Source organism: Lotus japonicus, chromosome 1 (genome assembly GCF_012489685.1).
Source record: "Lotus japonicus ecotype B-129 chromosome 1, LjGifu_v1.2".
Classification (NCBI taxonomy): domain Eukaryota; kingdom Viridiplantae; phylum Streptophyta; class Magnoliopsida; order Fabales; family Fabaceae; genus Lotus; species Lotus japonicus.
This window is the reverse complement of record NC_080041.1, coordinates 120,336,650-120,408,738: the sequence shown is the minus strand read 5'-3', so window position 1 is coordinate 120,408,738 and position 72,089 is coordinate 120,336,650. Positions and strand designations below refer to the sequence as shown.

At 34.5% G+C, this 72,089-nt stretch overlaps 5 protein-coding genes, 1 long non-coding RNA gene and 1 pseudogene across 6 annotated transcripts; 6 read left to right on the top strand and 1 right to left on the bottom strand.

Annotated features, from left to right (window-relative positions):
- The first annotated feature begins 7,933 nt into the window (after positions 1 to 7,933).
- On the top strand, positions 7,934 to 9,606 carry LOC130722400 (uncharacterized). Its single transcript, XM_057573114.1, has 5 exons — positions 7,934 to 8,171; positions 8,301 to 8,392; positions 8,522 to 8,734; positions 8,972 to 9,418; positions 9,535 to 9,606. The coding sequence occupies exons 1-5, from the start codon at positions 7,934 to 7,936 to the stop codon at positions 9,604 to 9,606; spliced, it is 1,062 nt and encodes a 353-aa protein (XP_057429097.1).
- Positions 9,607 to 25,875: 16,269 nt separating this feature from the next.
- On the top strand, positions 25,876 to 27,672 carry LOC130729914 (uncharacterized). Its single transcript, XR_009016165.1, has 4 exons — positions 25,876 to 26,036; positions 26,156 to 26,206; positions 26,367 to 26,806; positions 27,349 to 27,672. It is a non-coding gene; the product is annotated as an uncharacterized LOC130729914 (long non-coding RNA).
- Positions 27,673 to 32,287: 4,615 nt separating this feature from the next.
- LOC130722393 (uncharacterized) lies at positions 32,288 to 32,947 on the top strand. Its single transcript, XM_057573105.1, has 2 exons — positions 32,288 to 32,490; positions 32,623 to 32,947. Exons 1-2 carry the CDS (start codon positions 32,288 to 32,290, stop codon positions 32,945 to 32,947), a joined length of 528 nt encoding a protein of 175 aa, XP_057429088.1.
- A 9,656-nt stretch (positions 32,948 to 42,603) lies between these two features.
- LOC130729913 (protein SRC1-like) lies at positions 42,604 to 43,905 on the top strand. Its single transcript, XM_057581765.1, has 2 exons — positions 42,604 to 43,142; positions 43,688 to 43,905. Exon 1 carries the CDS (start codon positions 42,681 to 42,683, stop codon positions 43,110 to 43,112), a length of 432 nt encoding a protein of 143 aa, XP_057437748.1. The 5' UTR covers positions 42,604 to 42,680; the 3' UTR covers positions 43,113 to 43,142; positions 43,688 to 43,905.
- A 635-nt stretch (positions 43,906 to 44,540) lies between these two features.
- LOC130729912 (protein ALP1-like) lies at positions 44,541 to 45,838 on the bottom strand (annotated as a pseudogene).
- Positions 45,839 to 50,181: 4,343 nt separating this feature from the next.
- Positions 50,182 to 50,703, top strand: LOC130732553 (uncharacterized). Its single transcript, XM_057584577.1, has one exon. It carries the CDS (start codon positions 50,289 to 50,291, stop codon positions 50,529 to 50,531), a length of 243 nt encoding a protein of 80 aa, XP_057440560.1. The 5' UTR covers positions 50,182 to 50,288; the 3' UTR covers positions 50,532 to 50,703.
- Positions 50,704 to 56,569: 5,866 nt separating this feature from the next.
- LOC130729911 (protein VAPYRIN-like) lies at positions 56,570 to 58,558 on the top strand. The gene has a single exon (XM_057581763.1). It carries the CDS (start codon positions 56,801 to 56,803, stop codon positions 58,397 to 58,399), a length of 1,599 nt encoding a protein of 532 aa, XP_057437746.1. The 5' UTR covers positions 56,570 to 56,800; the 3' UTR covers positions 58,400 to 58,558.
- The last annotated feature ends 13,531 nt before the right edge of the window (positions 58,559 to 72,089 follow it).

Below are 72,089 nucleotides of genomic sequence, written 5' to 3'. Positions count from 1 at the left end.
TTAATTATATTGGTTAGTTCGTTAGAGATTTGGATTTGTTTTTCTGTGTCAGCTAGATAGTTGGTTGTCTTCTCAAAACATTTTTAACACTATTCTGCTTGAATCAATTTCAGCCTTAATTTCAACTTATTGATTTTATATATTTTATAGCACAATATCAGAGCTCATATTATTCACCATGCATGTATTCTTATTCACTTCAATGCATTCTTCTCCTCGTGCTCATATTATTCACCAGGCCATGAATCTTGTTCCACTTTTATAAATTAGTAACTAATTAATATTATTATTGATGCGGAAAATCAATGTTTAATATTTTATTTAATTTTTTATATTAGAAATTCATATAATTAATAATTTAAATGAAAATTAATAGCTAATTTAACTTATATATTTATATATAATGATAATTAGTAACTAATTGTTATGAATAAAGAGTAAACAACTAAATAAGAGAGGAGAATAGAGGAACAAAAGATAGAGAAATAGTGTGATGGAGATGCTCTGCTAGGTGCAGACTCCCTTGTATTTATATTATTAGGTTTAGAGTGTTGAACAAGTATACATGTGGGCCTGGCCCATGGACTCCTAACTCTGATGGGCATCCAAATATTCATAACACTCCCCCTTGGATGACCATCCCTTAAGAATGTGCCTCATTAAAACCTTACTAGGAAAAACTCGGTGTGGGATAAAAACCTAGTGAAAGAAAAAGAGTACATCATTCTATAGTTCGTCTTTGTACATTGCCTCATTAAAAACCCTACCATGAAAAACCCAATGGGAAAAAACATGGTCAAGAAAAAAAGAGTACAATGCATTTTAATTGAAATCTTTAAGCCGACGAACTCCCACATTCTGCACAAGCTTTTCAAATGTTGTAGTTGGAAGAGTCTTCGTAAACAAGTCTGCCAAATTATCACTTGAACGAATTTGTTGGATGTCTATGTCACCATTATTTTGTAGATCATGAGTGAAGAAAAGCTCCGGTGATATTTGCTTTGTCCATCTCCCATGATGTATCCTTCTTTTGATTGAGTAGTGCATGTAGTATTATCTTCATATATAGTTGTTGGCGGCATCTTTCAAGAGGACAAATCACCAATATCAAGTACGCATTGAATCACGAATCTCAGTCAAACGTATTCTCGTCTTGCCTCATGTAATGCTAATATTCCTGCAAGGTTAGCTGAGGTGGCTATCTTAGTTTCTTTCACAGATCTCCATGAAATGGTTGTTTCTCCACATGTAAACAAGTAACCTGTTTGAGATATTTAGACAAATATCCAGCATCTGCATAACCAATTAGATTAAGCTTGGACATAAAGGGAAAAAATAAACTCATATCTAATGTGCCTTTAAGATAGCAAAACACTTGTTTTCCATTCCAATGTCTTTGTGTAGGTGAAGAACTATATCTTGCTAATAAGTTAATAGCAAATGATATATCAAGTCGAGTATGACTAGCAAGATACAATAATGCTTTGATAGCACTAAGATATGGTACTTCAGGATCAAGTAATTCTTCATTCTTTTCTCAAGGTCTTAAAGGATCTTTATTTACATTTAATGACCTTAAAATCAATAGAGTACACAGTGGACATGATTTGTCCATATAGAATCCTTTTAGTACATTTGCAATATAAGTCCTTTGGTACATAAATACATCATCCTTTAGATACTCAATTGATGAGGCTAGATAAAAGTTTCATTCTCAACTCTTTTATCTCAAATTCTTTCTTTAGCAAATCTACAGCTTTTGTGAGCTCTTCTAGAGTCTCAATAAATCATTGTCATTGACATTAATTATGACATAAGCAATCTCACATCTCATCATAAATATGCATGAATTGGTTGGGTCATTTTGTGACCGTCCTTAAGCAAATAATCATCTAGATTGCTTCAATCTAGTAATTTGTTCATTGTTGAGAACATGAATTGTGTGCTTTAGGCTTCTTACAATCTTCAAGGAGTTTTATAGAGATATCAATCTCAAGTGAGCCATACAAATAAGTTGTAACTCCAAGTATCCACCATGATTGTCACATGTGTCTTAAATATGATAACATTATTTCATTTTACTACAAAGACTCTTTAAGCCTTATCATCTTTATACCTTTAGGGTATTGACATGAGGTCCAACAACCCTTAAATTCAGCAAATGAATTGCTTCTTTCTATTTATGGCCAATCATACCCATTCATTTTCGGGTTCAAGATTCTCGCACATATTTCTAATATTGAGCGCTACTTCATCATGTCGACAATTCTTCATGTTTTGGTTCCTTGTTTTAACTTGTAGAGACATAATCATATGAGATCTCTTAAATAAATAATTACAGGTACCTGAACCTCTTCAGGAGGAATAAACATTTTTGTAGTCTCTACACTTTTCAAGATAGTTTGCCTCCTCAACAAGACCATCATCCTTCTCTAGGATCTATCTTTTTGAACCAAGTTTTAGGCATGCCTTAGTCTAATAATAAATTTTTCAACTGGGATATTAAGTTAGAGAAGGGTATTTGCAGCATATATGGAATTTAATAATTCCTTTTCGGTCAGAGAATGCATCTTTTGAACTTCTGGTTCATAGTGCGAGAATACATATGCATTCTTTACAAATTTTCAGAGCTGCTTAATTTCATCTCCCCCTAATGCTGAGAAACAACAAGTAAGATATGAAATATCTATCGGTAATGGCTCAAATTGATTACATAATCTCAGTTTTCCTTGTGGTATCACCTTAGTGCGTTGTGGTGGAGCAATTGAAAATATATAACGCACATTGAGAATTCTTAGTTGAGAGATATTAGGTTCCTGACCATGAACCAATTACAATGAGGAGAATTCTAATGAATTGTTGGCTTGATGCGTGTCAATGCTGCTAATTGCAAAATCACATGTCCATAAATAAGGCTATTTGTTCTCATATGTAATTATCTAGCCATAAATATGAGGCGTTTAATTAAACAAATTAGCTAGATCATTTGAATACGAACATGTGCAACTAGATATTCAAAATCATGTCATTTACCAACTTGATCAAGGTTGGAATTTTCACTCTATCAATATTGAGAGTTGATGACATATATTTGGTCATTTAGTCGATGCATCGATAAATTTATGAAATACTTAAATGACTCATAAAAAGAGTGAATACGTGCACATGTATCGCATCTAATATACTCAAGAGTATGCGGGATTCAAACCCATATATTTTACCAATTATTAATTGGTCATGAGAACAAGATATAAGAATTCATTATATTGAAGAATCTTCAGGTTCTTCGATGAGTGCTCATATGAATTCATATACTTTCGCATCATAAGACTCGGGATGGTCTAACCGGTCATGCCAATCACATTCACTTTGTTCCATATATAGAACTTTCTCATTCAAAATAATACTTCAATGTTTGAAGTAAAATTTTCTAACGTTTTAAATCCTTTAAGGATTTTGATATTTTCAACCCATAGTTTATCGTTACATCAATTAGATGTAAATAAAGTCCTTCAAGACTTTCAAATTAATAAGGAATTTGTGTACATGACAGTTGTGTCACAAGATGAGTATTGCATCTCATAATTTCCTTTAACTCATATCCATCGCATGAAAAAACTCAATAGGTTTGACATCTCTGGATTACTACCGATCCAAGCAATATCTAGCAACAATGTTTATATATGCTCTTTATATTTGTATACTTTGATATCAATTTAGGGGGTGATAAGGGGAGTAGAAGGCATGAGATCATGCGCCAATGTGAGACTGTAACTCACACTTTAATTCTCAACATTCTCCCCCTAAGTGTGAGTCACAAACACATTATTATGCTCCCCCTCAGCAAGCTATTAGCAATTTCACTGCAATTTGCTTCATCACCGTGCCAATAGGACACGTCGACTGACCACCACATTGTGTCAGGAAGACTTCCGATATAAGGAGTCATTATCATGGTCACATCAACCATTGATTCAAATATCACTTCTATGATTCCAACCGCATTTGGGTTGTTTCTTGCAAAAATATAATATTATTGATCTATGGATCTATTCAAGAGTGTCAATGATCCATTTTAAAATATTGCTTTGAAATTTCATAGGCTTCTTCTAGAGAGCAACCACAAAAGTTCCATTTCATGAAACAATACCATATATGCCATTGGGTGTCCTTCAGGGACATTTAACCATGTGTTGATATAAATGATCACAACTTTTGTCATGTTTGTTGAAATATTCACTTCAGGGAATATCTCAATCCTTCCTTAATATAGCTACTTCTGTAGCTTACATGATAGATACATATCTTTCAATCAACTTGATCAATGATAACGATATAGTTCTTCAGGAACTATAATGTATTGACAAAAGACTATAAGGTCTTCTTTTGTTTATTTCAAACAACTAAGTTTGTTTAAATATCCTTTTATCATACAAAAAGGAAGTTAAAATACATGTAAATAAATTTGTTTGTCATAAATAACGAAAATAATTTTATAACAAACTCATAGAATTATTCCTAAATATACTCTCTTCATGATCTCATAAATATTTACACATTAAAAAAAATCCTTTAAGATTTAATAAAGATTTATGTACTAAATAAAATAGTACATCCACATACAAATGTTTCTACAATTACCCTTCGATTCTAGTTTTATTAAGAGCTTCAAAATCAATTGATATCATATAAAAATTTTCCGTAGTATCTAGTTTTAAAATCAAGCACTCATTATAAACGTAAATTGAGAATATATTCCTTTATGAATCAATGAGTATAATAAAAAGATATCCACATATTAAAAAAAAATCTGGAAAAGAAACGACTTTAATAATTGATAGTTTTGAGAAGAAGAAGAAAAAAAATGTGACAAAATTGATAGTACAATATATATATATATATATATATATATATATATATTTAAAATCTTTTCATCATAGAACTGTTTTAAAAGTAACAAAATTAAAGAGATTAATTCAATTTAAAAGATTTAAATATAGTATATTTTATGATTCTTTTCTTGATCTCTTCTTGATGTATCTCATGACCTTTCTTTATCTCTTCCACTTTAGTGACAAGATTCAATAATACTCCATACACATCAAGGAAGGAATGAAGATGATATGTAAAGAGATACAGAGCAATTTCTCTCTTACATTCAAGTATCCATATTAGTTTCTAGTTCTTCATGAACTTTTTTTTTTTGTGTATTCAAGCTATGGTACTCCTGAACTCATAGCTCAAAGATAATATATCTCAATACAATTCTTATGGACTCGTAGGATATGAATCTTCAGGATTCAAATTTTAAAAAATTGCACTACGGTACTTCTCGACTCGTAGGTTATGAATCTTCATGATTCATAAAAAAAATTATAATGGTACTTTTGTACTCATAGCTATGAATCTTCCGGATTCATATTTTAAAAATCAACTACGGTACTTCCGGACTCGTAGGTTATGAATCTTCAGGATTCATATTTTGAAAATTGCACTATGTGCTTCTAGACACGTAGGCCATGAATCTTCATGATTCTTTATTACAGTGCTTCTGGACCGTAATGCTATGAATCTTTATGATTCTTTCAAAATAATTTAATTACAGTGCTTCTGAACTGTAAGACTATGAATCTTCAGGATTCATATTTATTACTACGGTACTTCTAGACACGTAGTGAAGATTCATTCAAAATATTTCAACTACAATGCTTCTGGATTGTAGGCTATGAATCTTCATGATTCCTTATTATTACAGTGCTTCTGGACTGTAAGGCTATGAATCTTCATGATTCATGCAAAATAATTCAATTACAGTGCTTCTGGACTGTAAGGCTATGAATCTTCCTAATTCATGCAGAATAATTCAATTACAGTACTTCTGGACTGTAAGGCTATGAATCTTCAGGATTCATGCTTATTACTATAGTACTTTTGACTCATAGATAAATGATTCGAAGAAGAAGAAGAAGAAAGAAGAAGAAAAAAATTATAAAATTATAATCTTCCACATGGATGTGGTACTTACTCTGGAAGTGGTACTTACTCTTTCACTTGAGAATTGAGAATTTTATGGAGAGACTATCGTGCTGATAACGTGTTATGAATAAAGAGTAAACAACTAAATAAGAGAGGAGAATAGAGGAACAAAAGATAGAGAAATAGTGTGATGGAGATGCTCTGCTAGGTGCAGACTCCCTTGTATTTATATTATTAGGTTTAGAGTGTTGAACAAGTATACATGTGGGCCTGGCCCATGGACTCCTAACTCTGATGGGCATCCAAATATTCATAACACTAATTAATATTTTTACTATGACATAATTCAATTTAGTATTTATTAAAAATATATATAGAAATTCCAACTCACTTATCTCCAATGTGATTGGATGATGAGTTATTTAACCCAAACTTTATCATGAGTCATTTAGACAACCCCAATATATATTCATATTTAATATTTAAGAATTTATTTAAATTTTTTTATGTTTCACTATTAAATTATTAATAAATAATACCATAAGTAGAAATTAATAACTAATCAATATTTTTATCAATGCATTGTTTGAGTCAACTTTACTTTTATATATATATATATATATATATATGTGTGTATATAATATTATCATTTATTCTTATAAAACTATAATATCCATTTTATCTTTATTGTTTAAATCTTTTAAAAATATTAAAAACTGTTTGAGATTATTTTTTAAAATATTTTCGAATAACCGAACGCTGGTGTTTGCTTCCTCTCCATGAACGTTGTTGCTTCTACCTCGCTGCAACGTTATTACCTTCCACTCCGCAAACGCTGCTTTCAACTCCATCATCAACATCACTGAGGTTCGTTTTTTCCTGTTAATTTCGGTACTTACTAGCATGCATTTAGGGATTTTTTGAGCTGCATTCACACTGGTTTTTTGAGTTATGGCTTTTGTGAAGGCAATCCATCCTGTAATGTTAGGTGGTAAAATTCTAATCATGGCATGAACTAAGCTAAGTGTTGTTAAGTTGAAGTTGTTGCAGTGGATTAGTGGATGTACAAGAAAAAAGATAACATCATAAATGAGTGTCTTGGGGATGATGTTGGAGTAGCACCTATTGATGAATTGTTTTAGTTGGTAAGTCATTACTCAGATTAGTAAATCAGTTAGGTCGTTATTTAGTTCTATTATTTGTTAAACTTGTGGGTTTAGCCCCGCTAGCTAGGAGCCTAAGACAGCTAGAAGTTTAGTTTATTGTGATTTCAATTCATATTCTTCATGCATTTTTTAGTATATTTGGTGTTGCAGTTGAAGTGAGTATTGTGATACTCCCTGGAGAAATCACTTGGTGAGATGTTATGAATTCAAGTTGAATGTTACCAATGAATCTGACTGCTTAAATTATTCCTTTTTGTCTGTTTCTTACTTCAACCTCTTCATATTTGGGTGAAGGATTTCTCATATGAAGTTTAGAGGATTGGTTATTAGTTATTACATGCTTGATTTGGACAAACACCACATTGAAGTGGTGCTAAATGCTAATAAATAATAATTACTTCCAGTTGGCATGTATACTCTGTGAGAATTGACATGCTTCCATTAGGAAAATTGAACACTAAATTGAAATGGAGCTAGCAATTGCTTAGTGTTGTCATTCTACTTGATACGTTTTGTTAAAATTGCTTTCTCAATCACCTGTATCATACTAGTTTTTGTTTTTCCTTTAACTCTCCTTTTTTTCCTGTTCACAATCCTCAAATTTGGATTTATTAAAAAGATAGTTTCATTGTTTTTGGCTACATAGATAGATTGAAGTTTTCCATCTCAAGCGAAGACCACAATCAATGGAAAATTGAGCACCTACTATGAGAAATCCTTCTTCCAATCATGAAAACGTGTATAAGAGAAGTGCATGAGATTGTTTGAAAAGGCTTGGACTACCTCCAAAGATGCGCACACAAAACATTAATGAAGGACGGAAGAAAAGAAAAGTTCAAGAAGAATGTGAGGATAATAATCATCTTGATGAAGACCTAATGAGAGTAATTGATGATGAAGTGTCCAATGTTAATGTATCAAGGCCAGAACCTTATACTCAAAAGGAGAAACATATTGGTCGCTTAGGTGACTACTTCATGCCTAGAACAACTCCATGCGCTCAACCGACCTTAAAAAATGTGTTGCAAGGTAAAGAAGTGATTGAAAAGTGTGGCATTGCCATTGAAAAATGGATGATTGATGCTTTTGGGCCATTTAATGCAGTTAACTCGACATATTATCAACCTATGATTGACGTTATTTTTAATATGGGTCCAGGGTATAAAGCTCTAAATATGCAAAGAGTTCGTGGCTTTTTGTCAAGTAAGTTGGTTGATGATCTGAAGAAACTTGTTGAGAGTTATCGCAATGTTTAGAAGAAAACTGGATGTACACTTATGGCAGATGGGTAGACTGATCGATGTGGGAGAACTTTCATCAATTTTCTAGTCTATTGTCCTAAAGGAACAATTTTTCTGAAATTTGTTGATGCTTCTCAGCATTCAAAAATGCCAGAATTGTTGTATAGGCTTTTCAAGGAGGTGGTCTTATTTGTTGGGGTCGACAATGTTGTTCACATAGTGACATATAATGTTTCCAAATATGTTGCTGCCGCAAGGTTATTAGAAGCTGAGTTTCCTACATTATATTGGTCTCCTTGTGCAGCACACTATGTTTATTTGATGTTGCAGGATATTGGGAAGCTCGAGGAAGTAAGTGAGACTGCGCAACAAGCTTCAAAAATTTATAACTGTGCATTGTATTTGATGAAAAAACATACATGTGGAAGAGAAATTATTCGTCCTGCTCCAACTAGCTCTGCAACTAATTGCATTGCATTGCAAAGTATTTTGGCTAAAAAAGATGCACTAAGAGTCATGGTTACATCTATGGAGTGGAATAGCTCAACTTATGCCAAAGATGCCTAGGCAAAAATATTTGCGGAGCAGGTCTTGGATTCTGGGTTTTGGAAAAAATGTGCTGATATTGTCAAAATTACTGAGCCACTTGTCCGTTTGTTACGTCTTGTTAGTGAAGATAAACCTTCCATGGGTTTTACTTACCAAGCTTTTTATAAAGCTAGAGAGGAGATAGTGAAGAGGTTCCAAACAAATAAGAAGAAAGTGGAGCCTTACTTGAACATCATAGATGGTCGTTGGGATTCTCGACTTCGTAAGAATCTTCATGCTGCAGGTTACTGGTTGAATCCAGCTTGTCGGTTTAATGTTGAAGATTATGAAAAGCATAAGAACACAATAACTTGCCTTTATGATGTGATTGAAAAGTATTCTTGTGGAGATCCTGATTTGGAATGTAAGTTGTTAAGTGAAACGAGAATATACAAAGATGCTCAGTTAGATTTTGGAAGGCCAATTGCAGTGCGCGAAAGAAATACAGTAATGCCAGGTAAAATTAGTTTTTGATAAATTTCATCGTCTTTGGTCCTTGATTTAGATTCTAGACTTCTAGTCTATATGTATATTCATTGGTTTTATTGCATTTGATATTTTAGATCAATGGTGGGAATCTTATGGATGCAACTTTTGCAAAAGTTAGCTATTCGTGTTTTAAGTCAAACTTGTAGTGTTTCGGGTTGTGATCGGAATTGGAGTGTATTTGAGCACATCCATTCAATAAAAAGAAATAGGTTGGAGCATCATAAACTTATTGATCTTGTCTTTGTTCGTTCAACTTGAGGCTACAACAAATGTATGATTAGGTTAACTCTTAATTGATTGTTTGCTTTGATTTATAGATAAATGAATATGTTCTTGAATTTTTTTGATATTGATATATGAGTAAATTAATAAAATAGGAGCCGGTTGAAGCATCAAAGTTATGATCCCATTAATTTCGAAACAATTGTTGACCATTCTGATTGTGTATTGGAGGAGTTACCACCATTCTTAACCAGTGAGGAGGTGGATGCATTACATAATGATCTTACCAATTTGACCACACAACCAATTTCAGTTGATATTGGTATGTATCTTTGTTATAATATCACTACTAAAAAAAAACTATTTAGCGACGGGAAAAATCCGTCGCTAAATAAGCAAAAATCCGTCGCTAAATAAGCAAAAATCCGTCGCTAATCATTTAGCGACGGATCTGAATCCGCCGTGCAAAAGGGCGTAGCTAAACAATTAACGACGGCAATATATCGTCGCAAACGTATTACTTTTCCGTCGCTAATGCGCTTACATGATTAACGTATGTTTCCGTCGCTATTAGCGACGGCTTTTTCCGTTGCTATTTACGACGGAATACATATGACGTCGCTATTTGCGACGGATTGTTCCGTCGCTATTTAAGACGGATTGTAGCTTTCCGTCGCTAACTTCCTGTAAAGTTCCCTCTCTAATTTATAAATGTTAGAGAGGGACAAAATCCGTCGCTAATTTCCCACTGTGTAATTGACAATTTTTTTTTAGCAGTTTTTTTTCCCTGTGCAATAACAATTCAATTTGAATATTTTCCCCAAATAGAACTAATTCAAAATATACTATTGATTTGAAGTTTCATATTTAAGATCATGTTCAACCTACATAACCATAGTAGTGAATCCATACATAGTCATGGTAAAATGTCAAGTATAATTAAAAACATAGTATCAAATACATATATTCATCTAAATCAAATGCCATCCAAATCATCCTCTAATTCTTCATCATCTATGTCTACTGCATAAAACTCACATGGCACACTAACATTGTTTACTATTATCAGTTTTAATGTTAGTGTGAGTGTGAATCAACCATTTTCTTTCAATATTTTGTATATGATGATTGCATGTGCTTAATGGATAGGTAAAATTAGTTAAAATGACTTCGCTTCAAATTAGTTTTAGCACATACGAAACATATTGTAAATAACATGTACTAATTATTACTAGTAAGAACATGGTTAATGGATGAACCCATTTTTAACATGGTCCACCATATATAGAATTATCATAAGCTTTTAGGTTAGGTCATACTTCAAATATTATCAAACTCTAGACATCAAAAAAAAGTCTAAATCAAGTAGATGAGAGAAATATTGTATAGATTTACCTTATGTGTTAAATAACAACATTAAAGTCCTTTTAACTGGTAATCTTTGACATTATCTAAATAGATTTTTACCTGTGAATTAGCTACAGAAACAGATTTTGTGTTTGATGAAGCAGCAAGCACAAGCCTTTTTGTCCCTATCAATGGTTCCTCTAACACTGCAATCAAAGTATGCATTAGTAAAAGTGGAATAGCTATAACAAACACTGTAACATAAGTGAAGCTAACTTTTACACACGGAAACACGTGATACATTTTCTGATAGAAATTTTATGTTTCATTTTCTATCAGATTCTGTAAAAGCCCCCCTGAGATGATTTTTTAAAATTCCAAAAGGAGAAAAAATTTATCCTGCACTTGCTAATCAAGAATCAACTCTAATGAGGAACATCTAAGCCATGTATGTATGAAAGCCAGGACAATGAAATGGGAGAAAATCAAGAATGCAGCAAGGCAGCCAGCCAGAGCTGTCTAGTTCATTGACATGTGAGGACTAAAGACTACCTTTAAACAGCTATGTGCAGAGCACCATAGACAAGCCATAAATATCATTACAAATTTATAATCCCATAACAGATGTTGTTAACAATTGTAGCACTGTGCTTAATCATCCCAATTCCCACAAAATCAAGTGATTGCCCAGGACAAGGAGTTAAAGTAATACTCATCCGGTATGTACAAGAATAAAATCAGGTGCGTGATATGGTTCAAAGTGTATTTGCTTTGAGAAATGGCAAAATCTGAACTCTTAGAACAGAGAAAACAGATTTCACCCAATTCCCCAAACCAAAAACACACAATTACAATACAAAAGCATGCCAAACCCAGAATTTGATAAAAACAAAATCAAAACCCAAAAAAAATTGAAAAAATTATCAGAGTCTAATCATGTTACTAATTCAAACAAACACAGAAACTAACAAGCACCAGTGGAATCTCTACCTCTCGGAAAATTCAGGAACGCTATGATAGGCCCCTAAATAGAGAATGGGCTGAGACAATTAATCCTGAGACAATTAATCCAAGGCCCAAGGTATGGCACGTGTATGTGAGGAGGGGGAAGGAAGGAAGCATCCAGAAGAAGAGTGAGCTGGCAGTGTGAGAAAGGGTGCTAGGAAGAGTTAGTTACGAGAATTAGGGGAATTGGTGTATAAAGGGGATTCTGTTAGTAGGGGAGAGGTATCTAAGAATATTGTGATTGTAAGAGTGAATAGAGAAATGCCTTCTCTATAGGAGCTTAGCTCTGGAGTAGTAGTGATACTACTGTAATTGTCCTTTTCCATTAATTCAATCAAACGATTCCCAGTTTTCTTTTCATTTCCTCTTTACTGTTTCTTTGGTTCCCATCAAATTGGTCCGACCTGCCGGATACTCACGAGACAGAAACCAGTGTTATTCATCGTTGTGCCTGACCTCGAATGCCACCGGCGAAGAAGATGGAAGCGAAAGTAACAGCTCTGGAAAACGAAGTTGCCAGCCTTCGAACCACCCTGATCACGATGAAGGAGCAAGCAGAGAACAATCAAGCACAATTGCTTGCGCTCTTCACCCAGAACCTGTCCAAGCAAACTCCTGAGAAGGAGGACTCAGGGAGCATTCGTAACAACGACACCCCAATCAGATCTGGGAAAGACGTCGGCGGATCATCTGGTGTGTCTGGATGGACCAAGCTCGATGGAGGTCTTCTGGACGAATTCCGGAAATCTGCAAAGAAGGTGGAGCTACCATTGTTCAACGGCGACGACCCCGCTGGGTGGATTGCGCGCGCAGAGGTGTATTTCCACATCATGGGTACAAGCCCAGAAGTCAAGGTGAATTTGGCGCATTTGTGCATGGAGGGATCGACAATCCATTATTTCAACTCTCTGTTGCATTTGGACCCTGGTTTAACCTGGGAAAAGCTCACCAATGAGCTGCTGGAGCGCTATGGCTCTGCAAGCAAAGGGGATGTGTTTGAGCAACTCTCAGATCTCCAACAGAAGGGAACAATCGATGAATACGTTATGGAATTTGAGCGTTTGTTGTCTCAAACTCCAAATCTACCTGATGAGCAATTCTTCGGATACTTCATTCATGGTCTCCGAGAGGATATTCGAGCACGCGTCCGGAGTATGCGTACGTTGGTGCCTCTGCCACGTTCTCGATTGATACCTTTGGCAAGAGCAGTGGAGACGGAGCTCCACGACCCAGGTCACTCGCGCACCGGGTCGAAGGAAGGAGCCTCACTTTCTGGATTCGGGTCGGGTTCTTTTACCAGAGCGGCCCAACATGCGTCACTTGGGTCTGGCCCACCGGGTCAGAAACCCAATCAGGGATGGGTAATGGTCAAGAGCAAAGACGATAAGGTCGATCGACGTGAGGACAACATCAACCCTCGCACACCTCCGCGCGATCGAGGGATACGTCACCTGCCTTACCAAGAGCTTCTGGATCGAAGGCAGAAGGGGTTGTGTTTCAAATGCGGAGGAAAGTATCATCCTCTTCATCAGTGCCCTGATAAGCAACTTCGTATAATGTTAGTCGATGAATCGGAAGAGGTGAACGACAAGCCTGAGCAAGAAGCAGACACGACGGGAGCGGTGGTGGATGGTGAGTGCAGCATCATGAGCCTGGAAGCGGAGCCAACCCAGACTCGAACCATGAAGCTACAGGGGGCAATCGGTGGTGTACAAATGCTCATTTTGGTGGACAGTGGCGCGACGCATAACTTCATATCCCGCCGCGTGGTGGAAGCCATGGGATGGGTTGTTCAGACAACACCGATGATGCGAATCCGATTGGGAGATGGGTATAAAGCCATTGCTCGAGGAAAGTGTGAACAAATGGAGGTAGGAATCAGAGATTACAAGACAACAGTGGATGCCCTGCTGTTAGACTTAGATGACACCGACTTGGTCTTGGGAGTGGCATGGCTCGCTACGCTTGGGGAAATGAAGGTTCATTGGGGGAAAAGGACTATGAAATTCCAACACGAGGGAAAGTGGGTCTATCTACAAGGTCAGGACTATGCTCGGGAAGAAGGAAAGGCTCTACAGAGTTTCTTTGGCAGTAACAAGTGGGAATTTGGGGGGTGTTACCAGGCTTCTTCTTTGCTTACCCTGGAGCCTGCAGATGACAAGCAGGGAGAATCTCACCTAACCAAAGTCCAGGCACAACAATTAGCCACCTTACTGTCAAGTTTTGATTATATCTTTGCCACAGTATATGGACGTGACCCTCCTATTATCCTTCGATTCACATCTGGTGAAACAAACGTGAAAAGTGGGATAAACCCATTCCCCAATCGCAATTTGCTTGTCCCCCCTCTTCTTGTCAGCTTGGGATTTCATTCTTCCTTGGGCGCGGGCTAAGTGGTGCTCCCTCCTATTATCCTTCGATTCACATCTGGTGAAACAAACGTAAAAGCAGTGGCACTAGAACTGGTAACTCACGGTGAAGCTCTACGCCAACTCAAGCACCACTTAGCCCGCGCCCAAGGAAGAATGAAATCCCAAGCTGACAAGAAGAGGGGGGACAAGCAAATTGCGATTGGGGAATGGGTTTATCCCACTTTTCACGTTTCACTACTCAAAAAAGCGGTTGGGGACTATTCTATGGAGCAAGGATTACCACAGGGAATGAATGGCAAGTTCGTGGAGTCAGTGGAACCTGCATTGGTACTAGCCACCCAAGATATATTGCAGCTCGACGAAACAGTGAAGCAATTTCTGATCCAGTGGCCGGGGAAACCTGCGGACGAAGCAACTAGGGAAGATGAGCAAACATTTTTGAACCAATTTCCCGCTTTCAACCTTGAGGACAAGGTTGTGTTTCAAGGGGGTGGTATTGATAGGCCCCTAAATAGAGAATGGGCTGAGACAATTAATCCTGAGACAATTAATCCAAGGCCCAAGGTATGGCACGTGTATGTGAGGAGGGGGAAGGAAGGAAGCATCCAGAAGAAGAGTGAGCTGGCAGTGTGAGAAAGGGTGCTAGGAAGAGTTAGTTACGGGAATTAGGGGAATTGGTGTATAAAGGGGATTCTGTTAGTAGGGGAGAGGTATCTAAGAATATTGTGATTGTAAGAGTGAATAGAGAAATGCCTTCTCTATAGGAGCTTAGCTCTGGAGTAGTAGTGATACTACTGTAATTGTCCTTTTCCATTAATTCAATCAAACGATTCCCAGTTTTCTTTTCATTTCCTCTTTACTGTTTCTTTGGTTCCCATCACGCTAACCCACCAAGAAAATTGATAATGCAATTTCAACCCTGCGCAAATTCACAGTCAACTCAAATTCAAGCAATTCAATTAACAATTACTCAAAATTGAGAAAGAATTGAATCAATTAAGAGTAAAACCTTCTGTACACGATTTTCGCTAGCAGAATCAAAGCGTCGCCGGCGAACGGTGGAGAGCGGTGGCAAGACTCAAAGACATTTTCCCTTGAGAGGTGCACTACAATTTTTTAAGCTTGGTGTGAGACTTTGGTCTTTTTCAGATTGGTTATAGATCAATAATAAATTAACTTGAGGATATATTTTGAGAACTAAATTTGTAATTTCCATTTTATTTTGAGTATACTTTAACATTGAACAACATGGAGAAGATAATGAAATGTCATGAAAGGTATAACTATGCATAGAGAAAGCTCGTAGCAGTTGGAAATTTTCTGAGGCACATGTTAGTTGTGAAATAGACAAGTAAATACAAGCATTTAATTTCTCATCAATGGTTCAAGCTTGTCTACTAAGCTGGTGTATTTATGTGGATATCTGCATATGCTCTTAAATTTATGAATTCATACTGATATAAACTGGTTTTCAGGCAAGCACTTAAAAAAACTGAGTATGGTGTAACCCCTTGACTCTAGAAGTTTGTTACAAGATTACAATAAGGCCAACATTCCTATGTGGATAATGGGGTATCATCCATTTCAACCAAACAGACTTCACTGCCCTGTTATCATTGGGGGGGCTTCCTTGATTCATCATTTCCATGAGATCACTAACAACCTAGTCTTGCACACTTCTTATACTATTACTACCCGGCAATAAAATTTTCATCATGAGAACTGGAATAAGAAGGGTAATAATAAAGAAGCATAATCAAATAATTAGGATCCAAGAATCACTTATGAAAACTCTGAGACTTTGAGTTTCACATGTTAAGTTTTGGTTCATTTGGTTAAATCTTACCCTAAATTCAAAAGTCACTCATTTTATTACTATAACTAAGTAATTGATCCTTAACAGGCAAAAAAACAAGAGCATAGGCCACAAAGAACATCCTAACTCTTTCACAGACATAACCAGGATATACAAGCGTGACTCAAGTCTTAAAATGATCCTCATAGACCTTCTCCAAACCACGGATAGCCTCTATGTCGCTTCTCTCGAACTCTAACCCCAATACTTTGCCAAGCAACCACGTCTTTTTCGAGCGCGTGAAGTAAGGTCCACCACTACCAGGAGAAGCGCCAGCTTCCTCTAAATCCCCCCGCTGCTCCTCGCATCCCAAAATCGGATTACTCTGGTAGGGAGGAGGAACCTTTTTGGGACGCCCACGTCTACGAGGTAACTGAACTTGCTGCTGTACGACACATCCCTCCTCAAGCGCAGAACCAACGACACCCGACCCCCCATCAAAAGAACCCAAAGCTGGGCAAGGAGAGGACACTGACATAACCACTGAGCCCGCCTGCATCGGAGAAACATCAGCAGCAACTGCACAAGAACCAGAGGAGACCAAATCCAAGGACTTAGAGCTCTCCAACAACCCAGAACCACGACTCAAACCTGCAAGACACAAATTCAAAGGAGTAAAAGTCCTCAAAGCATTTCTAACACCCACAGACACCGACAGAAGAGATGGAGCAACAGACAAGATAAGGTCTCGGTGCCAACACCCAACCGAGGACCCTTTGAGAAGAAAAGACAAGCCGTTCACCCAAAACCCCCTCAATCCAAACCGAGAATCAAACGCGTCCTCACCTCCCTGCACAACCTCTGCTACCGCCGCCACAACATCGACTAAGCCGCCTCTGCTACGCCACTCCATCCTAGCCGAACCTAGAGCTAAACAGCCGCTGACTTCACCACCTCCCTCTTCTGCTCCTCTCACGATGCTATCCCCACCAAAAACCGCCCTTGCAACCTCTGGAAATAGGAACTGAACCGGAACTCTCGTCCCCTCTTCAAACGAATATCCAACTCCATCAAGCATCCTAACCTCATCCTCAGAAAAAGAAGGCGCAACTCTGCCCCTCCTAAGCCCCACTACAACATCACGCCATGAATAGGGAAAAGGGGGAAAAGAACCAGCCACCCGTTGTTGAACTAGAGCAGAACAACGCTTCCCCTGAGCCGAAGCGTTCTGGACCTCCACGCCAGAAGAACAAGGAGAAGACCCACTACCCCGTGGGGATCTGGCCATGGCAGCCGACAGAGAAGCATTCCCCATCAAAACGCCATTGATACCCAGAATCGCCTTCTCCGCCTGGTCACGAAGCTCATACCGAACAAAACCGAAACGGAAAAGTCGCCCAATCTTTCTTTGTCTCTGAACAAAGAGATTGAGAACCTTACCAAATTTTGAACACAAGTTGCGAAGAAGGAGATAATCAGCCTTCTCATCGATTCCGTCAATGAAAACAGAGAAACACTTCCTCCCACCACCGTTTCTTCCACCGGACCCACCGTCTGCATCACCGTCCTTCTCGCCGCCTTCCACCTCGCCGTCAACATTGCCATCACCGCGAACCGCCGACGAGCCCTCCTGAATCGCCACCGCCGTCCCAGGGGAACATTGCCCAGAAACCCTAGCAGAGGGGTTCATGTAATATGCGTTGTGTTTGTTCCTTGGGTGGTTTTGTTTTACGCTTAAAGCTTTGCGTTAGCCTATGGATGTTTGTAAAAAAGTGTGTGATTACCCATATCAATCATAACAAGAGGAGAAACCCAACTAAATGAAAAGGGGAAACATAATTAAAAAATCCACAAACAAATTAAAACATTCACCCTCAGCCTCCTCCGAAGGATTGGTTCCTTATGAGAAAAAAATCATAACAAATTAAAGCATATGCTCGTTGGTTTTGTACTTGCTTTATCATTGGCAGTACTTCTCTACCCCAAACAGACTTCACTGAAAAGAGAAATTAGGGAGTAAGTACAAAATTCATTTCTTAAAAGCATCACAGCTATGAATTTGGTTGACACTGCCCTGTTAATATGCCAAAGACCCTAAAAAATCGATCATACCTTTTGTTGCTCCTTAAGCTCTGGCGATGGAGGATGAAGGTTCAGCCTTTTCCCTTAAGCTTGTTAGCTGGCGATGGAGGATGACGGTTTGCGAGCGACGAGCGGCGGACACGCGAAGGGAAACCCATTCACCACCGCATACTGTGGATTCGACCACTGACTCCGGCGGAGGATCTAGCGGTCGTGAGGAACGGTGGTTATGGTGAAAGGGAACGCCAACGGTGGAGCTAGCGAGCGTGAGGAACGGAGGTTTCAGTCGAGAGGTTTCAGTCGAGAGGTTTCCACCGTTGTCTGTGCTAAAGAGAATGAGATTGGTAAAGTGTATTTTAACCTATTAGTCTTTATCAAGTCATATATATTTATTTCAAAGCATAACAAACAAAACATCAAGTAGTTCAAATGGCTAAATAATTCCCTCAGGTTCGAATCCTGGAGAAAACAATTTATTTTTAAAAACAATATAGTTAGCGACGGAAATTATGTTATTATTCCGTCGCTAACTTCTTACAAACATTACCGAGGGAAATAGCGACGGGAGGTAAACAGCGACGGTACAAAACCGTCGCTAATTTACAATATAAAATAATAAAATGAAATTAGCGAGGGAATTTGCGACGGAAAAAAACCGTCGCTAAAACCGTCGCTAAATTTTAAAATTGAATATTTATTTTCAAAGCGTCTATCCGTCGCTATCCGTTGCTAATGGCGACGGATGTTTTTCCGTCGCTAAAATCCGTCGCTAATTCGCGTTTTTTTAGTAGTGTATGAATATATTATTCATTGCTTTATATTTTGTTTCACTTGATGTTAATTGTTACATGACAACTAAACTAATTTTTTTCACACATCAATTAAATTTGAATGATGATGATGATCCATAAGATAACATTGGAAAATGCAAATTTGAATGCTAGAGAAGCTTTTTCGGTTTACTTGACGAAGGAGTGTCTGCATTAATGGAAGCAAAATTTCCTCCTTAAACATGAAACTTTGCATTTTTTGCAGTTGTGTTTGACCTTTATTGGCCTATGGCTATTTAATCATGTTTGATACTTATTTGTGCACTTTTGTTGTGATTGAAGCATAAGACTTATATTTTTTAATGATGTTTTCAACTTACTTGTATCATTTTAATTTGTTGTTGTAAAACCTTTCTTCTTAGTTGTTTAAATAGGCACTTGTGTGAGGATAATGTTATGAAGTATGATATTATTTATTAATTTTAGTCAGTACTATTATTTTTAGAATTTTTCTATATACACTGAGTTAACCGGTCCAACCAATGGTCCATTCACTTAGTACCCTAACCCTTTACTACATATAACCGATGTGAGTAGGGATGTCAATGAGTACGGGTGAGCATGTATATTATATATCCACAACCCGCTCCACAGGTAAAAATTCATACTCGTCCTCGGTCCAAACTCACATGGATATCCGTTAAGTGAATTTTAAACGATTTTTTGAATATCCATGGGTACTCATGGACATATAAGGATTCACAAATATTTCTCAAACGAAAATAATATTAAAATTAAAATTTAAAATAAATTCAAGATTAAACTCACAACTCATGCAAGAAGGTTGAATACTTATTTTCTTTCCTCTTTTTGGTCTCAATTTCCTTTTACCATTACTATCGTACAAGTTTACTTGAAGTTGAACATACCCCAGGACCCAAGCACATAGTCATATGATATATATATATATATATGAGAGTTTTAATATTTTAATTATTTATTAGGTGAGTATATCCGTACCTGCTGCAAAATAAATAGATAGCAAAAATATCTATTAAATAAATCTGTGGATACCCATGAGTGCGGGTAATTTTACAGATAACAAATTTTTTATCCGCAACTATTTATGGGTGTGAGCTATAAATACTTTAAAGTGCAGTACTAGGTAACATGCTTTAACACACTTTAAGATGCGAAAAAATACATAAGTGGTGGGAAACGAAAAGTTTACCAGAAGACGACGACAGAGATGATTATGGGGCGTTGAGGGACGGCGGTTGACGGCGAACACTGCATCAGAAGGCTGTAGTGGTGGATGCGCTTTGTAGTTGCGGTGGGGACTTCGGTGGCGGCTGCACTGGTGGAAGGAAAAGGGTGGAAGGGAAAGATAAAGAAGAAGGAGATGTGGGGAAACCTATAGAAGAGGAAGGAAATCTAAAGAGGAAATGAAATGGTGGTTGGTTTAGAGGGAGGAAAAATTTGAAATAAATGGGTTGCTTGGTGGTTTGGAGAAGTTATCTATATACTTATTAAAAGAAAATCATTATCCACAAGAAATTAACACATGACATTCTAAGATTGAGTTTTCTCTCACCTCTCTCTCTTGCTGACAAGTGTCACAGCCAGAGAGACTTTCACAAATTAATTATACAAACTAATTTTCCTATAATTTTGATTCTTTGTCCCCTATTAAATGCAAAAATTATAAATGAGCCATGAGCCTCTCCAAAATAGAATTCATGCACAACCCATTATAAAAGAGCTGCCGAACCAACCAAAAGCCCACAACGATGAAACAATTAAAAGGCTCATAATTGGAAAATAAAATAAAAATTGTGGCTGAGTGGGAATTGGTCAATGCATTTACAACGTATGCCTTCAATTTCGCAAACGGACATATTAGGAAAACTAATCACATTTTTCTTAAAAGTATTGGAAGATAAGTAATTAAATACCGAGACTTATTTTGGAGTGTTTCTTTCTATGTTTTAATAAATTCAGTTGACATAATTTTTCATTTTTTTTATTATTTTATAAAAAATTGAATTAAAGCATTTTTTTCCAAAATCTGATCCTGCTTGATTTTTTTCAAATTAAAAAAAAAACAGAAAAATTCTTAAAAAAATAGCTTCAAACAGGAAACTCAAAGTGTTAAAGTTAAAAAACAATAAATTGGTACAAATATCATGTTAAACACATTTAGTGTTTATTTATATGTTTTAATAAATTGATTTTGCATAGATTTTCGTTTTTTTAATATTTAATGTAAAAATTGAATTAAAGCATTTTTTTGTCAAAATCTGATCTCTGCTTGATTTGTTTCAAATTAAAAAAAAAACGGGAGGGTGTTTTAAAAATAGATATTTACTCAGGAAATTATAAATGCTCTTAATTGTATATTTTAATAAAAACTAAAAATGAAATAATCAAGGCAATATTTAAGGAAAAATTAATAACTATAGGAAATAATATTGTTGTTTCAAATCTTTCATTAATAATTTTAATTTGGAAACATTTTTAAAGGTCAATAAGTTCAGATTTTAAACCCTTAAAAGTTACATATAGTGTGACATAATTTACTCCATAATTAACGTTTTATTAGTTTTTTTTTGGAAACAAATAAAAGCTAATACGTTTGGAATCAATTACGTAAGGACCTAGAAATTCCATCCCAAAAAATATATATAATGCACGGTGGCAAGCATTAGTCTGCATTCACCTACTCCATGGAACCAAGCAAGAAGGGAGGTTCTGGAGAGGCCAGGGCAAAGAAATGCAATATTATCAAATAGAAGAAATTGTGGTATCTCATCAAGTTCATCCAACCCCAATTGTTCTACCTTAGATATCAATACTCAAGCTCTACACGCACCTGCTACAATTTCAAGAAAATCATTCTCAACTCCTGCAAAGAGCTCTTCGAAAAATCAGTCCCAACAAGTTATCAATAGCAGTGCAAAAAAACACATGGCTAAAGCACGTCAGCCCCTTTCAAACGATGAAAATTCTCCAATCATTGGTAATGAATATGGTTTTTTGTTTTGTTTTTTAGAGTGGTTGTAATCGATATCTTTGGTATACATTCCAGTGTGAATCATTTAATTTTATAATTTTTTGTTGTAGGATCCAGCATTATTGACAAAACTCCATTAGGGTATTCATCTATAGCAGTGCCCCCCTATCAGTGGAAAATTCCAACTACAGTACCTCATTTACTTCAAAAGAAGCCAGAGCAAAGAGAAAATATGTTCTCTCGCAGCATAAAGGGGGTAATAAATCTGCAAGCCCGATTCAGACCGATGGCAATATTAATGAGGATCTGTCTAATCATGAAGGTTTGAGTATTTGAGTCAAGTGATTGAAACAAGTCAAGTAACTGAAATGAGCAATAATGTCGTCCCCGTAAATTCAATAACTGGTGACGGAACACTAAGCAGCGATGATGATATGTCAGGTTATTTTAAATATATTTTCCTTTAGCATTCCATATTTTTCCCAATATCTACCATGGTTATTATTTTTTTTATATACCATTATAACTCTTATATTTAACCTTTGGTTGCATGACATAAAATGCAGATGCAGAAAACGTTGAATATGAAGACAATGACACAATAGAAGAGCTCATCCCAGAGATCCCTCCAAACATTATTATTTTTCTTAAAAAGACTGAAGATACAGGTTCACTATTTCATTTATTTAAATTTATTTATTTGAAAAAGGTTTTAATATATCATTGTATTTATAATTTACTAAAAACACATTTTAAACAATTTGCAGAAATACTTGACTTGGGTGATCCTACGTCTATTTGTTTCTATTGTAATACTCTAATGTGGCATGATGAGAAAACTGGGAAAATAAAATCCTCCGGACAAGCTGCATTTTCATTGTGTTGTTTAAAAGGAAAAGTTACCCTTCCTTATCTACGCAACCCGCCATCTTTATTACTGGGTTTATGGACAGACAAAGATCCTAGAGCTAATAATTTTAAGGAAAATATCAGAGCATATAACAGCATGTTCGCATTTACCTCTATGGGTGGTAAGGTTCAAACTTCTATTAATGACGGAGGCGGGCCTCCACAATTTGTCCTATGCGGTTAAAACTATCATTGAATAGGAAGCTTAATTCCGCAAGTAGGTCAACCCTCGAAATTTGCTCAATTGTATATATACGATACATAGAACGAAACAAAAAAATCGGATGAAAATTCTTAGGTAACACAAAAGTTTAATATTATATGTATTGTCATTAGATATTACGCCATGTATATCTTTATTTGTAATTATTTAATCTTTTTTTTAAACATTGTGCAGCTCTAACGGTGCTGGAAAAGAGCTTGATAATTCATTGTTTGAGGATTTAAAAAACTTGATTGACCAGACCAATGTGCTTGCTAGAGTTTTTGGCAGGTCCGTGATCATCTATCTTCTGATGATACTTCTCAACTCTCTGTGCGTCTTTTTCGAGCAAGGGGAAAGGATCCCAGAACTATAATATGCCTACGGCTGATGGGGTTGCAGCTTTGATCGTTGGTGAATTTGATGATATGCAATTTGGTAGGGATGTTGTTGTTAAATTGAGAGATGGTTTTTTGACAAAAATCCACGAGACGCATACTGCATTCATCCCACTGCAGTACCCTTTACTTTTTCCTTATGGAGAAGATGGATTTTGTGAGGACATTCCTATTAGTGAACTATTCAGGAACATGGGTACTTATAAAAGACACACTGTTTCTTTGAGGCACCTATGTTGAACAAACATTGCTTTGAAACTTTGGACAGATCTCTAAATGACATTATGAAGACTAGATCTACTTATGGTTATGAAATTCCATTCGGAGGGAAAGTTGTGGTACTAGGAGGCGACTTTAGACAAATACTCTCAATTATTTCCAAAGGAAGCCGTTCGGAGATTGTGGGTTCTGCTATCAATTCTTCATATCTATGGAAGCATGGCAAGGTAATGAAATTGACTGTTAATATGAGATTGCAAAATGCTAACTCATCTTCTTCATCAGCAGAAATAAAAGAGTTTGCTGATTGGTTGCTTCAAGTGGGAGACGGAACAATTACAACCATTGATGAAGCCGAGTCACTCATTGAGATTCCTCCAGATCTTCTTATTGAACCGTGTAAGGATCCCTTACTTGAAATAGTAAATTTTTCATATCCGAAACTTTTGTTTAATTTGGAAAAAAATTCATTCTTCCAAGAAAGAGCAATCATTGCACCAACACTTGAAAGTGTAGAGGAAATCAACAACTTTATGTTAGCTATGATTCTTGGTGAGGAAACAGAGTATTTGAGTTGTGAAACTCCATGCAAATCTGATGAAAATTCGGGTGTCAATGCGGAATAGTTTACATCTGAATTCTTAAATGATTACAAATGCTCCGGAATTCCAAACCATCAAATTAAACTAAAAGTCGGTGTCCCTATCATGCTCATTCGAAACATTGACCAAGCTGCAGGGTTGTGTAACGACACTCGAATGATAGTCAATGCTTTGACTAAATATATAACTGTTGCTTCTGTTCTAAACGGAAACACGATGGGAGAAATAGCCTTTATTCCAAGGATGAGCTTAACTCCATCTAATGCTGACATTCCATTCAAATTCCAGCGCAGACAATTCTCCGTTACTTTATGTTTTGCAATGACTATAAATAAAAGTCAGGGACAATCTTCAACTCATGTTGGACTGTATTTGCCAAGACCTGTCTTTACTCATAGGCAATTATATGTTGCACTATCAAGAGTTAAATCTAGAAAATGTTTGAAGATACTAATCCTAGATGACCAAGGAGTAGTTTCTAACACTACCCGCAACGTTGTCTATCAAGAAGTCTTTGAAAATATTTGATATGTAAGTGTTGTTATTTACTACAATTTTGTTGGGTTTATATTTTTTTAAATATCAAATCTGATATGTCTTTGTTTTAATTGTTGACAGTATAAATAAATGTCAAACATGTTATTGGTCATCTAACTTGAAGGATATTTCCGTTGCTTTAAGGTTTGTTTTTAATTTTCAAATGATATATCAAATTCATCTTTGTATTGCTTACTAATTATTACTCTGATATCTACTTTTTCAATTGTAGGTTATGTTGCTCAAATATTGAATTAGTAGCAAAATTCAACTTCAAGCATGAAGTCATTATCAATGAACATGGACAACAAGTTCTATTAAGCGATCATGTTGTTGACATTTTTGTGATTTTTTATTTTGTTTGTTTTTGCAACGCATTCCCTTAAAAACTTGGATTTATAATATTGTTAATGTGTTAACATCGGTAGGCCATACAACGAATTCTATTTAACATTTTTAAGTTGGTCTATTCACATACATATTTAAAACTATTTTCGGTTATTTGATATTCTACATATATATCTACACAATAAACTTAATCGCCGTGCAACGCACGGGTGAAAATGACTAGTTCTAAAAATGACATTTTAAACTTTTCACCGTTTAAAGGGTGGTTTGAATAGACGTGAGAGTGATTTGAATAAAAATCCCCAATTTTAAATAGGTCATTGATATTATAAAATAGTTTACATATTTAAAATCTCTTTAAAATCACTTACTCCATCTAAAATATTTCACATCAATTATGACATAAGAAATTGTAATCCATAGTATATACATTCAGGAAAAGATCTCAGCCCAGTCATCACCTGCATGGCACCTCCTGATTGGTTAATATATGAAAAATTCCTACATGGCATGCATTCCTTCATTCCTATTATCCTACACTTTTTTTTCTTAACCTACACTCACCTCTCTTTAATACCAATAATTAATACCAATTTTTCATTCATCAGCCGTTTCATTCTTAACCTATTCCTTTTTCATTCACCAGCATCTCTTCCTGTTTTTCTTCACCAAGGCCCTCCTCCTCTGAAATTTTCTCCTCCAGGAACGACATTTTCGCCCTCCTCCCCTGGAAGAATTAAGGCTACGGATCTCAGGTGAGATGCGCACATTATCTCTTTGTGAGTTTCTTTTTTCTCTGTAAACACTGATTGAACTCCTACCATTTTCTCTGTGTACTATTTGTTTTCAAATCTGCCCTACCCAATTATATCAGATCCGCGATGCATATGGAATTCAAGATTTGATTCGGAGCTTCCATTCTCAGGTACGAATTTCAGGCTCTTCGGTTTCATGATGTTTACAGTTAATGAGTTTTAGGGTTTTCATTGTTGTGCCGCCTCCTAATTCGTACCTAATTATTTTAATTTTTTGAATCCTGCTGTGCCGCCTCCTAATGGTATTGTTTACTGTCAATGCCGGCAAAGATTTCTGCATCAGAAATCTAGGACATTTCCACAAAAATACATCTTCTTGGTTCACTGTCCAGGTAAAGTTTTACTTCTATGTGTATACTGATATAAAAATACCATTTTTTTGCTTCAAGTTGTTGGCAGTTTGGTTTAAATTGAAAACCCCTAGCTGAATCGAGGAGTGATAAAAATGAAAATGATGGAGCACTTACAAGAATTCTCTATGTGCTCAAGAGAGTTCAATGTGCATTGTTTGATGTAAGTCACTTTCTCAAGTAAGTCTCTTCTCTTTTCTCTATTCACTTTTATTTCAATTTTTTGTATTTCACTAGCAGAATAAAAAAATAGATTGTGCTGTTTGACAATGAAAATATGTGAATCTACAAAAGAGAGATGACACCCCCAAAGCAGTAATCATTACTTGACAGCAGCAAGGAACTTTTGGGTCCTCCTAGGTGAGAATGTATTTTGATAACTTCATTTGTCAATTTCTTCATGCTATTGAACTTGATATTTTATTTCAATTACTATTCTGTAGTGTTGGACAAATGAGTAAGTTTGGATCATGGGTGAAAAAGTCAATTAGAATATGAAATCTTAATTATAATTGCTTTGGGCCAATCAATTTTATTTTCTCTGAAGAAGGCGACACATGATTGATAAACATGAAAGTTCTTCTTTATTACCCATTGAAACATTGAATTGTGTAGTAATGAGCATGATGTAGGAATCTTTTTCATCTCCTTTGATGGTTTTGTTGTAATTTTAGTAAATTTGAAACAAAATGTATTCATGTTAGGTGCCAATTAGCTAGACGAGAATTGTCAGTATACTGCCCTACAAATTTTGATTCAGTTCCACTTAGTTAGTTTAAGTTATCTCATTTTAGCCTATTAGTCAGTATACAGTCCAGCTGTATTTATTTTGAACCGTTTTGTATCCTTTTGTTATGAGGTTTGGACCTTAAATTTAACATGTTTCTCTCTTTGGATTATAGGGGCTCATTGGCTCATCTTCCTATCAAGTTAGAGTGCATTGAGTTGGGCCTTTGGATGTTAGAAAAAGATATTCGTGATAATGAAAGCTAAGTTGCTGCAACTTGGAGGCAAGGAACTATTTTCTGTGTTGAAAATTCAAGATAATGAAAGCTAAATTTTTGTAGGATGTAATGTACAAGAACTAATAGCTATTAGGAAGATTACATACTTTGTAATTGGTATTTACTGAGTGAGTGAAGAGACAAGGCAGTTGCAATATGTAGTTATAAATTTTTACTTTAAATGTTATGATTAATTAAAGCATTGTTGTTGTACCTCTTTGTTATACTTAATGTGTTTTGGTTTCAAATCTGGAGAGGCCAAACGTGGATCAAACATGAATTCCGGATGAGTTTTTCAAACATGCACTTAGTCCTTTTTATTATAAAAACTCCAGTTCACTCATTGTGGATCTAAATTTCACAAGCCTCAATACATTTTGGTGCATTTAGATATGTAGATGTTGATTCATATTTTATGTATCATGTTCCTTCAAAAAGTAGATATTAAAATATATTCATTTTTGTGTTATATATTGTTATTAAAAGTTATTATTTCTCATCCAGTAGCATAGAAGAGTTTAATTTCTATGCACTGATGGTGTAAAGAATTGAAACATTTTTTTATCCTATTTCCAAGTAACTAAAATAGCAAGAAAAATTTTAAAATAGCATAATTTTTGTAAACAAAAAAAATATACAACAAAAAAAATTAAACGTTCAAAAAAGGCCTAAAATGTCAAATTTATTATTAAATTTTTAGTCCAGGACTTAAACCTAAAATCAAATTAGCCTCAAAATAAAATTAATGCTATGACTCTATAAAGTCTTCAAATTAGCCTTAGAAGTAGACCACGAATTAAACCCAAAAAATAGCTTTACAATTAGTATACGAATTTAACCTAAAATTAATACTAATAAAGTCTTCATGCTATTTCGTTCGGAAAAAAAGTCTTCATGCTATTAAAATGGAAATTTATTACATTTTCGAAAAATGAAATCAATGCCTAATGACAATTTATGCATTGTAATTAAATCCGAAATTTTAATGTGAAAAAGTCTTCATGCTATCAATGATAATAATTAGTGTTTTAATCATTCAAAATTTAAATTTGAATTTTTACCCAACATTTAATACGAATTCTTAATAGAACAAAATTTTAAAATCAACATTTTTCATAAATAAATTATAATAAGAAAATGAAAACCTTTTAAAATTATTTAATTTCGAGTTTACATATATATGTTGTAAACTTTTAGAAATATTATATTATTATATCATATTATAATATAACATTACTAACATTAATATGTAATAATTATATATGCTGTCAAAAAAAAAATATGTAATAATTATATCTATTAAGTCAATCATTACAAAGTTCCATCAATTTGAATTTTAGGTTTCGTACAAAAAAATTGAATTTTAAGTAAAAGAGGAAAATAATATCCTAATGAATGATATTGATTAAAACTTTAAATTTAAAACGAATAAAAGGAAACAATCTCAAGATAATGAGACATGATGAGCAATTATGTAAATTTGTTTGGAGATGCCACGTACTAATTTAATCAGAGGATGCCACGTACTATAAATAAACACTATCAAAATAATTATTTTGGTCTTATAATAGGAAGGTAGTAACTAATAATTGATACTTCAAGAATAACACATTCTACTCCATAAAAAAAGAATAATAAATTCTACAAACAAAAAAGCTTAATTCCTTATTTAAAAATTTAAATATTAAAAAAAACACATTACCTTTTGTCTTAAATCTATTTAACACGTTCAAAAAATATTATAAGTCTATAGATTGAATAAACACAATTATATGCCTAAATTTTAGGTTTAGAAAAAGATCTCAGCCCAGGAAAAGATCTCAGCCCAGTCATCACCTGCATGGCACCTCCTGATTGGTTAATATATGAAAAAATCCTACATGGCATGCATTCCTTCATTCCTATTTATATGCCTAAATTTTATGTTTATAAAAAATTCCATAAATATGGATGAAAGCTGCATAATTCAAAAAATAAATAAATTGAAATACCATAATTAATATTAAAATAAATTATTCAATAATTAAAACTGACCTTTATAAGTTATAACGGTTTGACCAAAATATAAATATCATAAATACAATTAAAATTTACCCAATTAACAAACTTTAATACAGTTTGACCAAAAAATAAATACTATAAATACAATTTAAATTTGTCCAATTAAGAATTTTCCCCATTTATAATTTTTCATTTATATACTCAATTATATACCTAAATTTTAGGTTTAGAAAACAGACCATAAATTTGCGTCGAAGCTGCAAAATTCGAAATGAAATATACCATAATTACTATTAAAATAAATCATTTGATTTCAATGACTAAAACTCACCTTTATAACACAGTTTGACTAAAATATAAATATAAATACCATAAATACAATTAAAGTTTACCCCATTAATAAGGTAACTCAATTAAAATATAATTACTATTTTAGAGAATATCTTTATAGATGATGTGACAGAAAAATTATTTATTAATTTATTTATTATTTATTTAGTTATTATTTAGTTTAATCTTCCAAGTTTATTTATTAATACTTATTAATAATTACTTATTAATACAAGTATGTATACTGTTGAGTTTCAAAAAAGGGAACTAGGATGAAAAACTGAAAACAGGGAATGACATTGACAAAATCATCTCAGCTGAGTTACCAGACCCTACTTTGTTTTCTTCTTTATCAATTTTTGTTTCCAATTTCATGATGCACGGTCCATGTGGTTTAGCAAACAAGTCTTCTCCGTGCAAAAAAGGTGGGCATTGTGAGAAATTTTCCCCGAAAGATTATGAAGATTCAACGAGAATTGATGGGGAAGGGTATCCAAAGTATATAAGTAGGCGAATTGGAATTCAAGTAACCACAAAAGGAGTGCAGTTGGACAATAGCTATGTGGTCCACTACAACCCTGAACTTCTTATGTGGTATCAAACTCATATCAGCATTGAATATTGCAACAAATCAAATGCTATTAAATATTCGTTCATGTATGTGAACAAGGGTCCTGACAGAATTTCTGTTGAGATTTATAACTAAGGTAAAGACAGGAACCAATATGAAGTTGTAGATGAGATAAAGCAGTATAATGACTGCACGTATTCATCCCTATGAGAAGCAATATGAAAAAATTTCCAATTTTATATTCATGATAAGTGGCCTCTAGTTTATCTGTTATCATTTCATCTGTCAAAATAGCAGTCTATCACATTCAGGGATTACGAAAGAATTGGCACAGTTGTTTGACGAAATGAGGATCTTGATACAATATTCTTAGCATGGTTTGAAGCAAAAAAAAAATTTGAAGCTGGTCGAAATCAAACCTATGCAGAATATCCTCAAATGTGTTGCAAATATTGCAGTAGGAACTCAATAAAATTTCATTAATATGAAATTAAGATTACAATCATAATCACAATTGTGTGAGACATTTCACATTGACACTTTGACATTGTCCTCAAGAGTTTATTCACTAGAGATGCGAAAACTTCCCAGGATTCAACAGACTCTTCTAACCAATTGGTTAGGACTCGAAATTGGAGATAACGAATCACTGGAATATAAACCCAAATAAAATAACAAAATGAATTCATAAAAAGAAACAATTTTCTACTTCATCCTCACTCTGTGGCAGCTATCATCATATATATATACTCAAGCATTGAAACTTCACAGTTGTGCAAAAGGAACAAGACAGTTAAAGCATTTATAACCATCAAAACCAATGAGAAGTATATGTTTATAATACACTAACGTTGAATCATAGTTAATATCAATTAAATGAATTTAATAGGAAAATAAAAGTATATAGTAACCATGGAGATACAATTATTTTTACTTTTAATTTAAGAAATACAAATATAAACTTATTATTAATAAAATATACAATAAAATATTCATTTATAACCATGAGGCAATGATGTGGAGCCTCAGGAAAAGAGACATATGAGACTTTTGGTCACTACCCAAATATGAGACTTTTGGTCACTACCCAAAAATGATGCACAAGTTCTAGATGAGACTTTTGGTCACTATCCCTCCTGGTTGTGGATAAATCTTTTTTTCATGAAACTTTTGGTCACTATCAAAAAAGGATGCAGGAGTTTTGATGATGTGAAGACAGTTTATGGATAACTATTTGAAACATTATGTGATGAATGTCATGCTTTGGGGTTTCTGTCTGATGAAAAAGAGTTTATATACAGAATAAAGGAGTAAAGCGAAGTAGGTTCAGGGCACCAGTTAAGACAATTATTCGCTACTTTTCTATTCATGTGCACAATTAGTAAACCGGATTTGGTTTGGAATGCTACATGGAGGATACTAGCTGGCGAAGTTTTGTACGAAAGAAGAATACTTCAAATACCAGGTTGTATATTACTATTGATTTTTTGGGTTTTTTATTTTTTTTTTCACTTTAATTATCTAATTACTCAATTTAATGTGTATTTTATTTTTTCTGTTCGGTTGAGATTGAAAAAATTCTCCAACGAAGTGCACGGGGATCAAGGATCTTAGTTGTTTACCATATTCGATATTGGATGATGTGGAAAAGTTTCAAAACAAGTTCATAGTGGAAGAGCTTAACTATAGTAAAGAAGTAATGACAGTTAAACATGCATCCTTTCTAAATATGATGACAGATGAATAGAATGGTGTGCATGACAGCACAATGCAGTTAGTGTTGTCTGATAATGGTTGACTTTTTTTTGTATGGATATGGATGAATTGGAAAAACTTTTGTCTAGAATAATTTATCTGCGGCCATCCGTTCAATGGGTATGATTCATTTGGGATGAAACCTCTATGTTAAAGAGGAATTGTTTCGAGGCACTGGATATGACTTTGAGAGATATCATGAGACAAGAAGATGAAAGCAACATGAACAAGCCATTTGACAGTAAGGTTGTAATTCTTTGTGGTGACTTCAGACAAATTCTTCCGACCATTCCAAAAGGGGGTAGGCAAGACATCGTATCTGTTGCGGTAAATTCTTCTGATCCTTGGAAGCTCACTAGAAACATGAGATTAGGAATGACAAGGTAACCTAAACAAGAATTAGTGATAAAAGAATTTGCTGACTGAATTCTCAAAATTGGTGATGGCAATTTTAATTCAAATGAGCATGGTGAATTAGATATTGAAATTCCAACAGATCTTTTAATACATCATAGTGAAAATCCTCTTCTCGATTTCATTGACTTCACGTTCCCCAATCTATTTCAAAACAAGAAGAATGACAAGTTTTTGGAGGAACGATGCATATTGTGCCCTACCTTGGAATCTGTTGAGAAGGTTAATGACTTTATCCTTGAGTTACTTCCAGGTAATACTATGGATTACTTGAGCTCCGATAGCACTTTCAAATCATATGAGGACCGAGTTCTTAATTTCTCATGCTTCGGAATTCCGAATCAACAAATAACTTTGAAGAAATGTGGTCCTTTAATGCTTTTGAGAAATATAGATCAAGCAACCGGTTTATGCAATGGGAAGTGACTAATTGTGGATGACCTTGGAACAAACATTATACATGCCACTGTAATAACACGAACCAACATTGGGGATGACATTTTCGCTCTAAAAATGGACATGGTGTCATCTGAATCAGGTTACCCATTTAAGTTTGAAAGACGTCAACTTTCGATCGGTCTGTGTTGTGCAATGACGATAAATAAAAGTCAAGGTCAGACACTATCTCATGTTTGCCTAGACCTTTCTCGCCCAGTATTCACACATGACCAATTTTATATAACTCTCCGTGCAGTGAGGTGAAGAAATTATGAGTTACAAATGTTGCTATTAACATCATCATAATGTCATGGGTTCGCTTACAAACGTCGGAACCGACAACTCATATGACCGAAATAGGGTGCTCGCAAAAATCAAAGAAATTGAGATTGAATTTGATGCTTATATTATTTATTATTTCACAAGAGTAAAAAAATGGTTATATCCAGTGTAAAAATTTAAAATAATAATAGTTCAAAGGAAGTAAAGTTATTTATTCATTTCCTAGGTAAAAATTTAAATGTGTTTTGTTCGATGCATTCATCGAAAACTTCAACACGTTTTTAAGTAATGACGATGTCAAACATGTTGTTGTCATATTCATGGGAAATATGACTGTTATTCAAGGTACATTTACATTATTTTGTCTTCTACATACTAAAGCGACTTTTACATATAATAACACATATTTTACGCATATAAACCAGACTACAAAAGAAAAATCTCCAAGCGAATATCAGGTACAAGCTTGGTTTAATTTCACTAAAGTTATGTTTAATCCGAACGTTCCAGAAACAGTGTCTTACAAAGATAGGTAAGTGTCATATAAGTTTTTCATAATTAAGTGGCCTATCATGACCGCAACTGTCACACAACTGCATACTCTGATGGAGAACTCTTTTTTTGTCCAAACTGTGAACAACACATCAAGCCTACCACCAGGTAAACATCAATTAACTTTGTATTTTAATTAATTTGATTTATATTCAATTTGTTTTTGCATTCATGTTTTCTGTAGGTATAAGCTACAGATTAAAGTAGTTGATAATATTGGCTCTGCATCATTGATCGAGGTCGTACCCGATGCAAATAATTAATTAAGAAAGCTGTAGTAACTAGGAAGTGACTCATAGGTTGTCTCCCAATGATTATCGTTTGAACAAAGATTCAATACTTCAAGAACGCACACACACTAGGGGGTTATGATTCAGTTACAATAAGAAAGCAAAAGATAGTAAGCAAATTAACAAAATCAATTAAAACAGACGAACCCCTTTGTTCAGTATATCGTTGCTCAATCATTGGTACAAAAGATGAATTCTTTCTGATTAATTCCCTAATTCGTGAGAACTAATTAACTAAGCGGAAATTAATTCACAATTTCCTAAAGTAAGCGATTAAGAAACAGTTAAGAACTAACATGAACTAAGCGATCATGAATCAAACGTTATTTCTAAAACTACGGAATTAAGCAAACCCTAGATCAAAAACAGAGATAAAGAAGACTAATTAAGAACGAATTCTACATTAAGAACTATACTTCAAGAGTAAGATATACTTTGTAAATGGATTCAATCCAAGGAAGTTAGCCTTCCATGGATGGAGCGGAAACAACAAAAATATTAGAGAAGATAGGGAGTAAAAGCATAAACCCAAGCAGAATCATAATAGTTAACTGAAAATTCAAAATTGTATTCAATAGAAAAAGTAGAACGTAGAAGGTAGAAGGTAATTTTTGTCTCAGCACAACTCCTTAAATAGAGCTGAGATCAAATCCTAAAAGATAAAATCCTAAAATAACAAACATAAATAAGATAGAATCTTAATATCACGAAATTAAATCCTAAAATATAATCTAAAATACAATCTTCACTTCAGCACAAATACAATCTTCATTCAGCAATTCCAAAAATGCCCTTAATGACAAATATGACCTGAAAATAATAATAAACTTAATTAGACTACATAATAAAAATTCATTCCAAACAAAGTCAATTAAGCACAAAGAACCATCAATAATGGCAAATTAAGGTTATGAAAAGTGGGTAAAATATTGCTCATCAGTCGTTTGTCATTTTTGAACGAGATGGTTGTTCTCTTCTCAATCAAAAAAACAAAGAAATTATGAAAAAAATAGAAAATTTGAGAATTTCTTTATCCGCATAGAGAATTTCTACTTTTTGGGTATATTGACCTCGGTGGTCATTTGAGTCATTTTGACAATTTTTAATATTTCATATATTTACCACGGTTGTCAATTTTCAATAAATCGTTGTATGTTTGAAAATCTTCGTGCAGAGTTATATAATATGTGCTATTCACCCAAAAACAAATTGCTATGAAACAACCACAGAACAATTGCCCATTTTTTGGTACAATAAACCTATACACTAAACTAACAAAATAACAACCAAAATTCTTTAAAAAAACATAAAAAAAACAAAGAACATAACTGTATTTAATAAATAAATATTAAAAAATTTGTTCAACAAATTAAAAAAAAAAATCGAGAATAAATTCCCCGTGCAAGGGACGGGTATAATAAAACTAGTTAAATCATCATCAATTTTATACAAAGCCTGTATTCTCCATCTGTCGGCAAGTTTATGTCCAACCACGTGTCATGACAATAGATCAAATAAGGAACACTTACCCTTTAAAGAAAGGTGTTACGAGTGAGTGAGTTTTCAAAACATGATTTAAGTTCTCAACTTGGAAGTCTTTAAAAAAAAAATAAAGAAATCAACAGTCAATAAGAATTTTGTTTAAATATTTATTAACTATAGTAAAGCATAGAGCATAGGAAAATCTCAGCAGAAATTTTGTTTAAATATTTATTAACTATAGTAAAACATAGAGCATAGGAAAATCTCAGCTGAGAAAAATGCCAGTAACTGAATTTTCTTACAGATTAAATATAAGTAAGTTTTGTTAAGATTCTTACTAATAGGAGTATTTTCTTTTCTAATTCAGCATCACTGTACATTAAAATTTATTGAAATTTTTTCATTCTGTCGGTAACAAAAAAAGTGCCAGAATAATGTTCTTTTATTTTGGTCGGTCGAAATAATTTGATTTTTTACTTTCTTGTTTTCCTAAAGATATGGAAAGTGGTGCCCTATCCAATTCTTTATTGTGCCCTTCTTACCCTCCAATGTATTTATTATCATTTATGGCCCATAATGGTCGGTGGTCACACTCTTCCACATTCACTGCCACGCCCTTTGATTCATTGTGTTTGGGAATTAGGACTTTTATCATTTAAAATACAACAATGATATATACACACCTCATTTTCTAAACACTTCATTTTCACTCATTTTTATTTCTATTTCTCTTATCTTATCATCTATCACATCTCATATTTTCACTCTCTTACTTTCTCTTTTCTTCCTATCTCTCTCCTCCTCCACCTCTCTCCACCTCATATTAGAGGTGTGAACATAACATTATTCTTTAAAATAAGTTTTAATGAAACGGTCAGCATATATTTTATAGATATTATTAGTTTCTTAAAAATTAGAAAAAAATGACATCTATATATATATGAAAATAATGTTTCCTTCTAGTTCTTCCAATTTCCCTCCAAGAAAAAAAAAACTCATTCTACTTTTTTGTCACAACACACTATCATGACTCACACTATTTAATACCATTTAATGTAATTCCAATTTTTATGTAACATTTATTTAAAAGTTCAAAAATATTTTAAATCCTTTTTAATTTAATTATCACAGCAAATAATGTTTTAATTTTTTTAATATTTAATATTTAATTTCGATTTTTTATATAACCTTTACTTAGAATTATATTTGAAAACATATCAAATATGATAAGAAAAAAATTTTAATTCGAAAATAAAACAAAAATAATCACAAATCGGAAAAAAAAATACTATTTAATTTAATTTTCAACGTAAATATTATTTTAATTTTTCATGTGTTACGAAAGTACAGATTTTCAATATATAATATTGATTTTTAATTTCAATTTTTTATGTAACCTTTACTAGGAATTTTATTTGAAAATATATGTAATATAATAAAAAAAATTTGAATTCGAAAATAGAACAAAAATAATAAAAAATAGAAAATAAAATTAATTTAAATAATTTTTAATTTAATTTTCAACGTAAATGTTATTTTAATTTTTCAATATATATATATATATATATATGAAAAGAAGGTTTTCTTCTAAAAGACCTATGTCACATGTCTCCTCTTAAGAAATTCATTTTCCTTCCAAAACAAAAATATATATTTCCACTTTTTTTTGTCACATTAATTGCTAAGTTTAATATAGGTAAAATATTTTTTAAGAATAAAACATAAGTAATACTTATAAAAACTATCAAAGTAAGGATATAAATTTCAAATAATATTATTTTCTGTCCTTCCATATTTTCGAAAACATTATACAATACATGAACATCTCTAAACTATTTCATTTCATCCATTATTAAAAATTCATTATTAGATTTATACTTTTTGAAAATAATAAATTCTGATTAAAAAAATTCAATTTTTATTTTCCCTTAAATTCTTTTTTAAGATATATACGATTCATGAAAATATTTCGAATCCTTTTATTTTAATTAATAATATGCTAAATAATTATAATAAATATTCGTAATTATTTCAAATATAAATAAATATTGGATCTTTTAATTTTTATTTTTCTAAAATTCATTTATTTGTTTTTCTGTAATATTATGGTTAAAATGATTTTAAAAGATAAATTAATTTTTTTTGAAATTCGAATTTCCTTTACTGTAGTAATTGTTTAAAATCTAATTATTATTACTAGATTAGTTGTAAAGTGAGTGTGATGAGCAAATAAATTTTTGAAACTAAAATAAATATATTTTTTAAAATTTTCAGCATCATTTATTTTTATTTTGAATTTTTCGAAAATTTTGCAATTGAACAAGTATTCCTATTTTAGATACTACAATTTTTATTTCTTATAATTGAAATTAATGGCTCTAATTAATTAATTGTCTTTTGAAATTCAATTTTTAAAAACCTTGATGCTCAAGAATTGATAATTTATTGGAACAATGAAATAATTTGTAAGAAATAACGAAAAAATTTAATTAAATTAGACAAGATTAATTAAAGAATTGAATTTTCAAAATGAAATATTCCACATTTTCGAAATTAAATTGATATAATTTAATTAATGAATCCTTAGAACATTAATACAAATAATTTTGTTGATATGTTTAATTTATGATAAATATTTCATTGACCGATAATGAATATTTTATATTAGGAAAAATTAAGCATTAATAAATCAAAATATTTCAGCATCATTTTGTGCATACCTCCTCGAAAACAAGGCAAGGACTTTCATTTTCCTCCATTTCCTATTCATCTTATATTTCTTCCTCCTATCTTTGGAATTTCTTATGAAAAAAACTCATCCTGTTTTTTCTCCGTTCGTCTACTCCATGGTAAGTATTTTCAACTTTCTTCCATATTTTTCATACTCCTCTCTTTCCTCCCTTTCATTTTTCCGTTTCTCAATTCTTTATTCAATTTCATGTTAAGGAACTTTCACCTTCAATTTTTCTTTCATTTGAAACAACTATAGAAAAAAATAATTTATCAATCATGTGCAAGGTAATGCTTTAATTTTATCTTAATGCAAAAATAATTAATTTTGCTATACATGTGCATTGGTTAGAGAATTCATTTTCTCTTTTGAGACATTTCTCACATTATTTCTTTAATCTATAACATTCTCTTTCACACGTTCTTTGTGGCATTGTGTTTATCTTATTTTGATTTATTGTTTTCAGAGTTTTATTTACATTTTTTATTTTATAATTCTCCCCCACCACTATATGATCGCAAATTCACAATATTATAAGTTTATTATTGGTTACATTATCTTCTTATTCACTCATTTTTATTTGTTGTGTAAAATGATTTATTTCATGTTTCATGATAGGGGTGATCGCGATTTGGTTTTAAAGGAAAAAATCATCTGATCCGATCGTTTCGGTTTTATAATTTAATCACCCAATATTTTTTTTCTTTCAAATCTGATCCAATTTTTATCAGTTTGGATTGGATCTGATTTCAGTTTTTCAAAGAAACTAAAAATCTTGAAATACATAACGAAATAGAAAATAAAATCATAAAACAAGAAGCACTGTAAAAGTTATAGAGACAAGATATCATGCTTAACACTAACATCAATAGTGTAAGAAATGAATTATGTACGCAATGATATGTTTCACTTTCGCTGAATGAAAAGAAGACATATGTCTCCTAACTTGGAAAATGTTAAACACATTACTGTAAAGGCTTGGGTATACATGGAATAAAATATTATAAGTTTGGTTAAATGGGTAATTATGTATGTCAAAATTTAAATAAACAAATACTTTCGGTTTGGTTTGGATCGGCTCGATTTAGAACATTGGAACTGAAAACCAATCCGATCCATTAGCAAAATATTGGTTTTTGTGGTTTTCAGTTTTTGGTTTTTTTGATCGATTTGAGCGGTTTTAATTGGTTTGGTTCGGTTATGAAGCCCCTATTTCATGATCCTATTAATTACTTATTCATCCATTTTTTATTCACCATCATATATTGTTTCACCTATTTTTTAAATCATGAAGGGGAAAGACGAAAATCCTTCAATTTATCTGCTTGGATTGATAAAATGAATTTTTCCTCCATCGTCCCTGGTAGGCGGTGGTTACCAAAGGTACGATCGAAGAGCCAAAGACAAAAAAGGGGAACGAGTTCAAACTTAAAAGTAATAGTCACATGAGAGTTTATTCAAAAATAAGAGAAGCCCACCAGTCACCACGGGGGAAAAGGGCCCAACGTGAGTAATCTGGCTCGGGATACGGTAGTGATGTCCCTAACCACAAATGTATTATATTTTACCTTAGAGGGGATCGAACCCGGGCCAGAAGTCTAGGCGAAATCCCTTAAGGAAATGCACATTCACCAAACATTTTGAATCAAAATATATATATTATTATTGGTGTTATTGCTATTATAAATAGAAACATTGATATGAAAAATAATCAATCAAATATTAATAATTAAACATGTATTAAAAAATTAAAATACTGATTTAATGCATATATAAAAATTTGAGTGAATTTAAGTCTTATAATTTAAAATATTTAATTTTTTTCATATTGAAATAAGTAAAAATTTATAAGTAAAAAGTTGTGGTAGATTAATACACAATTATCACTATTAAGAACATATAGTTGAAACAATTGTTAAAGTATATTTACTAAAAAGATACAAAACATAATATTACATGAAATTTAAATTGTAAATAACAAAAGTCACCCGTGCAGGGCACGGGTAATTCCGCTAGTAATATATGAAAAGATCTGGCTGAACATGAATATTAAACCTTTTTCGGCCATGAAAAATAAATTAAATTCTCAAATATTATCATAAAAATTCTCTATTCATTCATGTGAAAAGATTGTCCTTACTCTCTTATTATTCATATTTTATTTTATTATTTAAAAAATTTCGTATATTATGTATCTAGACACATTTTGGGCTTAATTTCTTGTTCTACTTTTCCTTTGTTTTCCAAAATGAGCAAGAAAATATGAAATAGATGTCGACTAGATCTCAAAGTAGAATCTAGAATAGGGAGTGGACAATTTATTTTGTAACGACTCTTATCCGAATAATAAAGTAATAAACGACGTGACCAAACACTGTCGACAGATAATGTGATGCTTTAATTGGATCACTACATGGCCAATTTCTTTTGTAAGCATCAGCTTTAATTTCTTGAGAAAAAGTTTGATGCACCGAGGGTGTAAAGTTTTTTTACACCGTTAACCAATCAGATTTTAAAGATATATCACGTCAATTAATGAAATTAAATGAAAAGAAAGATTTTCTCAATTCCTTGAAATCTGATTGGTTGACGGTGTAAAAAAACTTTACACCGTGGGTGCATCAAAATTAATACCCGCTTAATCAAAATTCTTATCTCAACAAGTTCCGTACTAACCCAAAATGCTTCAATTTATTGTGGTTCCAAATGGCCAAGTCTTAACACCTCAATTCATACCCCCTTAATCACTTGACACCTGTTTGCTATTTTTTTCTTTGGCACAACACCTGTTTGCTTTAAACCGAAAGTTCTTTATCATTGTCAAATAGATATTTATAGATTTTTATTTTGCAGATCAACCTTCCATTGCATCCAAATTATTTTGTTTTGCGATTTTTAATCACTTTTTAGTTGGAGAAAAAAGAGCTAATGTATAACTTTATCAATTTTTTAAACCCAATCATGTTAGGACACCTGTCTGGTTTTAAAAAAAAGGGGTTTATTTTTTTCTTTTTAGTCTCGGTAAAATAGACATTAACTAGAATTGGTGTCTTAAAATTTTTCATAGTTTGTAGTTCTTCAATATATACTACCTCCGTTCCTTTTAAGTGTCGTTTTAGAAGAAATTTTTTGTTCCTATTTAATTGTCGTTTTAATATATTAAGGCTCATTTTGTCAATTATACCCTTACTAGTAAGTGGAAATTAAATTCTCATTACATCAATTCAAAGTCTTGTTGTTTAGTAAGTGGAAATTAAATTCTAATGAAAATACCTAAAAAGAACTTTCAAAATTAGATAGAAAAAGGTGTTAACATTAAAAATTGGAGGGAGGTTATAAATTTTTATTGCTACTAGGGAGAGAATAATGATAAATAGTTTAATGATATGAGAGAGAGTATAGCAAAAAATTAATTATCCACTATTTTTGTTGGAAAACTTTATAACTTCATGATTAGGATGCGAGAGGGTAGAATGGAAAAAAAACTCAAATAACCCACTATCTTGGTTGTAGAGCTTTTTGCTAGAATAACACTTAAAAAGGAACGGAGAGAGTAATGAAATATGTGAATTAGTCTCTATAGTATATTTTGTACCAACTTAAACTACCGCTAACTCATTTTGTAGCGGTTAAAAGCCGTCGCTCATGTACAAAAACTGTCACAAAATAAATATTAGACTAACTTCATATATTTTATTAATCTTGGGGACTAAAGCCATGGATTTGTTTTTAATGATCAAAATCAAATGTACTTATATTTTACAACAAATAAAAACATATTTGAGAAAGAAAAAAAAAGTTAAAACAAGACTTCATTCCTCTTGTAACCCCAAAAAAAAAGTTCTCCTGAAGAAAAATCAAATTCCTTATCCCCCGAAAAAAATACCAATATATATTTTTTTTGAAGGACCAATATATTTAATTATACAATTTTAAAACAAATTTTTTACAATAGAATCTCATACAAATTACCCTCAGTTTCTTGCTGGTACAAAGGTTTTTTTTACAGGAGGAAGGCGGTACAAATATAGTTACAATTTTGCGAAATATTAGATAAATATTGATGATAGAATTTGTAAATTGTATTATTTTATAGTAATTATCCCAAAGACTTTTTAATTGAAAAATATCTATTTTAATTTGCATTTAAGATTATACTTTTCTAAAAATAGCATTATAATTCAATTAGACGCGGAGAACACGCTGATGGTCATTCCGGTAATATCGTCCAAAAATTGCGGATAACATTTTATATGCTTCCACTCTATCCTTTACTTCTCTCCCTATAAATAGGAATATAGCATTGATCAATAATCCCACACAAACTCACATTACATTTGCATACAAAACAAAAGAGAAAGCTCACAATTCAAATTCAGTGACAATGGCAGGAATCGTTAACAAGATTACCGAGACTCTGGGAGGACACAAGAAAGAAGGGGAGACCCATGGTGAGTTCAAAGGAGAACAACACCATGGTGCTGGTGGGGACTACAAAGGGGAGCACTATGGTGGTGAACACAAAGGGGAGCACTATGGTGGTGAACACAAAGGGGAGTCTCATGGTATTGGTGGGTTTGGACATGGTGGTGAACAAAAAGGGGAGTCTCATGGTATTGGTGGGTTTGGACATGGTGGAGAGCACAAGCCTGAGCACCATGGGCAGGAGAACAAGGAGGGTTTTCTAGACAAAGTCAAGGACAAGATCCATGGTGATGAGGGAGAGGGTGTTGAAAAGAAGAAGAAGAAGGACAGGAAGAAGCATGAACATGGCCATGAGCATGGTCATGACAGCAGCAGCAGTGACAGTGATTAGATCCTCCAATACTCCATCTTCTATGTGAAGGTAAATTTTGCTTTGTTATGTTAATTCCTCTGCCAAAATTTTGTGATCACCTACGGCAGGATTAATTATTATTGTCGGCAGGAATATATACCTTGGTTTCAACCAAAATTTTACAAGGATTTTATCATTATTCTTGGAACATGGATAATCATAATTGATTAATTATAAAATTGATGATTTTACTTTCCTTTGAATTTTGGGCTAATAATAGGAAATAAACTTGGTCATAATATGGCAATTTGGGTCTTGAGATATCATTTTTAGCCTATAGACTAGTATTTTACACCTTACTTAACATAAGATTGATCAGTTTTGTATAATTACTTTTTTCTGGTGATCAAAATTCCTAAAATCATGGGGATTGTTTGTTAGGACCATCAGATGTTGTTGGGTAAAAGTTAGTTGCACTTTATTGCTAAAAAATGTAATCACTTGCATTTTGTCATAATTTGCTCCTAAAGTACCTATATATCTCTGTACCTTTTATTTAAATTAATGGCTGGCATTTTTCTTGCTTCTTATTTTTATTTGTTTTCCTATCGCAGGTGGATGGAACCGAAGTAGTGAGGGCTATGCTATGTTTACCATATTTCTTCTGGTGATCTCTATTTATGAGTGGAAAAAAATGAAAACACAATAGAAAACATGTGTGTTACTAGTTAGTAGTTAATTCCAGTGCTTATAGTTGGTTTGTAAAGCCCACCGCTTTGGTTATGTTTGGTTGTATATTATCCTAAAGAAATAAAGATTTATGTTATTATTATTATTGCTGTTGCGTTTCTTATTCCAACTCCATACATTAGTTCTATCAAATCTACTTTCCTCCTGTAACCAAAAGTTCTATCAAATCAAATCGATCTTATTTAATTTCATTCGGATTGGCCTGAATTTTTTTCATCAAGTTTAGCTTCACTTTAGTCTTCCTATAATCTTAATTTACAATAAATTGGACAAAATTTCTTTGTTGTATGAGACTCTTATATTTTTTTTTATAGGAAGTCCGCCTTTTATTAATTCAAGAAAACAGAGTATACAAAGAAGGTTTATTCAACCTTCTGTAGGAAAATTAACAGCAATGGATGCTAATACATGAGCTACTTTGTTGTTGGCCTCACATTTAACATGAGACTGTTATATTTGAGATTGAACGTTATTAACCAATTGGAATTGAACGAATCTATCTAAAGATGCAGCATCTGATGAAGTACATGTAATTGTAGCGAGCAAGCGAGTTTTGACGGACACAATGTAGTGTTGGACATCATGAAAATCACGCCCTTAAGCGGAATAGGTGAACATTCAACACTTCTTCGAAACACAGATCGTGTGGATACTCGAGCACGAAATGCAACCCTCCGACTAGAACAAACGCCATCACCACATCTGACTTGTTCGAATTCGGGATTAATGAATTCAGATTACTATTGTAATTCTACTAACAAATATATATATAACCTTCATAATCCTCAGTCATGACAAACTTGCAAAGTTCTCCCAACAAAGTACCATTTTAAGTACTAACAGTCTATAAACCAGAAGCAGTAACAATGTTTTATGAGAACTAAAAAAACTTTCAGGAATTCAAATATCTGAGCAACCAAGCATTAACAAATAGACGAATAACATATCATGGAGCCATCCTTTAAGGCAAGTTAGCAGACAGGTTTAGTCAGTCTCAGTAACAATCCCTGCGTGTCTTCTACTCCACAAATCAGTTGATGGTAACCTGAGTCATGATTGATAGGCAAATTAGATAGTTGTTCATCCTGCACTTCATCTCCCATATCAATCACAATGTTGTGAAGTATGCAGCAAACATGGATAATGCTTGGCAACCTATGTTTGTCAGGCCTCCACATAGTTCCCTGAATGATTCCCCACATCTCCTTAAGCCTCGCTAGTGCTCGCTGCGCCACCATCTGCATTTTGAAATGCCTCCTGTTAAAATCAGCCTGTACACCTAAGAGTTTTTCTTCTTTCCTTTCATATGGGACGATGAGGTATGGAAGTAGAGGAAAGCCTGAATCACCAATTATGTATTCCCTTATTTTTGATTCATAAGGGAGATGAATTATTCTCCCATTCAACCTGTCTCCTTCTTCACAAAGTTTGTGGAAAGTTGAATCCTCAAACCATCCAATCCTTCAATTGACTTTGCCAACCAGTGGCTATGTCTCTGAACCTCATATCAGGATGCACTATTGCTTGCAAGACCATGCTATGTTTCTTCTCATGGTCAAGCCACACATCATTATGAGGTTCTGTGGAAGCTAAACACATATTGATGTGTGTGACATCAACTACACCACAACAACTTGGGAAGCCTTTAGTTTCTCAAACTTGGATTTGATTTCAGTCATTTCGCGCTCTGTGGGTGGCCATTTCAGGTGGTGTAGCCCTCTATTTTCCATGGATTCCACAAATTTTCAGGTGACTTGTGAAACAATTGTGTTGCTTACCCCAAATACACTGCCGATGATGACTGGTGTGTCGCCGGATCCTAGTCTTCTCAACGCCACGACTACTTGATCATGCTAAGATATTGGCTGGCCATTGGTGAATGTGAAATATGGAGGTTTTTCCATCATGTCCTCCTTAACAAGTGAGCATATGTACTCAAACATCCTTTTGGTGATCTTGAAATCAGGTTGAATATTGTCCAAATTGTTTGGAGGAGTCTTCTGATGACGACCTACCAAGCAACACAAAATGTAAAATTAGTAATAGTAGTTGGAGAAATTATTTTCATGATAAAAACAAATACACATATGAACAAATGAAAATATAAAAATTAGATTTTGCTTTGGTGGGGACCCAGAAAAATGTGACAGACACATGAGTTTATACAATACCTCAATAAGCTTGTAGCATAGTAATTAATGTAAATAAGTTCGTGTAATGTACGAACGAGTATCATAATCTTGTAGGAAAGTAACTAATCTAATATTTTTTTTGACAGAAGTAACTAATCTAATATGATACACCCAATAAGAAAGATAATTAAACTGAATAATTAGGAGGAAGCTAGCTTTAGATAACCTACAGTCCAAAGTTGTATATTTATACAAGATAAGTGTTGGAATCAAGTGTTGGAGTCAAGTCCCACATCGGAGAAGTCAAGGTGGGAGGAAGAGTTTATAAGAGATGTGACCCATAAACCTAATGCCTTAAGGTTTTGGGTTAAGATGTGGTGTCCAAGATCTCCTTAGTGTTTTCCCTCGGCCTTGCCCCATGGGTCCTCGCCGTGACTCTCCCCAACAAGTGGTATCAGAGCCGATGGTTCGTGGGATCATGACGGCTCCTTGTGTCGAAAGTCTTCCTAGCAGTGTGGCTAGGCGGTGGGTTCCGTTGGCAGCGAACGGCGGTGCAAGGTGGATAGCTTCCGCACACGGGAGGACCATGGGTGATGTGGTTGAAGGACTCACACTTGAGGGGGAGATTGTTGGAATCAAGTGTTGGAGTCAAGTCCCACATCGGAGAAGTCAAGGTGGGAGGAAGAGTTTATAAGAGATGTGACTCATAAACCAAATGCCTTAAGGTTTTGGGTTAAGATGTGGTGTCCAAGATCTCCTTAGTATTTCCTCTCGGCCTTGCCCCATGGGTCCTCGCCGTGACTCTCCCCAACAATAAGTTTCAACCATTAATATACATATACATCAATAAAATTTTAACTCTATACTAATGTTAAATGATATTAACTATTTTAAATTAATGATAATAACACAAGTTAAGTTTGATTATTAATATTGTTATTATTTATTAATATGTGTTTATTATAAGAAAGGCGAAACTGAAACACCCTCCTGCTATTTGACTGACAGTGGAAACTGCAGGCAGATGATCCATCCAAACCTGCAGCTTCTTTTCTTGGTCTCGGTCAATCCATATCTTTGAATATTTTTGGATTGTACAATGGAGCAGGAGTTAGTTATGTCCTTGTTTTTATTTTCTGGAACTTGGTCCCCCACAGCATACCATTGGCGTGGTGTTGTGTTTTGTTGTTATAAGAGGAGAGGAGGGCCTCCAACAATTGATGTGTTGGTATCGTTATCTCCTTGCTATCTCACTAAGCGAATTTTCTTAATGGCTTTGCTTAAACTTCTAAGGTCCGCTTTCCTTCGCACCTTCAAAGGCCCTTTGGTCTATCGGCGGTGCTCCTACTCTGCTTTTCCATTGCATCATGGAGGAAACAAGGTGGTGTTTAGGCTCAGGACTGCTGCCACCCTGGCAGCTGGAGCTGTGGGGGCTTTATCTCTACCTCTATGATAGGGATGCCTATGATAGCCTTTTGCAGTGATGGAAATTGTGGTGGCGCTGGCTTCGAATCGGAAGGGAAAGAAGATGAAACTGACTCTGAATCTGAAGGAGAAGAAGTTGATGTGACTTGTTCCGAATCAGAAGGAGAAGAAGCTGGTGGTGCTGGCTTCTCCTTCCGATTCGGAGCCAGCGTCATCTTCTTCTTCACCTCCTTCTGATTCGGAGCCAGAGCCACCATCATCTTCTACTTTCGATTCCGAGCCAGCGCCATTTCAATTCCGAGTCAGCGCCATCATGATTTACGTCACTATCCTATGATAGCCTTTTGCAATGACGAAAATCCCTTACCCATATTAATATTAGTTAATTCATTTATAATTTTTAAAATTGTATAAAATAATTTTGCGATTTGAGTTTGAAATTTAAAATGAGTATTAAATAACGTAATTTGATCCAATTTTTCACTCAGATTTTAAATTATTTTGCTTAGACACAGAATATGTTTTTTTCACCCTAAATCATTTGTCAATTCATTCATAATAATTAATTGGATTTCTTTTACTTTTTTAAGAAAAAAATATAATTTATAGAATCATCTCCTAGATTAAGGAGTTAATATTCAATTTAAGTTAATGTGTTTCCTTTTTAAAAAAATTGTAAAAATAAATATTTAGATTTGAGTTTGAAATTTAAAATGAGTACTAAATCATAGTAATTGGGGCGAAATTTTCAGTTAAATTTTAAAAATTTTTTCTTAAATGAGTACTATATACTTATGGGACTTTCGCTGACTAAATCCACCCATAAACCTAGACCCCGGCTACTTTCATAACCAAAGCGTCAAGACAACAGCAAAGGTCACCTTTAGATCACATTGTAAAAAGTTTCCACAGGAAAAAAACATTTTACACGAAAAATAATTCATGTACAAACTAATAATTTTTGCTAACTCTTCATTCTCCTCCAACTCTTATGTCTCCTAGCTTTTACCACTTTTGCTAACTCTCGGAAACAATTTTTCATCTAATTTAAGTATATTTTTCATAATTTTAAAAATATTTAGTATTAAATATATATATATATATATATATATATGAAGTTTTTGTCAAATTTTATAAGTTGTGTGATACCTTTTGAAATTTTGTTTGGTTGAATTCTCATTTTTTTCATATCTGAATTCATTAATATGTGATTAAATAATGAAACCAATATTCCCCATAAGGATAAAAACGCTAGTATTAAAGATATTCACTGAGTTTTGTACTATGAAAATAATAGTTATACATACACACAATTTTTGTCATCGTCCAATTGATAGTACATTAGCAACAATTTTTAACTACCGTAAATGTTTAACATATTAGCGATGGTCAAACATTTACTTTTTTTTTTTTACTTTCAAAAAAAAGTAAATGTTTGACCATCTGCTAATATGTTTACCTACAACAATTATCCTTTGTAGAACTAACATTAAGCTTTTGACTTTTTCCCAAAAAAGAAAGCAACAAACAATTAACGTTTTGCACCTGTTTTACAAAACAGAGGACACCGCCAATTGGACTTTTCTTTTTGTTTAATCCGTTTATGGAGGATTGCTTGCGTTGCTGGGAACCTGGAAACAACGGTCTATATTCGTGGTTTTCTTTTGCCTATAAACTTTTCTTAACATTAGTTGTGCAATATATATGTTCCAATAATTGATCATTTAAATATGACAAATGACAGCAGATGAGATCATAAAACTAATTTTTTAGGTGAATTAAACAGTTTAATAAGTCAAACTATCTATTGTGCAAAATACATAAATATTAATAACTAATACTAATAAATGTTATCGAAAGTTAGGTTAAGTGATAAGAGTTATGAGACATAAATGTTGGATTAGTGATCCAGAGTTCAAACCCTAAGGAGGAACTAATTTACAAACATTACTAACAACTAATATTTACCTATTAAAAAACGAATACTAACAAATAAGAAATTACAATTTGTTATTATATTTCTTATTAACAATGTCTGTATTTGTTTATTAGGAGGTTATATATTATGTTGTATCAAATAAAGAATTACAATCTATTAAATACTATTAACATAAATCGTGTAAATCAGCTAGGTTGAAGTTCTTTTAGCTTCAGAAGAGTTTTAGCTTGAAAAAGAGTTAGTGAGAGGAATTTAGATTGACACAACTAATCACATTTTATGAGTTTGACTTATATTTTTCATAAGTTAATAGTTGAGTTTGAATCCTCTAATTATCAAATAAAATCTCAATTGATACGAACCCTCTTCTTCAGAAAGATTCTCTTGTACTCCTACTTGTTTTTTTTTTTAAGAGTACTCCTACTTGTTGACCTCCAAACATTAGACACCCTAATAGTAGGTTTTTTTATTTTTTACATCAGAAAGATAAATTTCATCCGTCAGGGATCAATCCCTGAACCTCCCCCTACCCATCCCATATGTCCCCAAATCCTACCACTTGAGCTATCCTATGGGACCCTGATAGTAGGTTTAGGTATGCTTCTTTTAGTTCTACTTCTACCATTTTTCTTAAAATAAAAAAAAAAGTAGTAGGTGAGTGGTATAAATTCCACATAATACGTGGGGAGAGAGAAAGGAACTTGCCATTTGTCATTTGATACTTGCAGTTGGCAGCTGAAATCAGCGGCGACCGCTCGCTGACTACAAACCACGGTTTTCATCTTACCACTAGCTTAAACCACAGTCCCCAGTTTCACTCAACCCCTGTCTTCCACCTCTCTATATATATACAACTTTGACATTTTACTTCTTCACAACCATCAATTTCATTCATAAAGCATCAAATCAACAGGCTCATATACATCTTGCTCTCTTACATTCTTCGATCTTCAATTTCATCAACAGTAAATGGCTTCGCTGATACTTCTCTTTTCAGAACTTGTTCAGAATCACGAGTGGAATGCTGCAGCTCTGTTAGCAGCATATCCTCCCTCTTCTTATTCATCTTGTTGTGCTGCTGCAAGAAAACCACTGAAAGATTATGAGGGTGGCATCATGGAGCAGGAGCAGAACAGCCAGAAAACTGAAGAGGTGGTGATGACAGAAAATCCAATGGAATCGAGGGTGTCTCTGGATTTTGTTTGGCCTTGAATCTTTGATTTACAGCCAAGTAGTTGCAGTACTGTAAATTGCTATTAGTTTTATGCACTTTGTTGCGTGATGAAAATTGATCTTGTGACAATTTTGCTATGTTCATGTGCTATTAGTGCATCTTAAGATCTTTTAATTTCCAATATCATATTCATTTTGATTTGTTCGATTAGATGAGCTATGTATGTGCGTCTTACTCATTGATGTTACTACGGTTTTCAATAAGTACTATATAATAGGGGCAACCATTGAGGCATATGAAGAAGCTTTAATTTTCAATTCTGAAACCAAAGCCTAAACAATTTGTCTATGTAATCAGTAAAATAACAAGGATAAAATGGGAGGTAGGTGTTATGTGTGGCGTTTTAAAAGAAAATGTCTCTTATTGGAGTTAAATTTGTTGGTTTATATAATAAACATTAGAATATGCCGTTCGATGGAAATCAAGAGATACAAGGAAGAAGAAGCTAGACGACACAAAGAGTAATATGGAGTTCAATTTATGGGTCCACACTAGGGTGGACCTTTATTATTTTGGTCCACCATTCTTGATTAAATATCAAGATTTCTAGAATATTCTTCTTATTAAGATTGAATGAATAATAAAAGAGCAAAAAATATAAATTGATCACCTTCTTCAACTCCGCCACCATCATTTGTAGAGCGTGCCAGAACAAGAATTGGGCATGCTCAAGAGCTACTCTGCCTTTCAAGACTAAAATGGAGGCTTTTCAATTTTCTTGTTCTGTTGGCTTCTTATTCCCCCACTTCGATGGGAGCAAGAAAGATGGAGGCTTTCTTGTGACTTCAGAAAAAAAATGGAAGGAAAATCACAATTAAGGGGTGGGAGAAGGTGAGAGAGGGATAAATTCTAAAATATTCTTATGTAAAATTTGTAATGCGGCCCCTAGTGCATTGGTTGACAAAAATAATAAAAATTCATCCTAATGAGCACCCAATTTGTGACAGACATCAAATGAGTTATTACAAGAGACTATAAAAGAAAAGTAAAGATACAATCTCTATTTTAAACTAAATCTATCACACAAATTCAACGCGCTAAAGACATAGGCCGATGGAAATTCTTCAAAAATTATCGACGATTTTATAGGCCAAAGCTAATATATATCAATGCAGAAATGATGATAGGCCGAAACTAATATGAACTATCAATGCAGAAATGATGATGACATATATCATCATGCTCGTAAATTGATTCTCTCGGACAGGTCAAACACTACGCCTAAGAGCTAAAACTAATGTAAACACCACGAGAAAATATGAATATTATTGCACTCATCACAATAAATCATCATATCAATATAACAAATTAATCATCACAAATTTAAAGTACATCACAAATAATTGTAACTTGACATAAGAAAAATAATACACAATGATAAAAAAAAATTAAAAGCTTCTCCAGCATTAAACATTCCAAATAACATAACTTAAATTTGCATTTCACTTAAAGAATTCAAGTGAAGTATAAGACAAATCAATGAAGAACGTGATTTCGGAAACTACATCCCCTGGTGCATCATCTGCATCCCCTTGAGTCAATGGAAATTACCAGACGAAGGAATCCCAACTTCTACAACATTTGAAGCTAGTTAAAGCCTTAAATGGCCAATTCAGCTCGACTTAGTCCGTGCATGTTCCTAAGGAAGAGAACGTCATAGCATACTTGCTATCAAAGTTTCATTCCATGGAATCATGTCGTGCGTCATCCATCCTCTCACAAAATGCATCCTTTGAAGTAGTACACAGTCTTCCCATAAATATTAATCGGATGAATCCGGATAAATCACTACAAGAGTGTTGATTGGGAAGGAACGACAAGCTTTCTGGTGGTTCGAGCTTTAGTGGAGGTGAAATCGTTATGCTCCGTCATCTTCAGCGCCTGGGAGTGGTCCCTGCGAAGACACTCCGACACTCAAGTTAGAACAGAGAAAAGTGGAGTTATGAAGTATATGCATTCCTTGTGTTCTCTCATGTCTTGCCTTTTATAGAGGTTTGGCTTTCGAGTAGGTAGTTACGAGTGCTTGATATTTTCTTGAGCATTGTACTCTTACCTTGGTTGTTGTGCCATAGTCACTTATATGATGTGGTGAGGAGAAAGTCTCGGGTCTTGAGATCTGGATAGTGATCAGGTCATTAGAAAGCTATCAATTCTATGGTGGGGGCGTCGTTTGTTCTTTATGCTGGTGGTCGGGTGAAGGATCTAGTCGGGTTGCTCCTAGGATGATTGGAATCTCTCAGAATTTTGTTGCGGTGAGACAGAATCCAACTACCGGAGCTAGCATATATGGAGTTTGTGCACCTCCTACAAATACGCCAAGAGTCTCAAAGTACTATTCTCCAATCGCTTCTTGCAAAGCTCTCACTCTCTTTAGCTAGTTTTCTTCAATGTCCAATGATGGCTTTTCATATTCTCTCAGTCATATGATGGCTTTTCATATTTTGTTACTTTTGTTAAGAGTAAAGTACACTCACCCCTCTCAAGGTTTATTAAAATTACACTCCACCCCATTTTTGTCTAAAATCTACACCCCACCCCATTTTATATAGATGCAAATTTAGTGACGAAAATTATTCTTCATTAATAATTAATTATTATTTAAATTGTTAATCAATAATTTCAAAAAATATTTTCAATATAATCCAATAAATTTAAAAATGAAAACATCACAGTCCTCCTCATTCTTTCAATCGCGGTCTTCCTCCATAAATTCACAATGCAAATTCTGCAATAGCACACCCGACCGGTTTACAAACCATATATCGAACATAGGGAAACATGCTTGTGTTTTCATATTTGGTAATAATTCAATTTTAATCAAAATAATCTCTTTATACCTCAAATTTTGAAAATTGGATTGTAGACCCAAAAAGCAAGACAAATGGGTGAAGAAAATAGAGAAACAGAATTAAGAAATATGAAGTGGATCAGAGGTTATTAGAACCCAACGATGCGGTGGAGCACCGTTTTTAACAAAATCCAACGACATCTTAAACCAACTGAGCGTTCGCTCGCAACTTAAAGGGGGTGAAGTTCACAAGAAGTAGTTGAACAGGTAGCTTTGGGAATGTGCGATTCACGTTCTGTGGTTCATGTCGCAACACAACTTTGATGCATGGTGGTGCCATGGGGTTTCACATTTTGGGACAGTGGCCGTCGTGTTAAAGGGAGCAAAGGCTTGGTGGTGACCGTTTGTGGTGAGAAATATGATTTGGAGACAGATAGGACGTGGACTTAACAGACAGAGTATATTCAGTAAAATTATTTTCATAAATTAATGTATGATAGTGTATATTCATTAAACTTATTTAAATTTTAACTAATTAGTAATTATTTTTTATTAGTGACGAATTTGTTTTCGTCACTAAATTTTGCCTTTATAAAAAATGGGGTGGAGTGTAGATTTAAAAAAAGAATGGGGTGGAGTGTCATTCTTGCAAACCTTGAGGGGGGTGAGTGTATTTTACTCTTTTGTTAATCATTTTATCAAAGTATGTCCTGATATATCTTTAAAAAGTAAATCAGATGTATATTGTGTTTTTATTCAATTTAAGCGAATTGTGAAAAAGTAATTCAATTTACGGTGTAAAATACAATTAAGATTAAGAGCACTCTTGAGTTCACATGAGATTTCAGCACAAGGTAGATGTCGACAAGATAGATCGAGCTCTATTATTTTATCTCAAAGACTCTCATATCATATAATTAATTTTACATGAAAAATTACAGATGGTGCTTAGAGATGATAATGTATGAGGTTCGGATAGAAAAAGAAGGATTTCTGGCGAGGTCAGGTTATGATTTAAAACAGTTACAATGATTAGGATTTTTTTTTGGCTTAAAGGGTCTAAAGGCCCCTGAGATTACAAAGGGAATCAAATTCAGGACCTGAAAAATTTTCGCATCAAATTGAGTCCCTAAGAAATTTTTTTTAATTCAATTAAGGCCAAATGTTGCCACAGCTCAATTTTGTCCTAGTCACTTTTACCACGTGGCTTTTATAATTATTTTTTAATTAAAAAAATTATTTTTTTAATTCCAACTCATTTATTTAAGTAGAAAAAAATTAAAAAACTTAATAAATCCCTAATGTAAATAAAATCTCTTAACTAAATAATAATAACAAAAAACATGAAACCCAACAAGAAATTAACAATCCCTTCAACATCAAACAACACAGATCTAGGGTTTCACTAACAATTCACAAATCTTCATCCTCAACCCCAACAACTGTTATCTTCTTCCTCAACTCCCAAAAAACCCATTCTTCTTCTTCTTCTTCCCCACCCCCACCCACCCAACAAACCCAAATCTTCATCCTCAACCCCAACAACGGTTATCTTCTTCCTCAACTCCAAAAAAATCCATTCTTCTTCTTCTTCTTCCTCTTCTTCCCCACCCCCACCCACCCAACAAACCCAAATCTCCATCCTCAACCTCAACAACTGTTATCTTCTTCCTCAACTCCAAAAAAACTCATTCTTCTTCTTCTTCCCCACCCTCACCCACCCAACAAACCCAGACAACCAGAACCCCACCACCCTCAATCCACATGCAAATCCGAGTTCAGTCTCACCTCACCAACCTAGATCCAGCCCAGATCGAAGCATATCCAGACAAATTGATGCAAGGAGATGGTAAAGGTGCAGCAAGGAGAGCTTGGGTTTGGCAATGGCAGCAAAAAAGTGTTGGGTGTGGTGGTTGGGGTGGGTTTCAGTTTTGTTGGTTGCTAGCTAAAGAAGATGAAATTTGGGGTGGGTAGATAGTGGTGGTGCGTGGGTTTGGAGGTGTTGAGGTGGGTTGGGTTCTTATTTCTGGATTCTGAATTTTTGGTGTGGTTATGGGTTTTCAATGGTGGAGGTTGAAGAGGTGAGGAAGGTTGCAGGGAGTGTTTTGTTTTATTTTTAGATTTAGGTTTTTATTTACATTAGAGATTTTATTAAGTTTTTTATTTTTTATTTATGCTTTAATATATGAGTTGGATTTAAAAAATTAAGTTTTAGGAATTTTTTCAATTAAAAAAAAATTAAAATGCCACGTGGAAAAGCTGAGTAGGCTAAAATTGAAGCCACTTCAGCATCAGACACACTTTGTCCTTAATTGAATTAAAAAAAATTTCTTAGGGATTCAATTTGATGCGAAAATTTTCCAGGTCCTGGATTTAATTCCCTTTGTAATCTCAGGGGCCTTTGGACCCTTTAAGCCTTTTTTTTTAAGGCAAGGAATCAGATTTCTGCTCGCCTCATCGCATGGTATATAGTAAAAGACAAAATCCAACTAGTAATACCAAGAGCAAAGCAACATTGCAGCATTTAATATTTCAACAGGGTTTCTATGGTCGACCGAGTAAACCAAAGTACCTCCAAGCCTCTACCTTGCACCCTCAGACTTAGTATATAAAATTCATGTTTCTTGTTAATGACATTACAAAATGTTCTCTCCAATGGCCAAAACCAAAGATCACTTGTGCCCTCTTGAAAGTGATATAGACTAAAACTGATAAAGAATTCCATTTTCCAATGTGACTTTCTCATAGATCATAGAAACAAGAAGAGAAATTAACAAAGGAAAAGCATCTTAACAGCATTATAATTTTGTACACACATTGTGGCATCACACAGCTATATAATAATAGTATCACCATATGTCACCATTCATGACGAAAATGCTAAAAATTCTGAATAACAACGAATTAGAAATTTGCCCTTTACACTGAAAGTGATGTGTACAAGAGACATTGATCTATTATGATCCATTTAATATACACAAGTGTTTCATGCATAACAACTTGTGATTGGTTCAGATAGTATATGCTTGATTCCTCAGCAAAGTCTTAGATTCGAGTCTCATAGGTAGATAAAACATCTGTTGGAACTTAAAAGAGTTCATCCCACGAAGATGTAAATGTTTCCGATTCAAACACGATTCTTCCTAGGAGATACCTTACACCAAAAACAAAGATTGTTTATGCAGAGTTCAGACAGGCAATAGAACAAGTCACAGTTGTTTTATACATCCCCACTTGGCATGTTCTCTGAGTAGTAAAGCCGGCACCTATTTCATTTCTTTCATAGAAAAACAACAGCCACCAAATCACCAAACAGTTCAGTTTTTCTTCAGTTTGAAAGCATCTGTTCTTGCTTTTCCTTCCAAAATTGATTCAGAATCTGAGTGAGTAACTTCATCATCAAACAAACACCTTAAAGACCAAACCTATAGTAGTAGTAGCAGAAAACCACAAACAAACATGGACAGGCTCATAAGCTTAGACCCATCAAACCTAGTCCCAATAAGAATCGAACCAGGTGAAAAATGTCACGGCCAAATCACCTTACGCAATGTCATGTACACCATGCCGGTGGCGTTCCGCCTCCAACCACTCATCAAGACCCGTTACACCGTCAAGCCACACTCCGGTATCATCTCCCCTCTTGCCACCCTCACCGTGGAAATCACCTACCACCTCCCACCAGGCTCCATCCTCCCTCACTCGTTCCCCCACTCCGACGACTCCTTCCTCCTCCACAGCGTGGTCGTCCCCGGCGCCGCCACCAAGGAACCTTCCTCCATGTTTGAAGCCGTCCCCAACGACTGGTTCACCGCCAGAAAGAAGCAAGTCTTCATCGACAGCGGCATCAAGGTCATCTTCTTAGGCTCACCAATCTTAACCCACCTCATTGAACACGGTTCCATGGATGAAATCAGAGAGGTTCTTGAATGCAGCGACCCATCTTGGAAATCTGTTGATTCCACTGACCCACAAGGCAACACGCTTCTCCATTTGGCTATCTCACAGAAGAGACCAGATCTTGTTCAACTGCTCCTTGAATTCAAGCCAAACATTGAATCAGTCAACACAAACTGTGCTCGTTCTGGTTCTGGTGACTCTGTTTCAACAACAACACCATTGGAGTTGGCGTGTTCATTGGGTGAAGCTTTGATTGTTGAGCTTCTGTTAGCAAACAAGGCGAACACAGAGCGAGCTGAATCGTCGACATGGGGTCCGGTTCATCTTGCGGCGAGGGAAGGAAACGTGGAGGTTCTGCGGCTTCTGCTGCTGAAAGGGGCAGATGTTGATTCAAGGGCTAAGGACGGGAACACGGCGTTGCACCTCGCCGTGGAGGAGCGTCGGAGGGACTGCGTGAAGCTTCTGCTGGCGAACGGGGCGAGGACGGACATCCGTAACGGGAGAGACGGCGACACGGCGCTGCACGTGGCGGCGGTCACCGGGGAAGAGAGCGTGATCAGGACGCTGTTGCAGAAAGGCGCGAACAAGGATGTGAAGAATGGGCAGGGGAAGACGGCGTATGATGTGGCGGCGGAGAACGGGCAGAAGCGCGTCTTCGACGCGCTTCGCCTGGGAGACGGGCTGTGCGTGGCGGCGAGGAAGGGGGAGGTGGGGGAGGTCGTGAGACTGCTGGAGGGTGGCGCCGTGGTGAACGGGAGGGACCAAAACGGGTGGACGGCGCTGCACAGGGCGTGTTTCAAGGGGAGGGTGGAGGCGGTTCGTGTTCTGTTGGAAAAGGGTGCAGAGGTTGACGCGGCGGATAGAGACGGTTACACGGCGCTGCATTGCGCGGCGGAGGCGGGGCATGCTGACGTGGCGGAGGTGTTGGTGAAGAAGGGTGTGGATGTTGAGGCTAGAACCAATAAGGGTGTGACGGCGTTGCAGATAGCAGAGACTTTGCACTATGTTGGGATAACGAGGATACTGTTGAATAGTGGGGCTAGTAGTGATGGTTTGGATCAAATGGCTCAATCTGAGAAGATGAAGATGGTGAAGAAGAAGAGAGTAGGAAGAAGAAACTCAGAGGTTGAACATTCAATGGCTTTAGCTGTTTTATAGTTGGTAATTTGCATCACATTTACATGATCTGTATTCAAATTTAGGTGATTGTTTGTTGGGTATAAATTGTGCAGAAAATTTGTAGATTGATCAAACTTGTTCTGATTTCCAGTGCTTATAAGTAATTATTTTCAAATTTATGAATAATGTTTCATGAGATGATACTTCTGTAAGTTTTTTTTTTTGATAAGCTAAAATTGCACTCAACTAGCAATGCTAACCCGAATACAGAGGAGGGGAACTAGTCAAAGAAAGACTAGAATCCACAAGATTACAAAAAGTAAATTACAAAATACAAATTAAAAGGAGCCATGCTTCCACTTCTGTAAGTGAATGAGTTTGTCCCTCTTAAGCTTTGAGAGTGATATTATACAACCAGCATTGAAAAAAGAGACTCTTTATAAGCTTTGAGTGCGAAACGACCAACAAAGTCTACATAGTAGTTGAGTTCCTTAAGCATTTAGTCAACGGTTTGATAGATGATGTGTTTGGAGAAGAATTATTTAGAGAGACATACTCATTTAATGTGATCTTAAAGACTCGAATGATTAGTCTAATAGATGTCAGTTGTTAGATATACCTTAAAGAAAAAAAGTAAGTTGAAAGTGAATTAGTGCACAAATAAGTAATAACACATCAATTAAGATCATATATAAGTAGTTACCAACTATTTAGGCTATTGTTGTGTTTCCATTTGGCAAGTTAATAGTTAGAGGTGGAATTTTAGTATAAGTTGTGATCCAGTTTTTTTTGTTTGTTCAAAAGTAGTGATCAAGTTTAAAGAGCTGCATATGTGATAAGTGGCTCTTGGGTCTACTATCCAACATGGATAATGGATATGGTTACTAAAAGAGAAAGTGTGAGCAATACCTCCTTTTGAGACTTCCTTCTTTGTGCTCCCTGTTACAGGGTCAAGTGTCAACAGGTCCATGTACTGCTCTTGAGTAAAGCCCGGAACAAGTGCATAATCTAATCTTTAGCTGAACTATTATCTTCATCCTTCAAATCAAAATGTTCCTCAATCATATTGATAGCACCAGGAGAATTTTCAAAACGTGAATTCGGAGGGAAACCATGTTTCCTGTAACATACATCTACCATATGACTTGTTCTTCCACAAAATGTACACAACTTCCTACAGGAAAATCCTCTACCCCTGCCATTAGGTCTTTTAGATGCTAATCCATATTGTCTCTCATGTTGTATTATCATAGAAAATACATGATTTAAAGAGGGTAAAGGATCCATCAGAAGTATTTGAGAACCTGCAGCAACACTGAAGTGCTCATTGAGCCCCATCAAGAATTGAAGAACATAATCTTGCTTTCTGTACAATCATATTTTGTTGGGAACCACATCCATACTGAATTGTGCATGCACATAAGGGAGGAGGACAATAACTCTTGAATTCCTCCCTTAAAACCTTCAATAATGTGAAAACCTCTATGAAGGATAACACATAAGGTTGTTTGGAAGTGATTTCTCTATTCTACATTATTTTTATAAAAATAGACGATCAACTTTCTAAATGATCTTGAAGTATAATATCTCTACAAATTGTCTGTCAATCATTTTCCGTTTTGAAGTTACAAAACAAATTGTGTATAAGATTTACTTTTTTGGCTAAAAAATTTTTTGACCAGGAAATGAAAAAAAAAATTATGTTTTAGGAACTATCAAAGTAACAAAAAAAAGCTATAAATAATTTATTAGTAGACTCATAAGGTTCAACTGATTCAAGAATTTAAATATGTCGGAAAAAAATTATAAAAAGAGGATGAAATAGAAATTTTGTATTTTTTTTTTGTCAAAACTGAAGATGAAGTTTTGCGAGCTGCACCGAGTTGCCTCCGCTGGTCTTGGTGCTTCAAAAGGGGATCGAGACAGCCAGAGCAATATATGGAAGATTCTGGCGGTAGGAAAGCTCAAGCTCAACACAGATGTCGCTGGTGAGGATCTTGTTTGGGGCACGGGTTGTGTGTTAAGGGATGTGGATGGAACAGTGGTTGTTGTTTCACGTCTAGGCTGCGGTGCAATGATGTGGTGGAGTTCGCGGAGGCTTCCGGTCTACGACGTGGCTTGCTAATGGCATGGGAACTAGGACACAGGGCTATCCAAGCTGAAACTGATTGACAAAGAGTTGTAAATCTGTTCCATAGCAGGGAGCCCAATATGACATATCTTGGTAACCTCATATCTGATATAGAGGCTAGCATCTCGGTTTGATTTCTTTTCGTTAGAGCATGTTTATAGAGAAGCTAATATTGTAGCTCAAAACTTAGCTAGGTTCTCTTTAGCGCATGATGATACTAGTTGGTTGGGGGGATGACTCCTGATTGTATTCGTGCCTCTTGTCTTTCAGATATTCTTCCAATTATTTTCTAATGAAGTTGTCTCTTTTTCCGTTAAAAAAAATAAAAATAAATAAAAACTCAACATAATTTTTTTGTATTGTTCACTATTTTTTTTTTTTGAATGGGTATTGTTCTCTCTTTTTGAACCCGAAGTAATTATAGTTTGACGAAACAGAATTACACCCAAAGAAACTGAGTTACCAAGTGAAGCCCTGTTTAGCATTCCTGGGCTGCCAACGATGCAGCCAGATGCATTTAGTTGGGCTTTTTTAACATTCTCAAATACTTCACGGCCTATAGCTTTTTAGTTTATATAGTATTTTTTATTCCCCACAGAAAGTCAACAAATCACGTTAAATGGGAAAGTTTATCCCAACAAATGTTTCTCCATACAAACTTCTCTGAGATCAATTTTATACTCCCTCCGTCCCTAATTATAAGCTAAAGTTGTAAAAATCACACTTATTAAGAAAGCCTTAATTGATGCATTGGTTTTCAAAAAAAATGTACAACTTTCTATGTTTACCCCTATTTATGATAACACTTTTTCATCATTGTACTACTAATGGTGGTGCTCCACTACCAATAAATGCAAGGGTGAATATGGAAAGAAATATTAACTTTTGCAAGGTTAGCTTATATTTAGTGACACAAAAAAAGTCTCAATGTTAGTTTATAATTAGGGACGGAGGGAGTATTTTTTTTCCTACTTATCTATATTGATAGGCTCAACCCCTGGTTAAGTGGTATAAATTTTTTTTGTGAGCCCATAATATGCATTTCATTCTCAAGAGCGATGATCGAATTCCCAATCTCATGCATGCATGATTTTTTTTTACAGAACCTCAAGATTAATAGGTGAAGTGAGCTAAATACTCGTGTTCTAATTTTGAATTATGATGGTTTTATGATGATATTTCACATAATATTATCATATCAAAATTTTATAGATTTTTGTTTATGAAATTTTGTAAAATTTGGAGATAAGTCAAATGATACTTACAAATTAAGTAAAGGTAAATGAAAACCTAGAAAAAACACTATAATATAGCATTACAAATACACATTACAGCCGAGTTAACATATATACTCTAAACCACCAGAAAACAAACCCAAACAAAATGAAAAAGAAGAAATCAAGTCATGACCACCTACAATATATACCACACTGCAATAATATAAGAGGCAGAACATATACTTCAAATATCCAGCTTATTTATTGAGATAGCAAGCGAGCTTGTTTCAATGCTGTATCATTGCTATATTGAGCTCTTTGAGCTTTCTCCCTTATTAAGACTCTGTTTTTTAATAATAAAAAATAAAAATATCAAATATCAAATATGACAAAAATGCATAGTACTGCATAGTACTTCATGGACTAAATACTTTCTTTTGAGTTTACTCCATTCTAGTTGAGTCAAATAAATAACAGCCAGATTTGAAACACTGGTCGTATTAATAATTTATTTGGTGTTAAGACAAATCAATCAGAGTCCAAGAGCAATAATAAAATCATGTAATTTGATTTTTCTTCTTCAACATTCTCCCTCGTTTTCTCCTTATCCCCATTATGATAAGTAGTATAGTCAAATCTCATTTTGCAATCCATGTATGTGGGAAGAGACAAAGCGTTTGATGGCTGAAATTTAGAGTGCTCTTGGATTCTAATAATAAAAACGCAACGTGTACCAAAAAGAGGACTTTTCAAGTTAGCTGTAGTTGCAGTAGTAGTAGTAAAACGTAACAATCAATGGTTGGTGTAAAGAGCTAGCCACCATGATATGTAGATTATCACCAACTCCTTCAAGAGAAATGCAATTTTATTCAAAGATTGGGTTGGTGACTTAGGTACTACTAACAACGTCTGTGGTATGTAAACTAACACTGAAAATTTGAACTGAAATTTTCCAAACTTTGTAAACCTACTCACCCATCACCAAACCAGAACTTTGAGGTTGCGTGAAATTAAATTCAACCTATAATTTGGTCACTTTCCATGTGACTTAAACATAATTAAAAAACGTACTACACATTGATAATGTAATTTTGATAAAGTTTGTGTAATTTAATTACACACTACAGTAGATCAAAATCTCATGAAGATATAAACAGGTGAGGATAAAATTTTATTTTCGAGGGATGATATATGAACGGGTACTGATATTTGGACATACAGGTGCTTGCGACATACTTCCAACATATGTGTTTAGTGGCGGTTCTAAATGCGGAAGTTAAAAAAAAATGTTCAGTGAAGATTTTTAAGCCCTAAACAATAAAAGCGTAATTTTCCGCTCGCCAAGCGGCATATGCAAATCACCAGAAAAATGTACAGAAAAAAAAAAAGATAAGCATTTAGCAATAAGTACTTAAATTTATGTTGGTTTTTCCACTTTCAGGAACCATCAGAAATATATTTTTTTTTGTTTTAGATACTTGGCAGATTGTCACAGTAAAAAACAACCACGATTTGTGCGTGTCGCTAGGATGCATATATTCAACAAACATTTACCTATATGAACATACACTTTTTTCCAAACATAATTGATACACACCTTTTTAGTGGTTTTTTAAGTTTTAACCGAAAGCAAACATTATTAGCGGTTGAAAGGAGGTTAAAAACCGCCGCTAAACTGTATGGCAAAAGGGTCATAGCCTCATAGCTAAAAGTAAATGTAGCAGCATCATTTCTCTTTATTTTTTATAGTAAAGAGAAAATGTGATATATCACTTTAAATTGTTTTCCTAAAGGTATATATAGAATTCAAAAAAATATTTTTGAATAATTTGCACGTGCTTTTCTTTCTTCTTTACTCCATCAAGTACAACAGCATTAAATTGAAAAAACCCAAAATTGAGGAGAACAGCATCATATAGTAAGACTTGTGCTGAAAACAACCAATTGAGGAGAACAAATGATCGATCAAGTCTTTGTACGATATTCCACCTTTTCGTTCCAATTTATTGCTTCAAGTAAATTAATGGTTGATGTTTCAACAAAATCAAGATCTAAGAGTAAGTATCTCTGGTTTCAAAAAAAGAGTAAGTATCTCCTCCACAAAAGAGTGAGTTGCGGGTGATTTTAGCGAGTTTTACAAATTTATTCATTCATCGTTGAAGCTTGATGAAGATGCCTTATTTCTTACTCAAACGACCATCGTTGGTTTCTATAGGAGCACCAAATTACAACCATATGAGTAAATCCATAGGAAAAAAAGATTTGTTGAACATTCATTTGCTTTCGTACACTGCTTTGGTGAAATGTATGTTAGGTGATCCTTAAGTGTGAAATGAAAAAAGAAAAAAAATAGAGCTAGTAGACTTCTCTTCTTTGTTAATAAACTGGAAATCCAAGGTATGTATGTGTCTTTAGAAAGGAAAATAGATAGAGAATGAAGTAGAAAAGAAAACTTCATTACTTGATAAGAAAAAAAAGTTGAAAAAAAACCTTTGTGAAGTAAATTGCATGCTCTAATGTATTTGAAAAATAGAGGGCCGCATATTTGTAAAATTTGTGTAGTTATTTGTGTATGTCCTACCTTGCATTGCACCTAAAATTCTATTTCAAGCTTTTGAGTTTTGAGGGTCTCCTATATATTTTACACATGTTTCTTTGTTTGATTTTGAGGTGATTGATGGACAAATTTGATGCATTGTGTTTGTTTACATGTCAGATTGAGTAAATTCTTTATATGCATTTTTAAGTCATGGTGAGTTGTGTGATCTTCTTTATGGTAATATCCGGATTGAGTTTCTAAGAAGTTTGCTCATAATTTGCATGCTCTTTAAGGGGATTGAAACTTGTGGTGCATGCTTTTGATTACTCCTTGTATGTGAATGATTTCTTACTTGAATTTTTGGTTGTGTGCTGATACACACCTTGTTTTCTAACTATCTTGGTTTAAGTGTAGGAAAATTGATGTGCATCTAAATAGCATGTTTTATACCTTGCTTTTACTTTGTTTTTATACCTGGATGATGCATTTTCTATTCAAAACTCATATGTTTTTAAATGTATATGCAAAGTGCAAGTGAAAAGAGGAAAAAAGAAAAAAAGAAAAAGCTGTAGAAAAAGAGGCAAAAATGAAGTTTCAATTTGAGTTTCAAATGCTGACAAAGAAGCATGATCGTGCTTATTAGAGACTAGGGGTGGAAATAGGTCAGGCGGCTCGACAGGGGCCTATGGCTTGGCTCGTTAGAGGCTCGGCTCAGCTCGGCTCGTTTATTAAAAAGGTCAGGCTTAGGCTTTTTTAAAAGCTTGTTTAACTAAAAAGGGCAGGCCCAAACTATTAAAAAAGCCTATTTGGCCTAACAGGCCGGCCTATTTATATATTATTTTTATTAATAATATAAATAAATATAATATAATAATATATTATTTGATTTTTTAAAATTGATGTATAGTTTAGTATAAAAGAAAACCCTAAGTCTCTACCCTAACCTAGATTAGAAACGTTCCAGACATATTCAATGATACAGATTTAGTTTTTGAAATGCAATGATACAGGTTTTTTTATTTGAAAAGAAAGTGCAATGATATATGAAAGGCTTATTAGCCCGCCAGCCTATTCTTTTGATAAAATTGTCTGTTAAATAGGCTTTTAAGCAGACTTGTAGGCCAGGCCAGGCCTTAGAAAAGGCCAGGCCAAGCCACAAAATTTGGCCTATTGATAGGCCACAGGCCAGGCTTGGGCCACGAAAAGATAATGCAGGCCAGGCCTAGGTCACGCAAAGCTTGGCTCGGCTCGGCCTATTTCCACCCCTATTAGAGACCATAATCCTGCCAATCAAATAAAGCTCCACAGCTGCACATCCCCCAACTTGCCCATGGCTGAAGATAGGGCTGTCAAAGAGAGGTCCGAACCGAACCGGACACGAGCTAACCGACAGTTTTTTTACTAAATGGGCCGGTTGATTGTGGGTTTGGTCGGTTCGTTTTCATGGGTCACTTGGGTTTGACCGTCGGTTTTAGTTTGGGATCCAGCCCGACCGAAGTAACAATGTAAAAAAATGAAAGCCCAACCCAATAACTTAATGAGGGAGACTTACAAAAAAAAAACCTCTCAAATTTAAGCCTAGGCTTAACTTCTTAAGAGATTCATCAAGAAAACCCTAGCCACTCTTTTAAATATCTGTTGAGTAACACCATATGTATTTTTTTGTTCCAATCCTCATCTTTCATTTTTTTTTCTGGATCTTGAACCCGCACAAACCCACCCCGCCGAAACTGCAAACCGTCAAAACCAAACCTGATTTTCCCGTGGTAACTGGGTAGTCGACGACGGACTTGGTGATTGGGTGATTTTTACCTGTCGAAACTGACGTTATTGGTCTGAATCCGCCTGAACCCGTTCGGTAGACATGCCTAGCTGAAGACATGTAAAGTAGCAACGATCATGCTTCTTAAGCCACATGCATGCTTCTTAAGCCACTACCGTACTTCTTAAGTCACAGATGTGTCATTCTGCACGACCAAAGACCGTGTAATTAACATAATTATTTATATTTCAGAGAGACTTAGGGCAAACGAAAAATAGAGCAGGTGTTTTGTGAGGATTTCAAAGGAGTGTGTTATCATATTTATGTCTTACAATAGAGGTTTGATTATTATACATACTGAGAGTGAGAGAAAAACACAGAAGGTGATTGGCTCTGGAGAAGAGGATGGAGAAGTGAAGATTGTTCTATGGCTTAGTAAGACGATAGTTATTGAGATTTATTTGTCTTATTATTTTAATACTCTCTCCGTTCAAAAATGGTTGTTGTTTAAGGTAATGCAAACAGTTTAAGAGCCTATTAATTGAAATAAAATTTGTCTAAAACACTCATATTTAAAGTTGAGGTTTATTAAAAAGAGAGAATGATAGTTATTAGTGAAATAATTGGTAAGAATTGTGATTAGTGAGAATTGAAAGTGTTATGTAAGAGATGTAATATTAAATGAGGGTATATACGGAAGAAAATGTCATAAATAGTCTTGAATTTTTAAAACAATAACCATTTTACAAAAATACTCCCTCCGTTCCTTAATATAAGAACCAAGCAACCACTTCACGCCCTTTAAGAAATTTAGCTAATCTAGATAATTGCATTAAAATTGTTCTCAATTTATATCAACTTTCCAAAGTTACCCTCCACTCATTATTATTAATTTCTATCCATCATTAATGTTATAGCAAGGGGAAAGAGTGAGAAATTCAATTAAGTAAGGGCATTTTTGTCTAAAAATAATTAATTCTCCACAAACTCCAAGTTGGTTCTTATAAAAAGGACCAAGTGCACTTTCTATTTGGTTCTTATAAATAGGAACGGAGGGAGTATATTAAAAGCTAAAACAACAATCATTTTGGAACGGAGGAGCATGACCGTATGAGTAACTAAGGTAACGTTTGGTGTTATAACGGAACAGGATACAACTAAACATAAAAGGACAATATGTTATGTGTGTTTTGTTTGGTAACTCTAAGTCATCATACTAGAACCACAATTTTAATTACATATATAACCCTGATAAGTTAATTTTTTTTTTTCGAAAGCAAAAATATAATAAATGATAAAAGAGAGGAAAACAAGACAGTAGCGACCCCATGAAGAGGAGAAGCTACTCTCCCTCTTCAAAAACAAAAGAGGGAGCAGAGCAACAACTCTATCAAAAAACCACAAACGCCCTATACAACACCGAACAAAAACACACCCTCCCCTGTACAACAAAAAGCCCACCAGAACAAACAAACCTAAAGAGAAAACCCCCCACAAAACCCCAAGGACAAAACAACCAAACAGTGAGGTCGAGCAACAACCGCAACCAGAAAGATCAACCCAACAAAGCTCAACGCGCTGAAATCTGGGCCGCAATCTGGTTTAAGGCAACGGTATCGGAACAAGAGTACTCTAAGCCCAACCGTTTCCCCATCAGAAGAGCACTCCTTGCTCTAGTCAAAATGCCTCGAGGATCTGAAAACTCCGGTGGCAAGAGCATCAACTGACGACCTTCAGAAGGGTCCTCTGCTTGCGGGCTAGAGGAAGGTGAGCCCTTGTGAATGCTCACCTCTTTGACTCTGCTCTCATTCTTCCTGGGCCGACCTCGACGGCGAACATTGTTCCCTTCGGGGACTCTACCGACAATACCACCAGCTAACCGAGCTCTGCGACCTTGTTTCCTAGGGCACCCGCGTCTCCTAGGCAGGAGCACCTCCTGCCCATGACTGGCCTCAATCTCCGCATCCCCAAGATTAACTCCCTCTCCAAACTCTCCAACCTCGCTAACCCCTACAGCAGAAAGAAGCTGCAGAGGCGAGGAAGGCAGCACCTCATCCAAACCAAGAGACCCAACACCAATTTCAGGGAAAAGAAATTCAACAGGGATTGTTTAGATAAAAAAGTTAGAAATTTTTAATTGGAAAGCGATATTTCTAAAAATAAATTAAAACCAACATACTCCAAAGTGCTTTTTCCATTAATCTGCTTTTAATTTTTTGCAAAGTAATTATTCTTTGAAAAGCTGAAACAAGCATAAAAATGAAAAAAATAGTGATTTTTCTAAAATTAAGTTGAAAAAAACGCACTCCAAAGCAGTTTTTCCAATTTATCTGTATTCAGCTTTTTGAAAAGTAGTAATTTTTTTAAAAGCTAAAACAAGCATAAAAATGAAAACAAGTGATTTTTCTAAAAAAAAAAACCGAAACAAAGAACTTTAAAGTAACTTTTTCAATTAATCTGCTTCCAGCTTTTTGTAAAGTTATAATTTTTTTTGAAAAATTCAAACGGACATAAAATTTAAAAAAAAATTTATTTTTCTAAAAAAAGTTAAAACCAACGCACTCTAAATTAGCTTTTCCAATTAAACTGCTTTCAGTTTTTTGTAAAGTAATGATTTTTTGAAAATTTGAAACAAAGTCAAAAGTAATTTTTTAATTGAAAAAGCGTGATTTTTTTAAAAGTAAGCTGAAACAAACTCACTCTATAGTAGCTTTTCTAAATAATATGTTTTCATCTTTTTCTAAAATAATGATTTTTTGAAAAGCTGAAACAAACATAAAAAAAAAGTGATTTTTCTAAAAATAAGGTGAAATAAATGCACTCAAATGAACTCTTTATCATTGCTTAGAAAATGATTTTTTTTAAATAATTGATTTAATTTTAAGTGATTTTTTTGAAAAGTATAAATTTATTTAAGTTTGTCAACTAATATAAGTACTTTTCACTTTAAGAAATGATTTTTAAAATATAAAAGATTTCAAATATAACTTATAGGTATTTATGACCATGTTAAATTTTTAAGAGGTGTTCCGTTATGTTCCTTGCAGTTTCACTATTTTCCACAGAACTAAAATGTCCCGTTTCAGGCGCTTTTTGTCATGTTCAGTTCATCATAGAATAGAGTCCATATGTCATGTTCCGTTCCTTTCCCATCTGTATGTGAAACACTAACCTAAGTCATCTTTCTTGAAGTTTCGATGTATGATATGATTTTAACCTTATTTAAAGCACCTCATATTATATTATGTTTAATTCATCTCCATACATGTGTTTTCTCTTAGTGGTTTTTATTTCAAAATACTGATTATCATAGTATTCGAGTATGAAATTCAAAATTGTGAGTCACAAAACGTGATTTAAATTAATGACGACGCTGAGACAATTAAAATTAATAAAGTCAAGGCTTAAATAATTTTTTCCCTGCTTGAAAATTAGGAACTAAATAATTAATTACTATCAGTCCATAATAATCAAATATATTTATATTATTTAATGTTATTCTTGAAAATGAAAAAGGTACTGGTCCATTTAATTCCTTAAAATGACTAAGTTCTCAATTTCCTTTAGTATCTATCAAAATTATCGACATATAAATTTCAAGCACTACTTTAAAAAAAAAAATCAAGGACTACAGTGATTATAGACTCATTTTTATAACTAGCAAATTATTTTATAGAATTGAAACAAATAAAACCAAAATAATAAACAATAAATGAATATTTGTATGTTACCAAATATTTCTATTTTTTAAAAACAATTCTACGATCACCGTCTGGTTCTGATTTGTTGGGGTCCACGTCACGTGCAATTGAACACCTCACTACCTCAGATTGCCGGGGTACCACCGACAGTTATAATACCGACACTGTAGAATATTAAACCCCCACTGGATCTAGCCGCTTTTACATAACTTATTCAAGTTTAATTTTTGAAACTTTTCAATTTAATTTTTTTCTAAATCAATTTTTTGCCAGTTTAATTATCTGTGCATAAAAAATTTATTCTGTTTTATTATTTCATTTGAAATTATGAAATATTTATTTTATTATCAATTCATGTTCATTCAAAAAAAAAAACTACTAATATAAATCATGTTACAATAATTTAGAAACTAATTATTCAATTATGTTGTCTCACCATCATGCCACTAACACCCTGTCCGGTAGTTTGGAGCTACTTCCTCTCCATTCTACCATTTTTTGAGAAAAAAAGTAGTTAGACATTATTTACAAATGGCTTAAATACTCTAAAGGTCCCTGAAATTGTCTCCCGTACGAAAATAAGTCATTGAGAAAAAAATTTCCGATTCTGAATCCCTGGATTTTTTTTTAATCAGAATAGGTCCCTACTCGTGTTTCCGGCCTATGTGGCTTAATTTTTGCTGAGTCAATTATTCCACGTGGCTTTTATATATTTTTTTAATACACATGGATTAAACATTTAAAAAAAATAAAATTAAACATTTAAGTTTAATTACAGACACTAAGCTACAAGTTTCAGATTTATGGAGAGATGGGGCTTGGCAATTGGACTCCTTGTTCACTGTTCTACCATCAGAAGTAATGGAAGAGATTCGAGCTGTCTCAGTTCCGTCATCAAGGTTAGAAGCGGATACCCTGCGTTGGATTCACACACCATATAGGTGGTATACACCTAGTTCCGCATACCATAGTCTCACCCCTCATACTGATGATTCCCATGGACCCTGGAGATTGATATGGAAACTTAAAGTTCCTGAACGTATCCGCTTCTTCCTATGGCTGGTTGGGAAAGAGGACCTGGCAACGAATGCAAAGAGGAACCATTGTCACCTAGCAACTAACGCTAGTTGTACTAGGTGTGAAGCGGACCTGGAAGATGTTGATCATATCTTCCGACAGTGCCCGGATTCACGCAGCCTATGGTTACACTTTCGCCGATCCTTACCATCTCTGGATAATCACATCTCGTTTGATGCTTGGTTTCTTGGTCTGCTGCGTCACCGTGAGTGCACATTGGGCATGGCTGTGCTTTGGTGGATGTGGAGGTGGCGGAATCATCGAGCCTTTGATGGTAACCACTGGACACTAAATCAGATTCTGCGAAACATCCTTCGAGATGTTGCTCTTTGGAAGAAGGTAATGTTGCATCAACCTGCTCACCATTCCATCTCTGCTACATCTTCCACTCCTAGCATTACTACTGGTACTGTACGCCTTACGACGGATGGAAGATGGGATCCTCTGCTTAATCAAATGGGATGTGCGGCGGTTCTTTGGGCTGGTAATGGGGACTGGCAATCCGCTATTTCTACGAGCGCGGGGCCTGGGAGTGCTTTTTTGGCAGAAATTGCAGCGTTGGAGTTGGGCTTGAAACATGCCCTGGATTTAAGAATCAGCAATTTAGAGTGTTATAGTGATTGCCTGCACATGGTGACGATGTTACAATCTGGTAGCGACACTAGTACTTATTGGGTGAGGGATAACATTACTCGTATTAGGAGCATGATGGCCAGGTTTCAGAGCGTCAGTGTCTTGCATTTCCAGCGGGAGAAGAACAATACTGCTGATTGTTTAGCTCGTGAGGCGGGGAAGAGTGATACACCGATCCAAGTTTGGGCGAGACCACCGTCTTTTGTTTATGATAGTTTGTATCTAGATGCAATTAGCTAGTTTTTCTGTCTTTTAGTTACTTTTCCTCCTGTAACCAAAAAAAAAGATTTAGGGATTTAGGTAATTACATTAAAATTTTATTTTTTTAAATGTTTAATGTTATTTTTTTAATCCATGTGTATTTAAAAAATATATAAAAGCCACGTGGAATAATTAATTCAGCAAAAATTAAGCCACATAGGCTGGGAACACGAGTATGGACCTATTCTGATTAAAAAAATTCCAGGGATTCGGAATCGGAAAAAAATTTCAGGGACTTATTTTCATACGGGAGACAATTTCAAGGACCTCCAGAGTATTTAAGCCTTTACAAATTAGAAGTCTATTTTGGGAGGGAAAAATGCAAAATGACACTACCCAATAACTCCACGACATGCATTATCCAGTGTTTTCTGAACTTCCCTTTAAAATTTGCTGATTTTTTTTTTC

Coding starts and splice junctions, on each gene's coding strand:
- LOC130729913 (XM_057581765.1), top strand. CDS start 42,681: ATGGCAGGAATCGTTAACAAGATTACCGAGACTCTGGGAGGACACAAG.
- LOC130722400 (XM_057573114.1), top strand. CDS start 7,934: ATGCGCACACAAAACATTAATGAAGGACGGAAGAAAAGAAAAGTTCAA. Junction 8,172..8,300: donor CTTAAAAAATGTGTTGCAAG/GTAAAGAAGTGA, acceptor ATATGGGTCCAG/GGTATAAAGCTCTAAATATG. Junction 9,419..9,534: donor CAGTGCGCGAAAGAAATACA/GTAATGCCAGGT, acceptor TTGATATTTTAG/ATCAATGGTGGGAATCTTAT.
- LOC130722393 (XM_057573105.1), top strand. CDS start 32,288: ATGACTTTGAGAGATATCATGAGACAAGAAGATGAAAGCAACATGAAC. Junction 32,491..32,622: donor ATGAGATTAGGAATGACAAG/GTAACCTAAACA, acceptor AATACATCATAG/TGAAAATCCTCTTCTCGATT.
- LOC130732553 (XM_057584577.1), top strand. CDS start 50,289: ATGGCTTCGCTGATACTTCTCTTTTCAGAACTTGTTCAGAATCACGAG.
- LOC130729911 (XM_057581763.1), top strand. CDS start 56,801: ATGGACAGGCTCATAAGCTTAGACCCATCAAACCTAGTCCCAATAAGA.